Source organism: Plecotus auritus (genome assembly GCF_963455305.1).
Source record: "Plecotus auritus genome assembly, chromosome: 10".
NCBI lineage: Eukaryota > Metazoa > Chordata > Mammalia > Chiroptera > Vespertilionidae > Plecotus > Plecotus auritus.
The window spans coordinates 48,505,883-48,573,875 of record NC_137785.1 but is presented as its reverse complement, the minus strand read 5'-3'; the positions used below and the strand labels follow the sequence as shown (position 1 = coordinate 48,573,875).

Below are 67,993 nucleotides of genomic sequence, written 5' to 3'. Positions count from 1 at the left end.
GCACTTCAATCGCTGCCTCCATTGTCACATGGCATTCTCCCCTCATGTTTCTGTCTGCCCTTCTTTTCTTAAAAGGACACCAATCACATTGGATCAGGGCTCATCCTGATGACCTCATCTTAACTTGAATACATCTCCCAAAACCCTATTTCTAAATAAGATCACATTCTCAAGTACTGGGGGGTTAGGACTTCAACAACTTTTGAAGGATACAATTCAACCCATAATAGCAAAGCACCTGTGCTGGAGCTGTGGGGATTGATCTGATACAAACTCTGCCATCTGGGAACTCAAGGCCCATGAATGAGTCTTTGTTATAGTGGAGGACGAGGAATCGGGTATCAGAACAGGAAACCGTGGCTGCACTCATTTAAACTGGTTTTCAAAGTGTGGTCCAGGGCCGGCAGCATCAACATCACCCGGGAACTTGTTACAAATGCAAATCCTCAAGCCCCATCCCAGACCTGCTGAATCAGAAACTCTGGGATGAGGTCAGGAAATGGTTTTAACAAGCCCTCCAGGTGATCCTGATGCACTCTCAAGTTTGAGAACCTCTGATCTAGGCCAATCTCCCACTGAACAGATGGGAAAACGGAGCCCCTAACCACATTACTGGGCACTTACGTGCCAGGCAGGCCCTTGATGTGCATCACCTCATTTTGTGCCCATTTGTGCTTATCCAATGAACAGACACGATTGCTCATCCCAGTTCAGACAAGAGAACAGAAGCTTGGAGGGTGAGTAAAATTCCAAAGTCTCACAGCCATGAAGAGGTGGTATAGAGATTAGAAATAATCACCCCAACTGATCTGGCCAGACCCAGCTCAGGTCTATTTTGTTACCCATCACTGCTGGTCCCAGCCGGTGGAGACTGGATTATTGAGCTCCCAGGAAGTTTGGAGCTAGCTCTGCCCTAGCAGAATTTATAATGTATGGGAAAACAGCCAGGAAGAATCAGTCACAACCCAGGACACTCTCCCAGGCCTCAGCCACTAACCTTCCCTGCCTGCCCTTTGCCCATCCTAGCCCTTCTCACCCTGGTTCTTATTGGCCAATCATTTACCTCTCTTTCCCACCCCTCCCGAAACAGCTGTGGGTCTATAATGTTCACAGTTGTATCACCCATGCCTGGCCCAATACTTGGCATCTAATAAGTCTTCAACAAATGCTTATTGAATGAAAGAATGCACTTCTGAAACTATATTTTTAAATGCCTTACTGGTAATGTATATATCATCTGATATGGTAACTCCACTTCTAGCAGCTTATCCCAAGGAAGCATCAGACACACACAAAGATGTATAAATATGAATGTTCACTGCAGTACTATTTATAATAATGAACACTGGAAATAACTCATATACTAAACCAGTGGTCGGCAAACTCATTAGTCAACAGAGCCAAATAGCAACAGTACAAGGATTGAAATTTCTTTTGAGAGCCAAATTTTTTAAACTTAAACTTCTTCTAACGCCACTTCTTCAAAATAGACTCACCCAGACTGTGGTATTTTGTGGAAGAGCCACACTCAAGGGGCCAAAGAGCCGCATGTGGCTCGCGAGCTGCAGTTTGCCAACCACTGTACTAAACCATTGTGCAGTTGTTAAGTGTCAAGTTCTCCAAGGCTGACCAAACGGGAAAATGCTAACCATAGGGCATTAGGTGTGTGTGTGGGGGGGGGGGAGGGCTGATCACAAAGCTATACATGTGAACACGTGATTCTGATTGTTTTTTAAGTATGACTAATATGTATCAAAAAAGCTGGGCAGGATGGTCACTAAAATATTAACAGTGCTGATTCTTGAGTCACATGATCAGTTGTTTAAATTTTCTTCTATACTTTTCTGATTCTTCCAAATTTTCTGCAATGAATAGTTGCCACTACTATAATTGGCAAAGGAATGTTTGGGGTTTTAAATGTGCCCAACAAGATAAGGAAAGGGGGAAGAACAGAGGTCCTAGGGTCTCAGGGATGCATCCTTGGTGCCAGGAATCACCTTATCTGACTATACTATTAGCCTTAGACTCTCTATTCCCATCTTACAGATGAGAAAACAGACTCAGAGAGGTGAAGCAACTTGCCCCAGGTCACACAGCCAGTGATGCTGGAAGCCAAACCCAGATCTGTCTGAGTCCACAGCCCCAGATCATTATATCCCACTGCTTTCACACATCCCCACACATGCTTGGAGGGGAAATGTTTTTTAAAAACACAAGAAACGATAATTCTGATCTTAGAATCTCTAGGTCATAGGGCTTCTAGCCTGCCTGTTGGTCCTGTGCATAATATACTATGAAGAGCAGGCATGATTCTGCCTGTTGGTGCAGCGTTGGACATCTGTTTTCTCAACCAATGCTCACAGGAATGCCCATAAAGTGGACAAGGTAGGGATGAGCCTCTTATCAGCTATAGAGCAAAAGCACTGTACCTTCAAGAAGGAAAGTGAGATCAGGTCAAAGTTGCTGGATGAATGAGGTGTGGCTATGCAGGCTGCTCCTGCCCTCCTCCCCAGCCCTGCAGCATAGCCCTCACATCCCGGTGCTCTCCTTCCTCCAGAAACAGCAAAACCCAGGATCCACTGACACCAATGAGACCAAAGAGTAAACTCCAGAGCAGTGAAATCAATTCAGCTTTAATGACAGCACGTAATTGAGACAGGAGGCGCCTGAATGAGGGCGCAGGCTTTACCAAGTTGACCTGAATGGCTGCCGGGACAACTGGGGCTTCATCTGAGACAGGCAGACTCCATCGGCTCCTCTCATCTTCCTGAGTTCCCAGCACTGCAGCACTGGGAGGAAATTTTTGAAGTCAAGCTGCAGGAAGGAAAGAATTGGATCAACTTTTATTTGGTTGTTAAAGAGGTAATACAGTTGACTCTTGAACAATACGTTGGTTGGTGACACCAATCCACACCCATGCAGTCGAAATTCCACGTATCACTTTTGACTCCCCTAAAACTTAACTAGTTATAGCCTATTGTTGACCAAAAGCTTTACTGATAACACTATTAACACATATTTTGTATGTTATATGTGTCATATGCTGTATTCTTACAATCAACTAAGCTAGGAAAAAGAAAATGTTACTAAGAAAATCATAAGAAAGAGAAAATACATTTATAGTACTGAATGTATTTATTGAAAAAAATCCATGTATAAATGGACCTGTGCAGTTCAAACCCATGCTGTTCAAGAGTCAACTGTACACATTTTAATTCTTTCGAAAGGAGTAGGCAGTACAGTGTCCCTCCCACCCCTATTCCTCACCCTCCCCCGCCCTTCTGGTCTCCCTGTCTCCTCCTTGGAGGCAAATTTCTCCCTAGTTTCTCTTAACTCCTTCCAGAGTCATGCATCTATATGCAAAGCATATATACACAAATGACAACCAAATTTAAAATCCACTTCTTCCCCCTCCCCATGATTTTAGACATATTGAATAAGGGACTCAGCAGTCTTGCGTTTTCATCCTTGCTTTGTCACTCATGGTGCACCATAATTAAACTTCTCTGAGCCTTGCTTTTCTCATCTGTAAAATGGGGTGAAATCCCCCCAGGATTGCTGTGCAGATGAAACTGGATGCAAAACTATACAAATAATTCCAATTTATTTTTTTAAAATATATTTTATTGATATTCCACAGAGAGGAAGGGAGAGGGATAGAGAGCTAGAAACATCGATGAGAGAGAAACATCGATCAGCCGCCTCCTGCACACCTCCCACTGGGGATATGCCCGCAACCAAGGTACATACCCTTGACCGGAATCGAACCCGGGACCCTTCAGTCCGCAGGCCGACGCTCTATCCACTGAGCCAAATCGGCTTCGGCTCCAATTTATTTTTAATGCTATAAATAAATGTGGAAAAGGCCTGGGTCACTGTGAGGGGGAAGTGGTTCAATGAAGTAGACACATTTGCGCCCATCCCCAGGTCCTGACGGTGTTACAACTCCCCCAGGAGAAGGCAGGCTCCTCTGTGAGCTGAACAGAGGCTGCAGGTCTCGTGGAAGCAGGCCTTCATCTTCTTGGTCTGAAGATGACATTTCTGGCTTGGAGACCTGGGGCCTTGGCAATGTTGCATTCTCTGTCATTTGCTGGCCTTGAGGCTACTCCTTGCATCTCTATCATGAGTCCCCCGTCCACACCTGAGGATCAAATTTATATTAAGGGCCCCTTCCTGCTCCTGGGTCAGAGAAGGATATCTAGGCAAGGCTGAGAAATCACTGACGTACCTTGAAAGTTGTCAATTAATCTCCACAACTCTTCCTGGGGAACTGGGGTTCGGGGCCGAGGAGAGGGAAACTGATTAAGACAGCCATGGAGAAGTAGGGGAGTCAGACAGACAGAATGGCAGAATCCTTCACAAGGTCAGCCAACAGCAGGGCCTGAAAAAGTCTCCTCTGGTCAAGGTCAGACCAGCAGACACCTATGGCCCTTTTAACTCCTGTTGGGTACAGGCACCTTGGTGGTCCTTCCATCCACCCAGCTGTTCGTCTTGCCTGCTAAGACTTAGCCAGACACTAGCCCTAGTCTTGGCACAAGGCACATCCTAAGATGAATTAGGTTGGGCCAGGCTGGAACCAGCGGGTGGGAGACAAAGGATGTACCAGGTGGAGGACATAGCAAGGCCCAGACCTAGAGGGTGGGAAAATGTTGGGCCAGGACCGGCAATGAGGTTGAATGAAGGGTGAGGGGCCTGAGCTCCCTGCACGTGTGCCGAAAGTCATGGGAGGCAAGAAAAGAAGGGACCAACAGTGGGCTGCACAGGGACAGGCAGAGAGTCCTGGACAGAATGAAGAAGCAATGGAGAGAAACAGCGGGTGGGAGGCAAGGTCTGGAACTTGGATCCAAGGGTAAGCCAGCTGGTGTTTATGGATCTGTCTGTCTTCATGCCGCTAGTTAGTGCCAAAACTTCCCACTTGCCTTTAAGGCTCTGGCTTTTCCTGGGCTAGGGGTTTGGACAGCCCTTGCCCTCCCCCAAGGCTCCTAGACCCCTGCACCCACAGGACCCACTTGCCGCCTTCCCCAGGGGGTGGTAAAGAGCACAGTACCTGGAATGACACAAACTGGGAATGAATCACTCACTAGCTGGCTAGTGACATAGGGCAAGTCACTGCACCTCTTAAGCCTCAGTCCCCTACTCTCAGAGGCCTAATGGAAGTACCACCCAATGTTCCAGGGAAGCTGAGAGGTTCAGAGAACAGGATAGACCCAAAGTTTGGCCCAGAACCTGCCCAAGTATCTGGCAAACAGGGGAAGCTCCAGCTCTGGACATGATGGTCAGTGCAATTCGCAATTTAAAGGGGACTCTCCCAACCCAGAGGACTCAGGGCCCAGGGCGCAGGTCCTTGGTGGTGGGATTTACTGCTCAGGGACAAGCCTGGGGAGGGGAGGAAACGTGGGAAACCCGAGCAGTTTCTGGTCCCAGAGCCTGTACACGTGCTGGAGAGGAGGAGGAGAGTCATCAGGTCAGGACTGGAGACCTTTACGTGCCCCTAGCCCCGCATCTCGACTGGGGGCTCAACTAGCTTGCGGACGGGGCGGTGCAGGGCCGGCCTCTCTCGCCCTGAGTGGGGTGGGGGTGAGGGGGCGGGGCGGGTCTCCCGGGAACTGCTCCGCCTGCCACCGCTTTAAGAGGCTGCTCCGCAGCAGTTAGCGGGGCGGGAGCCGCAGCCTGAGCCAGCGGAACTGAGTCCAACCGGCAGGTGCACGACTGCGGGACGGCGGCGGCGGCATGACCGGCCACCACGGCTGGGGCTACGGCCAGAAGGACGGTAGGCGCAGACCCTGGCTGGCCCGGATCCGCTGCGACTCGCCCCCTGACCCTCGCGCCCAGCCGGGCTTCCCGGACCCCGCAAATCCCGCACCCTTCAGGCTAGACCGGGACCCCATCCCATCCAGCCCCCAGAACCCGGCCCACCTGCCCAGCCCGAGCCCAGGCTTCCCTGCGCCTGGCGCAAAGTCCGCACTGCGCCCCAGCCGCACGGCCGCCAGCTGCGCGGTGCCGCCTCCTCCGCGCAGCCCCCGACCGCCGCACTCACTCTGACCCGGGCCGCGATACACACTCACTCTCCCCTCGCGGGCACTGGTGGTGGAGGTGACCCAGAGCAGCGGGGAGAGGGAGGTCGATCGGGGGCGGAGCGCTGTGCGTGGGTGCGGGATGCGGGATGCGGAGTGCGCAGGAATCTGCCGGAGTCCGGCTCCGCAAGGGCAAGGGCGAAGTGTCCCCGGGAGAGTTTCCCTGAGGGATGTTCGGCGCTTACCTGTTGGCAGGTACAGGAGGGAATGGATCATTTGGGTGCCCACGTATGTGTTTGGGTATCTCCATGGAGCAGGGTGTCTGAACACGTCCCGGCGTGAGGCGTGGCCCACACCATCCTCCTGGTCTGACCTGGAAAATAGCTCCTCGATTCTGCCTCAGTTTCCGTAGGATGCAGAGGAAGGGAGCAGAGGCAGACTGCTTGAGTGTGGGCCTGCGGCAGGTCAGTTCCTTTCTGGGCTGTTTCTTACCATGCTGAGATGGAGTGGGGGGTAAGGGTTTTCCCCTTTCCCTGAGGTGAACCATGAGGACCCAAGATCCAGGCTGCCGGTAGACCAAGGCAGGGCAGGTGGGGGTGGGAGAAGGGCAAACTCAAGTGGGAGGAACACTCCCCACCTCCCAACCCCCACCCCTTCTCTGGGGAGAGGCAGTCGATGGGGGTTGAGGGTAGATGTCCTGGGCTACAGTCTGGGGCCAGAGGGAGTTAGAGAGATGCTGTGGTGTATCTGGCCCCCTCTGGGACCCCAAGGACACAGGAGCATCTTTTGGAGGGAGAACTCCAGATCTGGGCATGCAAAAGCTAGAAAGAGACATTCAGAAAAAGGCAACAGAGACCAGCAGAGATGGAGAGAGAGGCAGAAAAGGGGCGAGTTGACAACCCATACTAGATCATCTTCCCCCCAGCACCTGCTCCAAGCCAGCTTCTGTGTGCTCCCCCAAAGTCAGAATTCCCTAATTCCAGCCTTCTTTCTAGTCCTGCCCACACGCTCTGAGCATCCAGCATCCTATAGGCCTGCCCCATGACCAGCCACTCTCATATTGCTTGCTGCCCCTCACCCACCCAGACCTGGGTGATCCAGTGTAGGGGCACCGAGGGAGAAAAGGACAAAGGATAGAGGTGCCAGCAGGCGGCATACTCACGAGACTTCAAAAATAACCCAGGGAGTCTGGACCTCGATCTGAGTCATCCACTGGGGACACAGCTCTGTTGGCACCTGCTGCTATTTTCTCAGGAAAACGTAAGAAGCCAAAAGACAGGGAGAAGCACCAGCCGGCAAAGCTCTAAAAATAGGCTGCATCTCAGGATGTTCCTCAGAGAGAAGCCTCTCGGCTACAGATGGAGCCTCTGGGAGGCAGGTGGTGGGTGCCTGTGGGTGTGCATGCAGGGGTGTGGGTGTGCACGCAGGTGTGTGTGTGTGTGTGTGTGTGTGTGTGTGTATGTATCAGCATGTGTTTTGCTGTAGTCCCTTAGTGCAGATCTGGGATTGCAACAGGCAGTCTCTGGGTAAGGTGCATATGTGTGTGTCAAGTATAGTCAGCAGGGTATGTGTGTGTTTGTACACATGTGTGTTGCTGGGCCTCGCTGCTCAGGGCCCAGTGAGCTCCGGTCACTATGCACATGCGTACATATGTGAAAATCTCTATGGATCGGTAGGCACATGCCTGGGGAGGACCGCTGGGGGCAGTTCATGCATGTGCTGTGTTTATACCAGTGCCCAAGTGTATGTGTGCACATACCTGAGTGGCCTCCAGGCCTCTCATCTGTGAAATGAGGACCACCTTGGTTTCTACTTCACAAAGTGGCTGTAAGGAACAAATGCATATCACACAGCCAAAGCCAGGATGATGGGAGCTTTTATTATTATTATCACAAACAACAACCCAAACATACCCAAGGTGCAGGAAAAGGCCAGATACCTGGTGGGGTCAGGTCAGGAACTGCAGATGCCTGGCGGGGAGGGATCCCTCCGACTAGGTACTGGATGTTGGGAGGACTCACTGCCCAGAACCACCCCTAAGCCGATGGCTGGATTGTGCTCTCTTCCATGCATTACCTCTCTGGGCCTCCTATCAGCTCTGGGTGGTGAGTTTTAATGAGGTCATTTCAAAGACAAGGAAATGGAGGGTAAGTGGCAGAGATGGGATTGGAGCTCCAGGCCACATAGCTCCAAAGCAGGGCCAAGGTCTGAAAGGATACCAGGGAGACATCTGGTCTGGCCTGAGTCCTTACCCTCTCCCAACCTGCAGGCCCCTCACAGTGGTACAAGCTGTATCCCATTGCCCAGGGAGACCGCCAATCACCAATCAATATCATATCCAGACAGGCTGTGTATTCGCCCAGCCTGAAGCCACTGCAGCTTTCCTATGAGGCCTGCACATCCCTCAGCATTGCCAACAATGGCCACTCTGTCCAGGTGGACTTCAATGACAGCGATGATCGATCTGGTAAGTGGCCCCTCACAGACTCTGGCACCCCTCCACCTGGGGAACTAACCCTGTTTGGGGCAGGCACAGGAGGGACAGCATGCGGTGGTGGGGGAAAAAGGCTCCACCTCTCACCAGCTGTGAAGCCGTGGCCTGAGTCTCAGTCTCCTTAGGCATAAAATGAGAGTAATAAGACCTTATTTTGCTCCCTAGGGTCATAGAGAGGAAAAATGAAAAACTGAAGCGATGTTTGTAGTGCTGGCACACAGCAGACGCTCAGAAGCTCAAGAAATGCTACTTCCCTTCCTTCTCTTCTCTTTAGTGCTTTAGGTCAGATTTGTTTTCACTTCACTCCCTGCCCCATCACTGTAGGGCTGTGTGGCCTAAGGCTGAACCCTCCTCTTTGTGTGATCTGGCCAAGCCCAGCAGTGAGAGAGAAAGGAGCTAAAATGTTCGGTGCCAGGCCCCTTGCTAAGGTCACAGGCAGCTCTTTTATTCCTCTCAAGAATCTACCTCTAAGATGGGCAAGTAGATGCCCTGGCCTTGTGGCTCGGTTGGAGCATCATCCTGTACACCAGAGGTTGTGGGCTTGATTCCCGGTCAGAGCACATACCTAGGTTGTGGGTTTAAAACCCAGTGGAGACAGGCAGATACAACAGACAGCTGATCAATGTTTCTCTCTCACATGGATCTTCTGCCCGCCCCCCTGCCATTTCCTTCTTCTCTTTCTCTAAAAAATCAATAAAAATATATCTTCGAGTGAGGATTAAAAAAAAAAAAAAAGGCAAGTAGAGCCTCAGTGAGCTGGGGAGGGCCCAAACCAGCCAGTCCAACTCCAAAGGTCTTCTTTCCAGCCAACATTCCACCTCAAGGTCCCGACTATCCTGGGCCAGCATGAGGCCAGCAGGAATTTCCAAGGTCTCTTTGCCCTGGGAGTAAAGTCCAGGCTCTTTCATGATAAATTCCTAGGCAGAGGGCCTCAGAAGTGCTCCTCCGTGAAGGAATTGTGTCCTTATGATCAGACTTATGAGGGGTGGAGTGGGGCAAGGAGGAAACTTGCTGGAGTTTCTTGTGTAAGAAAGTAGCAGGAAGTCTGCCTACTCCCCCCACCCCCATGCACATAATAAAAGCACTCAAGGGAACTTAAGTTTCAAATAAAAAAAATCAAAGGGCAGCCCAGCTGGCATGGCTCAGTGGTTGAGTATTGAGTCAGGAGGTCACATTTGATTCCCGGTCAGGGCACAAGCCCAGGTTGCTGGCTCGATCCCCAGTGGGGAGCATGCAGGAGGCAGCCAATCAATCATTCTCTCTCATCATTGATGTTTCTCTCTCTCTCTCTCTCTCCCTCTCCCTTCCTCTCTGAAATAAATTTTTTAAAAAAATCGAAGAGGAGGGAAGTCAGATGGGACTGATTTTAGTTGCTTAGCTCTGAGTTCCCTGGTAGGCTAGGAAAAAAGGAAAAGAGGATCAGTTATAGTTCTTGCTGCAGAAGGAAGCAAATCCAGCAGATCCTCAGAAGAGAGACATAGCATTTCCTGGTACTAAACTGTAAGAAAAGCCTCTCACCCAGAGCTTTGGAGAGGGACATGGGGCTCTTGATAACCAACCCTAGATTAGGTTTATGAAGGAGCAGTTTTCATATGGCTGCACCTCCTAAACGAGGGCACTGAGGGTTCAATTCAGACATCAGTAGCTCAATGAAGGCCACTGTATGGGGTGGGGGTAGAAGGCCCAAGGGGCATGCCCCTGAACCACTGACACTGGGGCTCACTTTCAAGTCCACCGGGGTTCCCTCCCCTACCAGAATACCCAGGCCTGAGAGGGCAGGGAGCCAGTGAAAAGAAGGTAGGTTTGGGGGAGAGATGATTGGAGCTGTGCCACTCCATAGCTGTGTGACCCTGGACAGAATACCTACTTTTCTGAGCCTTAGTCTCACATTTGTCCAATGGGGATAACCATGTGTCCCCCTCAAGGTCTCTGTGGGGGTTGACCCCTATGGAGTTCAGAATACAGTAAGTGCACAGTGAATGGCAGTGTGTTTTATGGTCAGGAAGAGGCCAAGGGAGCCAAGTTCAAGGGGTTAGGGAAGGAGTTCATTCTCTGAGAGACCACACTTGGGTCCCAGGTAGGGCATGCTCAGAGGAGGGGGTCCCCACAGGCCATGTCAGGGAGCTCAGCCTGAAGGCCCTGCTTCTCAAATAAGGCCAGGACAGACAGCAAGAACTGTCCTCTCTCCCCCTCCTCCTCCTCCTCTCTCCCCCGCCTCCTCCTCCTCCTCCTCCTCCTCCTCCTCCTCCTCATCTTCCTCCTCCTCAAGGGGCCCACAGGGGGCAAGGCCCTGGCCTGGTCACCATCCTGAGAGGTCCAGTGGAACTCTGAGCCCAGGGCAGTCACCTGATCCAGGGGCTCACATTCAGGCCTGGCAGGAGCTCCCTCCACTGCCAGATCCCTTTCAGCTAGAAATTCAATAAGTCTCAGGAGGCCTTAGGCGTGGCCCCAGCTCACCAGATATCAGGGTGGGAAAGTCATAAAACCGCACAAATGGGGCCCACCAAGAAGGCCAAGGGGGTACTTGGGCCCAGACACCAGAGTGGGGACCCTCAGGAGCTGGCCTCTGGACAACAGTAGGTCCTGAGGAGGCAGCATGGCCTGGTGATTAGGGGCTTGGGCTCTGGACTTACAAAGGATATGCAGGCTTATCTCCTAGCTCAGTGCCTTGCTGTGTGACCCTGGGCAAATGCTTTGCCCTCTCTGTGCCTTGGTTTCCACCTTTACAAGATGGAGATAATAGGTTCTAGCCCTCATAAACTACTATGAGGACTAAGCAAAATAATCCTTCTGACCCAACCCTTGGTCAGCGCTCCAGACATGGAGGGCATATTGTTAGTGATCATTGGGTGGGGGCGGGGGGGTTAGAGGCAAGGTTCCAGCTTCCATGCAAAATTGGGCAGGAGTGGGTAGAATGGAGAGATGTATTCTGTCAGTGCCACACTCTCTGCCACCTGCAGGCTGCCAGGACTTCTGCCCTGGCCCAGCTAAGGGCCCAGGGACCAGAGTGGAGACTGACCCAAAACCAATGAGCCCAACCAATTTTCCAAATGAAAAATGTATCTCCCTCTTGGGTACTTCTCTGATCCTGGCACTGGCACCTGCCGGTTATTGCGGACTCTCTCACATGGATTGCTACACGCCCCACTTCTACCCGCAGTGGTGACTGGGGGCCCCCTGGATGGGCCCTACCGGCTCAAGCAGTTCCATTTCCACTGGGGCAAGATGCACAATGTGGGCTCAGAGCACATGGTGGACGGCAAGTCATTCCCCTGCGAGGTAAGGACCCTCCTCAATGGGAATCCCTTTGGGGAAGGAGTGGGGGACTGGATAGGAGTCAGGGGTTTGGCAGGGGCCTGGTATGGCGTTCTGGAGAGACTGAGGAGGAGCACCCAGTGTCTTTGGGAGGAATGTCCTCCACCTGCCCCCGGTACAGGATCTTCTACCTGAACTCTGCCCACTGCTGCCCTGGTCTGTGTGTCCAGAAGGAATTTTCTCAAGGACAAATCCAGTCCCGCCACACCCTTGCTAATAAGCCTTCAAGGACTGCGTTTAGCATTCAAGGCCCTGCATGAACTGGCCTTGCAGAGCCTCCTCTTCCCCTAAACTGTCCCCACGCTGCACTGCAGGTGATGAAGCCCCAGCCCACACCTGGCTCTTTCATACCCATACCTCCAGGTATTCCTCCTGGAATACCTTTCCCCCCAGGTTCCACCTGATTACCCCCTAATTATTCTTTGGACTCAGTGCAAGTGCCTCTTCCTCAGGGAGTGTCACTGGATGGTCATTAGCTATTTTATAGTTAGTTCATGGAGGGCAGGGCCTGAGCCAGGTTCCCTGAGGCTCAGGAAAGGGGTGGGCCCAGAGCAAGGGGGAGGCTTCGTGTGCCCTTTGGGGGCTCCCCAGGGCCACATAGGATGCTAACTAGGCCCTGGCGGTTGGGCAGCCTGTCCTTCCTTCAGAGGGGCCAGGAGTCTGATGGGAGTGAGGGAAGCCTTGCTCTGAGCTCCCGGGGCCCATGGAGTGCTGAGCACTGGCCTGGCCTGTTGTTAACCCTATAGCTGCACCTGGTTCATTGGAACGCCAAGAAGTACAGCACCTTTGGGGAGGCGGCCTCAGCACCTGACGGCCTGGCTGTGGTCGGTGTCTTCTTGGAGGTGAGGGGGGTTTACCAAGGGCCAGGGGGGCATGAAAAGCCTGGAACTGCCCCTAGTTCCAGAACCCAGTGGTACCGGGCTCACACTACCCTCTCCCTGACAGATCGGGGCAGAACACCCCTATATGAACCGTCTGACAGATGCACTCTACATGGTTCGGTTTAAGGTGAGACCGGGGGTCCATGCCTCTGACCCAGAGCAGCCTGGGGGGGAAGGGAAGAGGCTACATCACGGAGCAGACCCATCCACTCTTCCATTTTGGTAGTAAACCCTCGGTGAGATGAAGGGGACAGGTCAGCTCCTGCAGTATTCTGCACCTGACTCCTCTTCGCCAGGGTTAGGGGCGCCATGGAGTGCCCAGCGTGCAATCTTGGTGGGTAAAGGATTGATAAGATACTTGTCACATTCGTTAATGGTTGTCCCGCAGGCAGTGCCACTGAGGGCCGCTAAAGGCAAGGGACAAGACATGTGGCCAAAGAGCTCCTGCAGCTTTTACATACGAGCAAATGGGTGGGCAGGACCTGGCCCCGGCTGGGAGATGTCATCTGGGATCACAGGCATTTGCCCCCTATTTGCATCAATGAGCCACGGAGAAGCCTAGATCCCCCTGACAGAAACAGGTAGAGGGGCTGCGGATCTGGCCCTAGTGGGAGGTCTATGCTGATTTCTGGGTTCCCTACCCTGTGCAGGGCACCAAGGCCCAGTTCACCTGCTTCCAGCCCAACTGCCTCCTGCCTGCCAGCCGGCACTACTGGACCTACCCCGGCTCCCTGACCACACCCCCTCTGAGTGAGAGCGTCACCTGGATTGTGCTCCGAGAGCCCATCAGCATCTCTGAAAGGCAGGTCAGTCCTCCAGGTGGAGGGATGTGGCCTTCGGGGTTCACCCCAGCAGTATGACTCTCCCAACCAGCAACCCACAGCCTGTGGGCCCACCATGGAGACTCCCATCTTTTGCTAATAAACGTTTAGATTCTTAGATGGGAGTTAGCTTGATGGATGGTCATTAGGATGTAGACACAGGCTGGGAGGGGAGATCCCTGGATCCTGGGGTCACGCCTACTGTGTTAGAATCTTAAATCTTGCATTTGCTGATCAGTGTTAACTAGATGGGATTGGAACTGGAAGCAGGTGAAGCAGGGTCAGAGGCCCTTGTGTGAATAAACAAATGAGATTGGGGTCCCAAAGAGAGAATGAGTAGGGAGAATTGGGGACAAACCCTAAGGGGAAGAGGAGGGAGGAGAGGCAGAGCTGGCTGGGACAGGTATGCCAGATGATGTGTCTGGCATCAGAGGGGATCACAGCACCCCATTCCACCCGGAGTTTCTCTTCTGCCTTCTCAAGATGGAGAAGTTTCGGGGCCTGCATTTCACCTCAGTGGACGATGAGAGGATCCACATGGTGAACAACTTCCGGCCACCACAGCCACTGATGGGTCGTTTGGTCAAGGCCTCCTTCCGGGCCTGAGCTGCCTGGCTGCCCAGCTGGCCACTAGGACACCACCTTCCCAAGGGCTTCCATGTCAGCAGACACCAAACCATCTAAGGCTCCCTGCCTGGGGGTGCTGTGGACCCCCCTCTTCAGCTGGCTTGCTCCTTGGCCACCCTCCAGGCTTCTTGATGGGATCCCCAAGTCAGGAGACACTCTTCAGCTGCCCTGGGGACAGGAAGGACAAAAGCTGAGCATGTTCCAAGCCTGGAGCTGCCTCTGCTCTCCAAGATCCAAAGGTCCCTGGGAACCTCCTCTTGTCTTCTTCCCACTGCCAGTGGCAGCAGCCCCACCCTGAGCTCACACTGTGATGGACGAGACCGAGCTCTCTGGGGCAGGCAGCTGACATTGCCAGAAAGACTCAAGCAATAATTAGAGATGGGCATACCCTCTCGGCATTACCTCTTCCGCAGGCCTCCGCCATGTGCGCACCTCACTGCCAGGCCATTTTAAAAAAGCACCCAGCCTGCTGGAGGTGACATGGCCTTCTCCCTCCAGCCACCTGCTGCCATGGGCAGGCACTGGCTACAGCTTATGTAGTATCTCCCCTCGTCCCCAGCCACCAAAGCCACGTACATGACAATCCATCCATGCAATGATTAATAAATTCATTCATCCATGCAGCAAATACCCCTTGAGTGCCTGTGCTATGTCAAGTTCTGTTCTAGGCATTGGGGAGGTGACAGTGGTGAGTCAAGCACAGTATGTTGGGAGGGACATGGGTACTTAGCAAGTAAAGGTTATAAAGAGGTCAGGCAGGGGCTATGGGGGGCAGAGAAAAGGAGGAGCCTACCTCATCTGGTGAAAAAAATAAATTCCAAGGCAGAGAGAAGGGAATAATATGTTTGAAGTGAGGGAAGAGCTGGTGTGCAAGCTCAGAGGTGAGAGAGCCCGGAGTGTTTGTGGGGCTGAAAGGACAGGTGGGGCTGGATCCTGGGATTCTCCCAGGGCTACTGGGGCATCGTAAAGGGTGTGGGGTAGAGGAAGGGCAGAGCCAGATTTGAAAGGGGGAAGATCCCTGTGGAATGTGTGTGGGTTTCGCAGGAATGGCATCAGGGAGGAGGGGTGGCCAGTGGCCAGGAAAGAAGGGACAGGGTGGTGGAGGTGGGGAGCGGGGAATGGATGAGAGAGATTTAGAAGGAGCTCCTAAGACAGCATTTAGCTATTGGTGAGGGGAAGGGAGTCTGGGGTGTGTCCCTGGATGGAGAGTGAGGCCTCCACATGGACTGGGAACCCTGGGGAGGAGCTGACCAGGGTGGACACACAGCATTTGCAGGCCCCTGGAGGGGAGAACGAGGAAGCAGTGGATGTTGAAATCAGAGCTGAGGAGGGAGGTGGAGGGTGGGGGGCTGCTTTAGAGCATCCTAATTCAAGGTGGTGGGTAAGAGAGGGGGCCCAGGATGGCTGGAGGACAGCTTTGCCCATGCAGGGACTCCTGGTCTTACAAAGAGGCCGTTTTCTCTCTCCATGTTTCAGGAGACCATGAGAAGGGTGGTGTCTGGGAGATGGTGTTTGCTCAGCTTGGGGGCAGGTGGCAGCGGGAAAGTAATGCTAGTAATGCTGCCTCTGAAGGCAAGCAAAGGGACTGGGGTGAATGTCTGCTTCTAGCTCTGTGGTCCAAGAACTGTAATTATCCCCATTTCACAGATGAGGATGACGAGGCTGGGGGAGGTTAAGTGGCAAGTGGCAGAACAGGATTTGAACCTGGATTTGTTCAATAGCTCTCCTGCCATATGCAACTGGGTCCAAGGGAGAAAGAGAGGGATGGGCATGGTGGTGGCAACATGGAGGGAGGTGGTATAACAGGCCTGATGCTGCTGGTCCTGCCAGGGACTTTGGCCAGCCCCTCCCTGGGATGGTGGCACCACAGTCCTGGCACCACAGTAAGCTATTAGCAGTTAAGCTTTGGGGGAGTCAAAGGTTATACATAGATTTTTGACTGCATGGGGGGTCAGCACCCCCAATTCTGCATTGTTCAAGGGTCAGCTGTAGCTCCCATCCCTTCCAGAAGCCACTGTTGCCACTGGAAGTCTAGAGCAGGGACCCAGGGCCTCCTGGACTGGAAGCAGATGACTCTCTCTGTCTGAGGCTCAGAAGGCACTAGGCATCACCTGGCCCGTGGTCGGCAAACGGCGGCTCGCGAGCCACATGCGGCTCTTTGGCCCCTTGAGTGTGGCTCTTCCACAAAATACCACGGCCTGGGCGAGTCTGTTTTGAAGAAGTGGCATTAGAAGAAGTTTAAGTTTAAAAAATTTGGCTCCCAAAAGAAATTTCAATCGTTGTACTGTTGATATTGGGCTCTGTTGACTAATGAGTTTGCCGACCACTGACCTGGCCCAAATCCACCTTCCAACACGCAAATTCTGGCAGGTGCCTGCTGCCCCTCCTTGGCCCTGCGGTATGGACCCATGCCTGGGCCCAGGCAGTTCCTGGCTTGGCAGTCTGTGAGTCTCATCTAAATCCCTCCAGCTGCAACCCAAATGTTTAGGTCTTCAGGGGCATGGGAGGTGAGCAGGTGGCTCTTTATTCCCCCTGAGCTACTCTCTTGGGACAGGAATTGTGGGAAAGGCCTGGGGACACAGGAGCCCCAGGGTCAGCTGGGCCCCCGGGGTCCCTCTGGTTTTCAGGAAGGGGCTCTTTCTCCCCTTCCGCCTGCTCTGAGTGACAAGCCCTTGGTTGCTCTGGGCACTGCCCTGCCTCTCCAGTTCCCCAGGCCTCCTGCGTGTTCAGGAGTGTGGTCAGTGCACTTCATTTGTCAGGAGAGCTTTATGTGTCAAAAACACAGCCCTAGCCGGTGTTTCTCAGCAATTAGAGCGTCGGCCACGCACCGAAGGTTCCTGGGTTCAATTCCGGGTCAAGGGCACATACCTGGGGTTCGGGTTCATTTCCCATCTCCTAGTGGTGTAGGTGAGGGAGGCAGCCAGTTGACGCGTCTCTCTCACATCAATGTTTCTCTCTCTCTCACCCTCCGTCCCTCTCTCTCTTCCACTCTCTCTGAAAAGTGTTGCGAAATAACAACCTTGGGTGGGGATTAACAAAACAAAACAAAAAGACCCCTATGCTGAATAGCCCCCTGTCACAGAGCCTGAAATCTTGTCATTTGAGCTTCGGTGCTCAGTTACGACAAGGTTCCCTGATGAAATGCAGATGCCCCCGGGAGGGGCACACACCTTATGGCAGAATGATTTTATTACCTCCTTGTCAGTCGGCTATATGCCCTCTTCTCTTGACATCCGTTTCTTTAATTTAATATATTTTATTGATTTTTTTACAGAGAGGAAGGGAGAGGGATAGAGAGTTAGAAACATCGATGAGAGAGCAACATCGATCAGCTGCCTCCTGCACACTCCCTACTGGGTATGTGCACGCAACCAAGGTACATGCCCTTGACCGGAATTGAACGTGGGACCCTTGTGTCCGCAGGCCGATGCTCTATCCACTGACCCATCCGGTTAGGGTGACCTCCGTTTCTTTATAAAACGGGTCTGTGGGAGGCCAGAGGGGCCGAAGGTCGGACTTGAAGTGGGAGAGAAAGCAGATTTCCCAGAAGCAGAGTCAGGCTGTGACGGCGCTGGGGCAGACAGCTCTGGATCTCAGGATGTGGGTCACCTCAGATGTCTCCTAAAGTGAAGAGCGGCCATGGTGCTGGACCCAAACTGACAGGGACAGATGACTGGCAGAGCCTCCTGACCCCCAGACCTTTGCCCATTGATGTGATAGGAGAATAACTGGGCTGATTTCCTACCAGCCCAATGTAACAGGGGCTCAGAGCTAGATTTCACTGATTTACAGAAAATAAAGACATTCCATGTGTTTCAGGGAACCTACACACAGCAACGATGCCTATGCTTTGTCTCCTAGGAGAGCGGGGTTCTAATGGTACCATTTCCGGCAGCTGCAGGTGAGCTGAAAGATAGTTTGGGGACAGCCAAACCTTTAAAGCCGAGGCCCCAGTGCTAAGTCCAGAAGCCTGTGGTTTCTGGGCCAATAGAGGGGACCTGGAGGAGAGCTCCCCCGCTGTGTGGGTTGCTAGGCGCAAAGCTGCTCACAGAGGTCCTGTGACCCTGGGTTGGGTGGAGGGCTGAGCACCAACCGGGCCACTTTAACTGGTGCCAGTGGTGGCTCCAGCAACTCCTGGGGGCTAAGGTCAGGGCAGCAGCAACCAGCATTACAGTCGTTGGGGTGCCTGCCTCCATCCAGCGCCCCCTGAAGTCAGAGGTCATGCTGAGGAAAGAAACTCAGGTGTCTGGCAGCAGCCAAGAGCTGACCAACCTCAGCCAATTCGCTGAGCCCTTGCTGTAAGCTAAGACCAGTGCAGATGGACCCTTGGCACCCCTGGCACACAGACCTGTCCATGTCGGGAAACGCCAGGCTCCGGCTCCTTCTGTTTCTGCCCCTCTTCACACTGACCCCCGGGGGGACTGAGGTTGCAGTAACGGGAACAGAGAAAGGAATGGCCAACATTTAGGGTTCCACTATCAGACCCAGAGCCCCTCACCCCCAAACCTTTCTACTTTAGCATACTTTCAGATATGGAAAAACAGAAAAATAACACAGTGAATACCCTCAGACTGTTCACCCAGACTCCCTGTTTTATCACATTTGTTCTCTCTCCACCCCCTCTTTCTCTTTTCACATAGATACCTTTTTTGAACTGTTTGACAAAAAGTTTCAGCCATGATACCTTTTGTTGTTGTTGCTAATCCTCACCTGAGGATATTTTTCCATTAATTTTTAGAGAGAGTGGAAGGGTGGGGGAGAAACAGAGAGACAAAAACATCAATGTGAGAGAGACCCATCGATTGGTTGCCTCCTGCACGCGCCCCAACCAGGGCCAGGGATTGAGCCTACAACCAAGGTACATGCCCTTGACTGGAATCGAACCCGAGACCCTTCAGTCCGCAGGCCGACGCTCTATCCACTGAACCAAACCGGCTAGGGCAGTGGTTGGCAAACTCATTAGTCAACAGAGCCCAATATCAACAGTACAACGATTGAAATTTCTTTTGAGAGCTAAATTTTTTAAACTTAAACTTCTTCTAACGCCACTTCTTCAAAATAGACTCGCCCAGGCCGTGGTATTTTGTGGAAGAGCCACACTCAAGGGGCCAAAGAGCCGCATGTGGCTCGCGAGCTGTTTGCCGACCACTGGGCTAAGGGGATCCATGATACCTTTTTACCCCTAAATATTTCAGTGGTTTTTCCTAAAAACAAAAATATTCTCTTACATAAACAGTACAAGAATCAAAATCGGGAGATTAACATTGTTGCATTACTGTTATCTAATCAACATCCCTTATTAAGATTTTGCCAGTTATCCCCATAATGCCTTTTGTGACCCAAATAAATCCCAAGATCAGGCATTGCATTCAGTTGTCCAGTCCCTTTAGTCTCCTTTTCTCTGAAGTCCCTCAGTCTGTCTTGTCCTTCAGGACATTGGCACGGTTGGAGAGTACAGGCTGGTCAGGTAGTAGAATGGCCCTCAGGTGTGTTTGTCAGGTGTTTCCTCATGAAGAGGCTCAGGTTATGAACTTACAGAAATATCACAACAATGGCACGATGTTGATTTGTTTCATTACTGGTGATGTTAACTTAGCTTTTTTGGTTTTGGGGTTTTTTTAATTAAAGCATAACATATACACAAAAAAGTACACTCAGTGAACTTTCACAATCTGAACTTTCACACCTGTGCAACAGCACCCGGATCAGCAAAAACACCCTCAATGCTGCCACACCCTCATGAGTTCCTACCTCCCCAAAGTAACCACCTACCTGACTTCTAATAGTGTAAATTACATTCATCTGGTTTTGAACTTCAACTAACTGAAAGCATTCATTTCAGAAACCTCCTTAGTGTGTGGCTTTTTTGCTCATATTATGTTTGTGAGATTCTCAGAGGCGACTTTTTATAATAAATACAATACCTCTCATTACAAGCCTTCAATGAAAATTAAAGAAAATATAATTCATCTGTACACATAATTTCAAAAAATGAATGTAATGCCTTCGTTGTAACATAAAGAACAGTCCTTTATAATATACTAGAGGCCCGATGCACGAAATTCATGTAAGGGGCTCGGCCCCTACCCCTGCGGCGGCTGCCTCTGCCTCAGTCCTCGCAGCCCTGGCTTCGTCCGGAAGGACATCTGGTCTAATTAGCATATTATGCTTTTATTATATAAGATAATAAAATGGCCTTATGTATACAAATAGGTAATTGTAAATTATTTTTTAAAACATGTTTTTATTGATTTTAGAGATAAGAAGGGATAGAGAGAGAGAAACATCGATTGGCTGCCTCCTGCACATCCCCTACCAGGGATCAAGCCAGCAACCTGGGCATGAGCTCTGACCAGGAATCAAACCCGTGACTTCTTTATTCATGGGTCAATGCTCAACCACTGAAAAGCAACACTGGCTGGGCCAAATAAAGTAAGACATATATCAGTATGTAAATGCTTGGGCACAAGGACACCAAAGATGTGAGGAGGTCTTCTGATGTCTGTACGCATGTACAGAAGCCCTGTAACATGACAATTACCAACATTCAGGCAGAGGAACATGAGTATTGGCTCTGAGGTAGGGCAGTCCTGGCCCAGCACTCCTGCTGTGACCTGGAACAAGCATTTTCATCCAACTGATCCTCCATATCTCATCTGCAAAATAAGGATAAGAATGGTACCTACCTCTAAAGGTCATTCAGTCCATGGACTGTGTTCACTGGTGGGTCACCCCATAGGCACATGGAGCATGTTCTCGGGAGCACCAAAGGAAGGTGCTTTCAAGTAATTTGTTATTTAATATCTCATGAAAATAAAAGCACAATGAGAAAAATCAGGATTGGTTTTACCTTCTTTATAGTTACCTGCCAGTTTAATGTAATTTTGTATTATTTTTATATTTACTTACATATGTGAGGGCCCCCTCCCTTTCTTCCACTCTTTCTAAAAAAAAAAAAAAAAAAATCAATGGGAAAATATCCTCAGATGAGAATTAAATAAAATTTTAAAAAGTATTAGTCCGTCTATTGTCCTCCCACCCGCCCCCACTGACTGTCAGTTCCTAAGCACTGTGGAGGGACACACACACACACACACACACACACACACACACACACACACACACACACTCCCTCCAGCAGCTCTGGGAAGTGAGATGCTCAGGTGCTTCCTGAAATGTGTTTACGCCCCCTTGTGGCCATCCGTGAAGCTGTAGTTTGGTCTCTGGTCCATCTTAGCCCGTGATCCACCAGCAGCAGGGGCCCAGCCTAGCTGTGCTGGAAAAAAACTTTGCCCAGAAACTTATTTTTTGAATATTTTTGCTTTGTTTGTGCTCCTGCTTTGCTGGCACAGTAAAATCTTGCTTCCTCTGCTGTCCAGAGCTCCAGCACTGGGCAGAGCAGGCAGCTGGTCAGTGCACTGAGCACCACTGGGCTACTTGGGAAAGCCCATTCATGGAGGGCTGAGACAGTGGCCCCACTATTCCCCACGGGTATGGAGGACAGAGGAGGGCATTCCAGTCAGGGGCAAAGGCTGGTAGGTAGTTCATGGAATTGAAGGTGAGTGTGAAAAAAAACTGAATTAAGTTTGACCCAGTCTCCAGCAGAGCCTGGGGGTGGGGGTGCCCTGATTACAGTGACGGGTCCCAGTTCTCCAGACAGAAATAGCTCCAGAGCCAAGAAAAGGAGGACAGCTCTGTCTCAACACTCCCACATACTTCCCCCTTCCCACCCACCCCACCCACCCGCCCCCATTATGTGGCCACTGCTCAGCTGGGGGGAGGGGTCTGCTTCCACAACACATGGGAATGGCTGCCCCCATTCAGCAGATGGAGAAACAGAGGCTCTAAATTCCGCTGAGGTCCCTCGCCCAAGTCACATATTCAGTAGTGGCCGTGCTGGGGTTCTCGTGCCTGTCTCACTCAAGACCCAGCCTCTGAAACCCCCACCTTACATGGGTGCCCTGTGCCAGAAGAGGTGGTTGTCTTGGAAACACAGGTGTAAAAAACGCTCAGCGGCTTGGCACTTTGTAAATGAGCCCAAAGCCACAGTGCCACCCTGGTGGTCCTCAGCAAGGAAGAAAAAACACCCAGTCCATGGATTCGAGGCTGGCTGATTAAAGTGTCTTTGGTTTTCCATGAGTGTATTTGAAATGCACTAGCCCTGCATTGCCCACTGGGAGACTAGGCTCAGGAAAGATGCCTACATTGTTCGCACCCATGGAGCTGAAGGCCCTATTTAAATTATAGTCTTTACTTAAAGATGGCTAAACAAAAACATAGTAGGTGAGAGAGTACCTGTCTTCCTTCCCTGGAGCAGTGTACAGGAGCTCGCTCTCTCTGAATTTGGAGAAGCCCAAACTGACCCCTCAGGCTATTAAAGGTGGATAAGAAGCTTCTAGCGTTAGGGGCAGAAATAGAATTTTGGATACCAGCTATAGTTACAAGAAATATTAATCATGCTCTGTTAACCGGGATTGTTTTGTTCTGAGTAAAGAAAGCGCATCCTCACCTGGCAGGGAGTTAGTTGTACATCCCAAGACCTGGGAGTTGGCTTTGGAAGGCGGCCCATTCCCACCCTATTTATCATGGAAAGATTAGCAACCTTGTTGCCCAAACAATGGAGTCCCGCCTGCACTGCCTGTAACCTGGGCCATTATACTCATTCTTATTCTTTTTGCCTACTTTCTCATGCCTGTGATACCCATTTTTCATACACATTCTTATTCCTTTTGCCTGCTTCCCCATGTAATCTTTGTCCTACCCAATATAAGCAGCTGGCTTATGGGTAGGGGATGCAGAGCAGGTTTTCCTGGATGGTCTGCTGCTCTCCCATACTGCCGGCGTCATTGGAATAAATGTTCATATGTGATTCAACCCTGTCTCTGCTTCAATGGCTCAAATAGTGACAGGCAGCCCAGACCCATTGGTTGTCTGGTTTCACTAGGACAGTGGCTTGGCTGTGAGTCCAGAGAGCAGGGCCTACAGCCCTCTCAGCCACAAGCTTAAAGTGGGCTCGTGGGGAACCTGGGGGAGTCAGTTCTGATCTCCTAGACTTTATTTTGCTCTTCAAAGGTATCTCCCGAAGTGCATACGTTCTGCCAGATGTGACTAGATTTTATAGCAAAAAGGAGGTTCATGGTGAGACGTTTGGCACTGCTGCGATGAAGATGGATGAATTCCTTTGACTGCATGATTTTTTGCTGCCTTGACTAAGCCATTGTTCAGTGTGAACCTCTTCCAGTGGTGGGTAGTGGGAATGTGCCCTTTTCTCTCAGAACATTTTCTGGAATCCTGTTCCAGATGCTCTCTCATGTCTTTTCAGCTTTGGCCCAAGATGGGACAGGCAGCCCTGGTCATAAAATTCAAGCCCTTCCCTTGGTCCACAAGGCCAGGACCTTTGTCCTTGCTGTTTTCTTTTGTGAACATGCTCTCTCCCAGATACTACCAGTGTCACGCTCTAACTTCCTTCAGATCTCTCTCCAAAGATAAGCCTATCTTATAGAGGAGCCTTCCCTGATTTCCTCTATGGCCCTAGCCAGTTTGGCTCAGTGTCCTGGGTTTGATTGTGGTCAAGGCCACGTGTCTTGGTTGCAGGCTCTATCCCCACCCATGCGGGAGGCAACCAATAGGGTGTGTCTCTCTCACATCCATGTTTCTCTCTGTCTCTCCCCCTCCCTTCCACTCTCTCTAAAAATATCCTCGGTGAGGAAAAATAAAATAATAAAATAAAATAGCACTCTGGAGGCCCTGCCCTCTTCCCAGCTGCCTCCCTTGCCCCAGGACAGTCCACAGTCCACAGACATTATTAGAGGTTTTTCTGATTGTTAAAAACATGCTGTGTGTTAAATTTTTTTAAAAGAAACTGGAAAAGTAAAGAATGTGAAAGTTCCTACAGAGTTTCACGACCCAGGGAGAAGCATTGTTAACTGCTGGCACGTGTCCTACTAAACTTTGCTTGCAATCATGCTAAACTGCTCATAAAGAGGCAAGCACAAAGAGAAAGGAGGAGGAGGAGAAGAAAGTCACAGATAAATAATTGTCGTTAGTATCGAAAGGCCCTCTCTTCTTGGTTGCAATCTGGTTTTTCCATCTGATGTTCTACCCTGGCCAGGCCTCCCACCCTCTTGGAGTGGGGCCTCTCCAGGAGTGGCTCGGAGAAGCCATTGGGCACTCAGAAGTCCACAGGGCAGCACAGGCTATGCCATGATAGCCTTCGCTTGCTATCGAGCTACTATGTGCCTGCACTTCTGGGGGCTCCAGGGCTGTCTCCCAACTTCCTCTTGCCTCCTCTTCCCTACACCAGACCCCTAGAACTGTTCTACTCCTCTCCAGACTTACTTTCAAGATAGAATATGAGTCACTGGCAACCTGGAGTACAAATGACAACTACAAGGCCCACACAATTGCCCTTTCCAAGTGGCTCTAATTACATAAGATATGCCGGATGGATCAACGTGTATGTATGGTGCTGGTAGAAAACTTGCAATGCTTACCTTTGACTCTCTGTTTAGGATAAATTAAAAGAAGTAGAATTAGTGGATCAAAGATCTGTCCATTGGGTAGCCCCAATTCACTCTCCCACCTGCCAAGATGACAATACTGCTCACCCCAACATTAAGTATTAATCATGTATTGGTTGACTGACAAAAATCAGCATCTCATTTTAATTGATATTTGTTTGGTTTTGAGTGAGGCTGCCCATTTAAAAATTTTTCTCAGAAAAATGGCACCTGATCTGCTGCTTTCCCTTTCTCAAGGGAGAAATAAGTTCTTTTTCCTGTTTCTTATAAGAGCTTAACTAAAAGAAGCGTTGGGAGACAAGATGGGGTTCTTGAGTTGGCCAACATATACCTGGTGACTGATCTGTTTATAGCATATACCTGGTGACTGATCTGGTTATAGCATATACCTGGTGACTGATGTGGTTATAGCCTTTAAACAAAAGTTTCAGTACACACAAAATCCCCAGGGGTGCATTTTTACTTTGGAAATGGCATGTGTGTGTGGTAAGTTAGAAAAACTCTGTGATTTCAGATTTAGTGGAGTGAAGTAATTTTTCTCAGGAAAGTGTGGGAGAGGCAGCCATCTGTGTGTCTCTTGTAGTTGGCCCGAGCCTGACACATTGTAGGTACCCATAAATGCTCACAGATTGAGTAATTAAACTGCGCTGTAACCCCAAATGAACTGTCTATACAAAAAAAAACAAAAAACATTTTGCACCTGTGGATGGAAAGGGGTGCTGTAATAAATCATAAATTCCTAATTGGGCATAACCACCCTAAAGCAAGCACATAATCATCTAGTCCCTGCTTTCTCCCACCCTCATGGACTCTTCCTTATGTTCCCTCATTAATTTCAAATGCATAAAAGAAGTTGCAAAACCGTTATTCTCTGGAGCATTTCAGATTTTGTTCCCTGGCATATGTCGTCAGTTTTGCGTCAAATAAACTCATAAAAATTCTCTACAGATTTGTACATTCTTATGTTGATACACCCACTTATTTATAATCCCTTCCAGTTATTTTTAAATATGTTTTTATTGATTTCAGAGAGGAAGGGAGCAGGAGAGAGAGATAGAAACATCAATGATGAGAGAGAATCATTGATTGGCAGCCTCCTGCACACCCCACACGGGGGATCCAGCTCACAACCCGGGCAAATGCCCTGACCCATAATTGAACTGTGACCTCCTGGTTCATAGGTTGTTGCTCAACCATTGAGCTATGCCAGCCGGGATCTTACAGTTATTTTAGTTTGAGTCTGAAACAGCCCTCCCTCGAGATCTAGGAAGATGTTGGAAATTCTGACTTACTGGTAGTACTTCCAGAAAGGGCTAAGGGTGAGTGGCAGTATAAATATCATACGAGGGGCAAGTCTGATGAAAGCAGTTTTATGGCAGGCACATCCTTGGGTCTGGGTCTGGGTGAGCTGGCCAGGCTCCCAAGACCACATTCTCTGGACTTTTCTGGTTCCAGGGCGGGTTGCATTTGACTTACCAGTTAGTAGAAGCGTTCTTTTTCTTTCTTTCTTTCTTTTTTGTTGTTGTTTTGTTAATCCTCACCTGAGGATATTTTTCCATTGATTTTTAGAGAAAGTGGAAGGGTGGGGGAGAAACACACAGAGAGAAACATCAATGTGAGAGAGATACATCCATCGATTCGTTGCCTCCCACAGGGGCCCCCACCAGGGATGGGGATTGAGCCTGCAACCAAGGTATGTTCCCTTGACCAGAATCGAACCCAGGACCCTTTAGTCAGAGGGCCAACTCTCTATCCACTGAGCAAAACCAGCTAGGGCACGTAGAGGAGTTCTATTAAAGTTTATAAGGAAGAAGGTGAAGCCCACAACCACACAATGGAAAGGAATGAAGGAATGAATATCTGATGTCCTGGTTCTCAGCTTTTCTCAACCTAGCAACCACTAACCATTTGTGGGAACCGTAGGTGGTCAGGCCAATGTAATTGTCAGTTCAAGACCCAGAAGTCAGTAGGGAGTCAGTGAAGACTTTGGGACAATAATCTGAGTTCTAGAAGGGCCTGCTCTGTAGAAGAAGGATAGCTAAAGCCAAGTTAAAATTGGAATTGCGGAGACCAGATGAGAGGCTTGGAATAGGGTGGTAGAGTAGCTGGAGGCAAATGTTTGGGTCGGGGAAATATGTAGGAAATAAAAAGAACAGTATTAGATAACTGGGGGGATGGAGGGAGGAGTGGAGATGACTCCCAGGCTTCTGGCTTGGGTCTTTGGGCAGATAATGGGACCATTTCTGGACTAGGGGAGGAGGGAAAGAGCTGATTTGGCAGGAAGGTGAGTTTGGGGCCAGTTGTGTTTGAGGCACAAAGGGGCCTCCAGCGCGGGGGTGTCCAGGTGGTTGAATGTAAGTGTGTGGTGCTTGGGCGAGGGGTCTGGACTGGCCCGCACAGAAATGGAGAGGAAGCCGAAGCGTAGGGTATCACTAACAACAGTAAGGAATTGGAAAGGTTCCCGGTTTGGGGTGTGCATAGTCGGGGAGGTCACGTATTGGGGCGCCTAGCCAAATGACTGAATGGACCCATTGACCTGCTCTCAACCCACTTTGGGTCGGAGCCGGGCTTGGCGGGTGGGGAGGAACCGGATCCTCTAGGTCCGCCCCTCTGCCCGCCCCCTCGCCCTCCTCAGCCATTGGTCAATTCCACTGTCCGTTAAGGGTCCGCCTCCTCAGCTGAACCAATAAGGGCAGGCGAGAGGAAGCTTCCTTCTCGAGTTGCACAAGCGGCATTCAGAGGAGGCCGGGGTGGCGGCTGGCGTGGCGCTGTACGCAGGGGCGGCACTGGTTCCGCGGCAGTGGCTCAAGCTGGTGAGAGCAGCGCGAAGGTCCGTGGTTGGGAAGGGGACGTGCGCGGGTTCTGGACGCTTCTCACCCCCCCGGGCCTCGCGGGCGTCTGGGCCTCCCGCGCTCGCGGCATCGTCTCGGGTGATGGGAGGTCAGATTAGGTGAGGTGAGGGGGCGGGACGCAGCCACGGTCATCCCACTCGCGCCACCCGCCACGTGGGTTCGCGGCTAGCCTAGGACCCTTGCTGCGTACCCGGACACTAGCTAGCTACTTTTAACCCCAGGAGTAGCCCTGAGAGCTGGGCGTCTCGACTGAATCTTCTTATTTTACCGGCTGGGAAGCTAAGGCTCAGCGATATGGCCGCGCCCGGTTTTGAGGGAGATCTGGGCTGGGTGGACTCAGGAGGCTGCGCTCTTATCTATGAAACTGTGGGTCAGAGACTTGAACTTGGGACCTGTTTGCTTCTTTTAGGGATCGGGGCTGCGGCAGACAGCCTTGCGTGGGGCCTCGCTGCCTGGCCTCTCCGGCGGGCCCTGGGCGGGGGGAGGGGGCAGGCACCCTCCGTTCACCCAGACCCTCCGCTCCTGCCCCAAGTTCAGCAAGGTGGGCTGGGAGGAGGAGGACGATCCTCAGTTCTGCGAGCTCTTCGGATACCCCAACAGACAAACTTGGGGAGGGCAGGATTCATAAGCGAAATCCGAAAACACGTGGGACACGCGTCTTTCTCCTGGGTCACCCGAGGAAATAGAAAATAAAGCAGCTTTTGTTGTTGTCCAAGAGAAAAATACCACCAAAGACGGTTGAAGGCGCTAGGAAACTGTTTCCTTCATGCCTTTGCAGAGGCAGATGTGAACCTTGTGGAAATTAGTTTGGCAATATGCATCTACAGCCTTTGACCTACTAATAGCTCTCTTGAGAAGTAAGTAGGATGAAACCTAAGTAGGTTGATGCACAGGGCAGGTCAGTTTGGTGTTTTATAAAAAGCAGTGGAAATGACCTTCATAATTCCAACAATAGGCAATAGTTAAGTAAATTGTGATTGTTTATGTCAAAATGTAATATTACACATCCGTGAAATGTAATACAGACAAAATGTTCTTAACAGGAAAACTGGGATTAAAAGTTGTGGTTACAACTATATAAAAATGTGTGCAGAATGACGAGAAGAATATACCTAATGATAAAAGTAATAACTACTTTTTTTTGGAGCAGAAGGGTCATATTTCATAACTCCTCACAAAACCTTAAGAGACTAACTAGTATTCCCATCCCACCAATGGACCACTGGAGCTCAGGCAGTGTGTCTGATGCTAGACAGCTAGTGTCATGCCTAAAGTGCAATTGGACCTGTTAAAAATCCACATGTAACCTTAGCGGGTTTGGCTCAGTGGATAGAATGTAGTCCTGTGGACTGAAGGGTCCTGAGTTTGATTCCCGTCAGGGGCATGTGCCTAGGTTGCAGGTTCCACAGCCCCAGTCAGCGCATGTGGAGGAGGCATCCAATCACTGTGTCTCTCTCACATCGATGTTTCTCTCTCTCTTTTTCTCTGCCCCTTCTCCCTCCCTTCCACTCTCTAAAAATCAATGGAGCCCTAGCCGATTTGGCTCAGTGGATAAGAGCGTTGACCTGTGGACTGAAGGATCCATGGTTCAACTTCAGTCAAGGGCACATGCCTGGGTTGTGGACTCGATCCCCAGTAGGGGGCGTGCAGGAGGCAGCTGATCAATGATTCTCTGTCGTCATTTATGTTTCTATCTTTCCCTGTCCCTTCCTCCCTGAAATCAATAAAAAAAAAAAAAGAAAAAATTTAAAAACCAATGGAAAAATACCCTCGGGTGAGGATTAACCCTCCAAAAAAATCCACATTTAGCCAATATTTAAAGGCTTGTTGTATGCCAGGTACAGGGCTGGGCCCTAGAGAGCCACTGGTAAGGCAGCCATAGTTCCTGAATTCATGGAGCTTACAGACTAGTGGGAAAGCAGATATTTAAATGAATGTGTAGTCTGCTGGGAAGAGTGAACATGGGAGCTAGGCACTGGGCCCTCGCAAGGAAAGGATTTGGGAAGGAGAGGAAATGGGGATCCCTGGGTCAGCTGTGAGGAAGGAGTGAGCTCTGTGGAGAAGCCCACAGTGGCTCTGTAGGAGTGGAGAGTTTATACAAACCCTGTTTTTCACATTTTCTGGGATGTGTTTATGTATTATAATGCGAGGTAGAGAGACTTGCTTAGGTATTTTGAATTTAGTGAACTCTTTTAAATAGTTTATCTTAAATCACTTTTGCTCAGGATAGTAGCAAATTAAATGTTTTCAGAAGTCATTATTGAGAAATTAAATTTGAAACTTTTTAAAACTCTTTAATTTCCAGGTTTAAAAAAAAAAAACCTTTTGCTGAAGGAACACATTTGCTGGTATAGCTTCAGAATGTCAAGTCCTGTGTCCTACTGGATCTTAAATTCTGCAAGGAACAGCATTGCCACATTACAAGGGAGCAGGCATTTATATTCAAGGTGTGTCTCAAGTAGGAATAAATCAAAAAGGACGCTCTTTTCCTCGGTACCAACCACCCTAAAAAACAATGCCCCGTGTGGTGGCTTTGCTCTGCCGAAAGCCTATAGACACACATCGACAGAGGAAGACGATTTCCACCTGCAGCTCAGCCCTGAGCAAGTAAATGAAGTGTTGCGAGCCGGTGAGTCAGCCCACAAGATTCTTGACCCTGTTGGCGGAGTCCCAAATTCAGTGTTGCGGTTTGAGAGCAACCAGCTGGCTGCCAATTCCCCAGTGGAGGACCGGCGAGCTGTGGCCTCCTGCCTGCAGACCAACGGGCTGATGTTTGGTGTCTTTGACGGACATGGTGGCCATGCATGTGCTCAAGCAGTAAGCGAGAGGCTCTTCTACTACGTGGCAGTGTCACTGATGTCTCAGCAGACCTTGGAGCAGATGGAGGGAGCAATGGAAAGCATGAAGCCCATGCTGCCCATCCTGCAGTGGCTCAAGCACCCAGGGGACAGTATCTACAAGGATGTCACGTCAGTGCACCTTGATCACCTCCGGGTCTACTGGCAGGAGCTGCTTGACCTGCACATGGAAATGGGACTGAACATTAAGGAAGCATTAATGTACTCCTTCCAGAGACTCGATTCTGACATCTCCCTGGAAATCCAGGCTCCTTTGGAAGATGAGATGACAAAGAACCTTTCACTCCAGGTTGCTTTCTCTGGGGCAACAGCTTGCATGGCCCATGTTGATGGGGTTCACTTGCATGTGGCAAATGCTGGTGACTGCCGGGCCATCCTTGGTGTCCAGGAGGACAATGGTATGTGGTCTTGTCTGCCCCTTACCTGTGACCACAATGCCTGGAACCAGGCTGAGCTGTCACGGCTGAAGAGGGAGCATCCTGAGTCAGAAGACAGGACAATCATCATGGACGACAGGCTGCTGGGCATCCTTATGCCCTGCAGGGCATTCGGGGATGTCCAGCTCAAGTGGAGTAAAGAGCTGCAGCGCAGTGTCCTGGAGAGGGGCTTTGACACCGAGGCCCTCAACATTTACCAGTTCACCCCCCAACACTACTACACTCCACCCTACCTGACTGCTGAGCCTGAGATCACATACCACAGGCTGAGGCCCCAGGATAAGTTCCTTGTGCTGGCGTCAGACGGCCTATGGGACGTACTGGACAATGAGGATGTGGTGAGGCTGGTGGTGGAGCACCTAAGTGAAGCAGGTCGGCACAAGCCAGACCTGGCCCAGAGACCAGCCAACCTGGGACTCATGCAAAGCCTGCTGCTGCAGAGGAAAGCCCAGGGGCTTCACGTTGCCGACCAAAATGCAGCCACACGTTTGATCAGACATGCCATAGGGAGCAATGAGTATGGGGAGATGGACCCGGAGCGGCTGACCGCGATGCTGACACTGCCAGAGGACTTGGCGAGAATGTACAGGGATGATATCACTGTCACTGTGGTGTATTTTAACTCAGACTCAATTGATGTATATGATAAGAGAGGTTAAGAATTTCTCATCCTATTGCCAAGGTTAATTTAAATGTTCTAAGACATTTTCACTTATTCTTAAACTGGCTATTCAAACCTGTTAAAAGGGCAGTTGGTGTAGTTTGCTTAATAATAGACTAATGTGAGAAGAAAAGAAAACAAGCAGCCTAAGTTTAAAAACAATAGCAGTGATTTCATGTCCCTGGCTGTTTTGGTCACCTCTTCTAAGCAGAGAGGGCAGAGCATGGAGACATAAAATTTGCTTGGGCTCATGTAGCCAGGTCCTTTTATAAAGAAACTGTTGTTAAACTGTGTCAGCTTGACCCTCCAAATGGTAAATATTTTTTTAAAATATGTTTTTATTTATTTTAGAGAGAGGGAAAGGGAGAAGGATAGAAACATCGATGAGAAAGAAACATCAATTGGCTGCCTCCAGCACACCTCGAGCCTGCAACCCAGGCATGTACCCTGACCAGCAATCGAACCCAGGACCTCTTGGTTCATGGGTTGGTGCTCAACCATTGAGCCACCCTGGCTGGGCTCCAAGTGGTAAATTTAATCACAATTCTAAACATGAAGAACTTCAGGATCATCTGAGGTTTTGCTGCAAAACTGCAAACTTGATAATTTTCCTCAATTCATAATCATGGACTTCTAGACTATGAAGGGAGGTTTTGTTTGCTTGATTGTTTTAATTAATAAGACCTAGGTTTACAAAGGATATTACAGAACACTTTTTCTATGCAATATTCTAACCCTTCTCATGATTATACTTGTGCAAACATTTTGTAGTGCTGCATTCTAGTCCTATTTTAGTTTATTTTAAAACTGAGTCCTCAAACTTGCCAACAGGCCTGCTGTCAGCATGCTTGGAATGACCTGTCTTGGTTTCCAGCTGAGGGTGAGAGGAGTTAGGCCTCTGGACCAGCGGAATTTACTTGTATGGCTTTTGGTCCCTTCCACTGGAGCCTATCCCCTGAACTTTTGAGCCATACTAGGAGGTAACTTCTGTCTAAGCCTTAACTCCTGGCCTTTCCTGCATTAATATTGTCTCCAAGGTTTAAGCCTCTGGGGGTTTAGTCATAGCAGTTAGCCATTCTGGTTATACCTCTCAAACATTCTTCTGTTAATTCCTGTCTTTTCTATGCTGAGCTCCCTCATCCTGCTGCTTCTAATTGCAAAGAATGCTTCCATTTCACATGGTTGCAGGGAAGGAGAAAATGTGCTCTCCTTGTGTCAGCCAATTAGGCAGGACTGGTTTATTGCAGTGGATTATAGACTTAAGGTTCAGCCTGAATCTGGAGAGGTGAAATAGGAAGGACCTGAGAGTAGTCACTATCCAAGTCTCCCCATGTGCATCCCGAGGCAATGGAGAGGGGGGCAGAGGGAGATTTGTCAGATGGGACACTTGCCCCTAGAATGTGGGATAAATCACATTGTTTCTCCTCAGGAACTGGACCATATATAGAATAGGAGTGGGAGCAAAAATAAATATAACCTGTAATGGCTTCTGTGGGCTGCACAGACTTGTGTCAGTTGGAAAATGAACCCATGTTGATCCTTTTTTGGGAGATGAGTTTCATGGGATGAATTATGGTGGCATTTAAACAACAGGAAATGTGTCCCTAAATGGATACACAAATAAAATCCCACAAAACTGACATTTTTATCCTCCTGTACTATATTGGGTCCCTCTCCTCATCTCACCCCCTCGTGCCATGTACCGAAAGAAAAGCAAGTAACTAGGATTGACTTCCTCATGTTTGTCCATGTCCCAGAGACATTCATTCCAGTGTTGGTATACTTCTAGCTTGGGGACAAGCAAATAAGTAGGATTGACTTCCTCATTTTTGTCCATGTCCCAGAGACATTCATTCCAGTGTTGGTATACTTCTAGGTTGGGGATGTTTCCCTGTCGGTTTTCAGTGCAACTGGTTAGCAATAGGACTTCATTTTAAGACGTTCTCTTTGGAGTGCTTAAGCTTGGTTCTTTTATTCTGAAGCCATTACTATTCCTTCTAATCTAGATCTTAACTCAGAAGTAAAACGTGAATCACTGCCATTCTGCTCACCTGAAGGTATGTTGCTAGAGCCAAAGACTGCTTGTCTGACAACCTTTGCTCTTCACGCCCACTAAACCCCGGTGCACCTTGGAGCATTTACTTTGATTACAGAGCATGAATCGTGTTTTGGAGCCAGCGTGGTCATAAATGTATCCGATTCAGTAACTTGTGGGACAGCCAAGAGAATGCAGACATCCCAGCTGTTTCTCCACGCATGTGTTTTTTTCTCTGCCTAATAGATTTCCTGCTTTCTAATTGGTATATTGAGAGAAGAAAGGCCAGTGTATTGTCTGCCTTTTCCACTGTGACTCTTATTAGCTCTTTTTTTTTAGGTAAAGATTGACTTTTCTTTTTTAATATATTCTTATTGATTTTAGAGAGGGAGAGAGGAAACATCAGTGATGAAATAGAATCATTAATTGGCAGCCTTCTGCACTCCCCACACTGGGGATCGAACCATGACCTCCTGGCTCATAGGTCGACGCTCAACCACTGTGCCACGCCGGCTGGGCTCTTGTCACCTCTTTCCCTGAATGCTCCAAGGGGTGCCTCCCTGCCCACAGTTCTGCTGTCATTGACCTTCCTGAAGCACATGGGCTACTGCTTGACATCAGGGTTGAGAAGGGGTTGGAGGTACTTGTCAGGTCTTCCAAAGCATTTATCATTCCTTTTATAAAGATTTCAGTTTTGAGACTTCTAAACTGAATTAAAAAGTTAGATTGAACCTAAGTATTTTGGTTGTGACTTTGGAATAAAGTATGCTTTGGTGCTTTAAATTACATATTCATTGTTTTAGGTAAGAAAGTGGTAATAAGTGGCCTAATTAGATATTTTACATGTAGATAAAATACGCCTCTACTGATTCTGGGGATTGGTCAAAATGGATAGGGAAGATGGTATTAGTTCTAAGTTCAAGTTAGTATGCTAGGTCAAGATACTTAGATTCAGTTTTCTGAGATGTTAATTGTAACATTAAAGCTAATTTATTATAATGAAAATGTTAACTTTGAGGTATGTTAACATAGAAGACATTTCACCCAGAAGTATGATCGGGCTAAAAGATCCCTAATATTGGGCACACTGGGTCAAGTTTGGGTTAGACACAATTGATTTGGCTGGCACCTTTTATACATAAGTGAAATATAAACAGTCCACACGAGTTAAAGAAGAGAATAAGCTATGGAACAAGAAAATGTGTCCAGCACGAGTCTGGCTGACTTGACTCTTTTATCCATCAGCCCTTGATGACAATTTGGGGGAGCCTTAACTTCCCAGGTTACTCCAGAATGTCCTGGAACTGAGCCATTCTAGTTTCATCTTGAAAGTGGTTTATTTGTCCCAGAATGTGACTCTTTCCCATGACAGAAAAAGCCCCCGTGTAGCTTTATACCCGTGGAGCTGGGGTATAAAGGCTGGTGGCACTGCTTGTCCTGCTGCCATGTGCGTCACCGAGTGGGAAGCACGTTTGGACTGCGACCATCTGAACAGGCTGAGGCTCTGTTCTTTGCGCCTCGAGCACCTAACGTTTAACCTGCCTCCTGGGAAATATTTCTTAAGCATTTGGAAAAATTATTAACCAAGTCCTTTAATATCTAGTGACATTTGTATTTAAGCTGTATACCAATGTTTGTATTTTCTAACCATTAGAGATATTTAAACTTGTAAATAAAAAGGCAAAATGAAATTCAGTTTCCTTTGGTTGGAATATTAATTTTTTTAAGTCCTTAGGGCATTAGATGAGGCCAGCCTTTGTTTCTGGCCATGGAAGATTTTAGTCTCTTCAAGAATCCACTAGGGGATGGGGAGGAAGAATCTACCCAAAAGAGAGAAGTGTTCTCTGCAAACTTTTTGGCTGCTGACCACACAGGAAGTCCTCATTTAGTATTAACCATGTGGGGACCTGAAAAGAAGGAAAAGTAAAGGCTTTTGTTGTGAGCGTCTCCATACACTCAGTGCCAAGGCCTGTCTGCTGGCATTTCATATTATTTAACTCAGCTTGTTAAATCTTAAATGGCCCTAGCTGATTTGGCTCAGTGGATAGAGCGTCGGCCTGCAGACTGAAGGGTCCCAGGTTCGATTTGGGTCAAGGGCACATGCCTGGGTTGTGGGCTTGATCCCCAATGGGGGGCGTGCAGGAGGCAGCCAATCAAAGATTCTCTCTCATCATTGATGTTTCTATCTCTCTCTTCCTCTCCTTCCTCTCTGAAATCAATAAAAATATATTTTTTAAAAAAATCTTAAATGTAGCCCTGGCTGGTTTGGCTCAGTGGATAGAGCGTCGGCCTGTGGACTGAAAGGTCCCACGTTCGATTCTGGTCAAGGGCATGTACCTTGGTTGCGGGCACATCCCCAATAGGAGGTGTGCAGGAGGCAGCTAATTGATGTTTCTCATCAATGTTTCTGACTATCCTTCTCCCTTCCTCTCTGCAAAAAATCAATTAAATATATTTAAAAAAAAAGATATGTTGCTCCTATTTAAAAAAAAATCTTAAATGTATGTTAATCTTAAATGCAGAGCCAGCTTTGGGGGAAAATCTAGACAGGTACCTAGATAGAGTTAAGCACCCCACTCCATCTCACCCCCACTAACAGCTATATTTCATTGCCTGTATAGGGATACAGCTCATCAGGACAGCTCCAATGGGTACTTCTTAAAATGCAAATACATTATTATTAGTTATTAATGGTATGAGCATTAGTCATTAATATTTAACAGGGCGCATTTGAGGAAAGTCTACAGGGCATGCACTCTTCCCAATACTGGGCTCTCAGAAAGGGATAGTAATTGACGAAACATTGCCCAGTCTTGGCCCAGAGTGGTAGGGGATGGGGCAGAGAAGCACTGCAAAGAAGCTAGATTTACTTAACATACATTGTTTCAATGTCCCATCATTTTGGAACATGATAAAAATAGAAGGAAAACAAATTTACAAAATTAAGCTCTTTGAGCTTTCTAACTGGAGGGTGAGGGGGCTTATACTGTTCCTTAAATCTCTAGCATTTTTGGTTTCATTTTACTTGATGCTACTAAACGCCCTTAAGTAATTCCCAGGCTGGTGATCCTCTGAATCATGAGTGGCTGGCGCTCCAAGCAGCTACCTCTGGGGTGGGTAAGCCTTTACTGGACTTCCGTGGGTCAGAGTGTCTTTGCTCCTTTGGCTCCTGACCTGATGTGCTCCACATGGGAAATCGCCCGTCTGGGAGGAGCATGTGGGGAGGGAGGGAGCCAGAGTTCCCATTCTGACCTTCGCTGGCAAGGGAATAAGTTGGCTGAACACATTACTTACCCTCACCCCCTGGAAAAGTGGTCTGTGGAGGGACTTTCCAAAGCTGGCTCTATCTCAAATCTTAACTCTCCCTGCCTTTCGGGGATTACAGAAAGCTCTCGCTGGCCCAACCCCATTCTCCCTGCAGCAGATGAACAGAAGAAATGTGCGCCATGAGCTGCTGCTCTGTCCAGTCCATCTCACACAAACCTTACGTGCACCAGAGCCAGGCATGCGGAGCTGGCCAGGGATGGCCCCATCCAGTTGGGGCCAAGAGGACCATGGTACTGGGCACAATGCAGGGCGGCAGCCCAGGGAAAGGAGCACAGGGGTGAGTCCGGTCCAGCAGGTCTGGGGACAGGCTCTGAGGACACTGAAGTGGCGAGAGTTGCCATGAAGGCTGAGGGAGAACCGGCTTGATGTGGCTGGTGGGCAAGAAGGAGCCCCTCAGGTGGTCTCCAGGAATGAAGACATGAGCAAGGCCATGCGGCGACCTCAGCTAGGATTATGGACATGTCTTGTTCTTCATCAGCAGGGAGGTGGGGTGGGGGCAGTACAGAAAGTCCTATCTCAGTCCCCGCCCCCCCCCCCCCCACTTTCCTTGAGATGTCATGACCAGGTGCTGTCAACATTTGTCCTGTTTTTCTCCTCCACACCCTCATTCCTGTAACATCAGGCTCAGCACCCTGCCCAACTGGCTGTAGAATGAATGAGGAAGGATGGAGGGACAGATGGATGGAGGGACAGATGGATGAATGGATGGATGGATGGATGGATGGATGGGTGGGTGGTTGAGAGGAACAGATGAAAAGGAACCAGCAAAAGAGAGAGAGGTCAGAGAAGCAGGAGAGGAACTAAATGCCACCATTTAGTGACATGGAAGTGGGGAGCGGGGTGAGGAGTGTCTGGTACCAGAAAAGACCATGGGTACGTATGGATGGAAATGAACAATTAGCTAAAAAAGGATCACTAAGAAAAGTTGAGGGCCGCTGCATATTCTTACTTGGGACCCAGGACCCATGGCGGGCCTGGATGGTGAGGTGGAGGTGAGGGGTTGGCTCTGTGAGGAGTTGACTGAGTGGCTGGGATGACCCTTCCTCTGAAACAAAGCAGTGCAGTGGATTGGGGGCAGGGAATGTCATCAAAACAACATGCTCCTTGGCTATGGGAGGGGAGAGTATCCATGGGTTCACTTGGGGTCCCAGAAGCTTTGCTGACCCCACACTGGGATTTGGCATTAAGGGATGGAGGGGCTGGGCCTCTTCCGAGCTCTGTCTGGTGGCTTGGTCACTCTGCCCCGAGAATGTCCTGAACACCGGTGGGGAACCCTGGGCTGGCACAGGCCCTTTTCCGGCAATCTGTAGTAAAGCAACGCGAAGCAGGCGGCTGCCTCTAGATGTCGCCATCTGGCTGTGTTGATGTCAGCTGCAGCTGGAGCAGAGGAAAGTTCCTGAGAAGCTGAGGCCCCAAGGCTGAGCCCTAGGTGGAGCAGGGTCTCCCCAAAACTGTAACCTGGAACACTCTCAGGAAGCCTCACCAGACTGTGGAAGTCCTTGGGGTGTGGTGTGGGGGCAGGACCCTATCCTGTGATCGCTCAGGTCTGTCTTGTGGGGAAGGAGCTACTGGGGTTCCAGGTGGGCTGCGGGTGGCGGGGGAGTGGCTGCCACCTTTTCCACTCTCCCCCAATGTGGGTGTCCCCCTCAGGGGACTGCTCCACAACTCTAAACCCTTCTGACCCCTACCCCACTCCACTCCCTGCAGCCAGTCCCCGCAGCCACCCTCCCAGCAGGTCTAGGCTCCATCTCCTCCTGCCCACCCCCTATCCCAGCCCCAAGAATGGTCCAACACCTTGCTCCTTCCTCACCCAAAACACCTGCCCCCTCCAGTCAGTTCCACCCAGTATATAGCAGGAGTGATCTTGGTCAGACTCAAATCTGACCATGTCACTCTTCTGCTCCAAATCCTTCCACAGCGCACCATCACCCTGGGGAGAAAGCTCAGAATCCTCCTCCCCAGGCTGTGGTACTACAGTAATACGGGGATGAAGGAGTGGGAAAGGAAAAGAGGTCTTGTCTTCCCCCACCAACTGGAGCTACCTCTTTCAAGAGTTGGGCTGGCCCCCTGGTCACTGGGGATGAAGCCTGGAATCCTCCACCTTTTTGTCCTTTCTCTGGTTTCGAGGATGATCACAAATGCTCCTCCCATCAAGCGGTGGGGTTTAATTCCACTCTTCTTGAATATGGGGAGGGGGTGGTTAGAACTTGTTTTGTAACCAATAGAATACAATAACCAAGTGACAGTGACATCAGGGATTGGCAAAGGTAATGGACAGCAGTCTTGATAGTTGGTGAATCTGATTGAGGGTTGTGGTGGTTAGTTTTATCTGTTAATTTAACTGGGCTGAAAAAGGCCTAGAAGGCTGGTAAAACATTATTTCTGAGTGTGGCTCTGAGGGTGTTTCTGGAAAACATTAGCATTTGAATCAATAGACTGAGTAAAGACGTGGGTAAGTATCATCCAACCCATTGAGGGCTGGAATAGAATGAAAAGGCAGAAGGAAGGGAAAATGTGCTGCTTGTTGAGCTGGGACACCCCTCCCCTCCCCTTGGACATCTGGTGCTTCTCAGGCCTTTGGACCCACACTGGGACTTACACCATTGGCTCCTCTGGTTTATTCTTAGGCCTTTATGTTTGGACTGGAATCACATCACTGTCTTTCCTGGGCCTCCAGCTTACATGAGTCAATTCCTTACAATAAATCTCACAATCGTATGAGGCAAGTATTATGAACCCATGTTACAGACGGTGAAACTGAGTTTGGAAAGGTAAAATGTGCTCAATGTCACAAAACTAGTAAATGCAGGGCTAAGTTTTGAACCCTGGTGTCTGACTCCAAAGCTTTTTCTTCACTTCATGCGACTGCTAAGTGATCATTCAATTCCGTTGAATCCTATCTGTTCATTTTATAAAAAACACATGCCCTGCCCAGCTGGTATGGCTCAGTGGATTGGCTCAGAGCATTGTCCCATGCACCAAGAGGTCACTGATTCGATTCCCGGTAAGGGCACATGCCCGGGTTGTGGGCGCAATCCCCAGTAGGGGGCATGCAGGAGGCAGCCAATCAGTTTGAAGTCTCTCATCGATGTTTCTCTCTCACCCTTTCCCTTCCTCACTCTCTAAAAATCCATAAAAAACATATCAAGACAAATAAACAAACAACATGCCCTATTTGCTCTCCAAAAGCCTGGCAGGAAGGAGTAAGCTGTTGATCCATGGAAACATTCTAGTAGAAGCTAGAGAAACACTAGGCAACATGTGAATTGATGGACTGGGGGGGGCGAGGTTCACTCTGAGGCTGGGCCCTCTGCTTGCGCCTGGGATGGCCTTTCTCTGTGTCCCCAGTCAACATGGCCTATGCAGCGGTCCTCAAACTACGGCCCGCGGGCCACATGCGGCCCGCCGAGGACATTTATCCGGCCCGCCGGGTGCCGCTGCCTGTCCTGCTTAGCAGCCGACTCGTCCTGGGCCCGCAGTGCGCATAGGAATTTGTTCATAGTTTTTTTTTTTTAACTATAGTCCGGCCCTCCAGCGGTCTGAGGGACAGTGAACTGGCCCCCTGTTTAAAAAGTTTGAGGACCCCTGGTTCTATAGGGTTTTGAGGGCAAGGTGGAAGCCAGGGGGTGCGGGAGTGCTGGCCTAAAGCAGGCAGGAGGGACCAGCAGACCACAGTGGCCCTGCACTAGTCTCTGATGCCCCTCCCTGCCCTGGGCCTGCACCTCTGGCCTAGGGGAGGGCCCAGAATTCATCAATCACACCATGAATCCTGCTCTCCTGCCCAGCACCTGTCAGAATTTCTTTCTTGTTTAAATATATTTTTATTAATTTTAGAGAAGGGAGAAGGGGGAGAGAGAAAGAGAAACATCAATGATGAGAGGGAATCATTGATTGGCTGCCTCCTGCACGTCACTTACTGGGGCTTGAGCCCGCAACCCGGGCATGTGCCCTTGACGGGAATTGAACCTGGGACCCTTCAGTCTGCAGGCTGATGCTCTATCCACTGAGCCAAACCATCTAGGGCTTTCTTTTATTTTATAAATCACCAAGTGCCTTTTTTTCTTTTCTTAATCCTCACCCGAGGGTATGTTTTTATTAATTTTAGATAAAGTGGAAGAGAGAGGGAGAGAGAGAGAACACTGATGTGAGAGAAATATCGACCAGTTGCCTCCCGTGGGCACCCTAGCTGGGGATTGAACCTGAAACCTGGGTATGTGCCCTGACTGGGAATCAAACCCACAACCTTTTGGTGTACAGGACAATGCTTCAACCAACTGAGCCAGGGCCCTGTCAGGGAGAGGGAGAGAGAGAGAGGGAAAGAGAGAGGGGGAGGAGGGGGAAGGGAAGAGGGAGAGGAAGAGAGAGGGAGGGGGGAGAGAGGGAAAGAGAGAGAGAGAGAGAGAGAGAGAGAGAGAGAGAGAGAGAACGAGAACTGCACAACGGGATTTGGACAAAAATGGTCATAGCACTTGTGTTTGTAAGAAAGAGAAACTGGACCTCACTGACATGTGTTTCCTCCACACACTGAACAGAGAGGTCTGGTGCATCCATCCTGCTGGACTTTACAAGTGATAGTGGAAAAAAGTGATGGTGGAATATCGTTATTATTTGCCAGGAACCTCCCAAACGTAAATACTGTGAGGGGGGTGGGTGGGAAATAGATTACAAAACAGAATGTACAGTGTGACCCCAAGTTAAAACCCCTCCCCCAACCCTCACACGCATCCCCCTCCCAGCTCCCTCGTGACTTACCCCATTGGCCTGGAGCCAGCCTGTGGGGGAGGGGAACACGACTATATTGGGAAGGGGATGAGATCACCAAAGGCTGGCAGATTTAGAACTGGGTAACTTTTTCCACCCGAGAGGCTCTCAGGGGTTTCTGCTAGCACAGAAACCTTGGAGGGGAGCCCTGTACCTCCTTCCTTCCCAGGGGTGGAGGTGGTGGCCGACACTGGAGAAGGTGCAGGTGCTGAGCTGAAGTTGAGATAAAATGACAGAGTGGGTCTGGGGTGCCCAGCTGGGACCCTACAAGAACTTTGCTCCCAGCATATCTGAGTGCCCTATTACTCCCCAGGGACTTCTGTGGGCAGAGAGCGTATTTTGTGGGTGCAGTATTAGCCCCAAGGGTGGCCACCTTGTGGTAAGCTGAAGTGAGTCCCCTGAGCCCAGCTCTAACACCCAGTTCTGTCTGAAGTTCCTATTTGCCAGCCTAGCCCCTCCCTGAAGAGGACTCCCCCACCCCCCACCCCCATTTCTTTAAAAAAAAAAACAAGTATATATATATAATTCGTTTCAGAGAGGAAGGGAGAAGGAGAGACAGAAACATCAATTGTGAATCAATTATGAGAGAGAATGATTGATTGGCTGCCTCCTGCATGCGCCACACTGGGGATGGAGCCGCAACCCAGCATGCGCCCTGACCAGGAATCAAACCGTGACTTTCTGCTTCATAGTTTGATGCTCAACCACTGAGCAACACCAGCCAAGCTCCCCCTAGTTTTTTGCCAAACCCAGGAAAAACTCTGATGAGGTAGCTGTGGAGGGTAGAGGACTGGGCTGGGAGGAAACTGGGGTCCAATTCCAGCTCAGCAAATAACTGAATTCAGTTCAATTCCCACCCTTGACCTCAATACCCATCAGAAACCCTCAAACATTCAGCCTCTCAGAAATGTCACAGTGTGTCCCAGTCTGGCTACCCTTCCCCACCCCCATCCCCGAGCCAGGTCAGGTGCCATCTCTCTCCAAGTCGGTGTCCGTCATGTTGCTTGTCCATGTTCACCTGGGGTGACCCTGAGGACAAGAGCCGGCTCCAGGGAAAATGCTAGGACACATTGGATGAAGGAAAGGGATTGTCCCTGGAAGGAAGAGGCGGTGGGGGGGGAGAGGGGGGGACAAGAGGACCAATGGTGTGCCCAGCACTGTTCTGTGCCAGGGCCTCTAGAGGGACCTCAGTGCCTCAGGCCCCTCACATTCCACAGCAAACAGCAAGAGAATACGGTGTGGGCACCCCGCCCTGCACTTTGCAGGCAAGAAGCAGGAGCTGGGCAGAACCGGAATGAGCCAGAACATCCCCTCCTTAGCCTGACCCTGAGCAGCAGGGCAGGGAGTGGAATTCTCCAGCTGGATGGAGTTGTTCCTGGAAAATCCCCACAAGCCCTTCCAGAAACGTGCTTTTGTGCCCGACTCTGGCTCCTTCACATTGGAAGGGAGGGGGCCTATTGGCAGCTGGGCTACGCAGGCAGGGCCCTGGCCTTCTTCGGACCCTTGGACCTGCACTCTGGGACAGCTGCAGTGGAGATTCACACATCTATTGAGCACCATCTGTCAGCTTCACAGAGTTCTCTTAACCATCCTGAGAGGCAGGGATCAAAGTCCCCATCATTTGAGAAGGAAGGTGATGCTCAGGGTCACATAGCTGAGTCAGGATCCTAGGTCCACCCATTGAGGGTCGGCCTGCATAGGGCTCCAGTGCCCCCAGCATTCAGGGTTCTCGAAAGGGCAGGGTGAACCTGCAGGCTGAGCATGCCACTTCCAGCTCAGTCCCACTTGACTGAGAGCCTGCCCTGGCCCCTTGCCTGCCACTCTCAGAATAACCCTGGTGGCTCTCGGCACAGATCACTGACCATCACCTGGGACCTATTTTTGCTCTTCCTGTAACAAGGAAGTCTCACCTTGTGCAGTAACCACTCGGGGTAAAGGTGGAACATGTGACCTCCCCAACCCCAGCTGATCTTGCTGCCCTATTGGGAAATGACCCCAGCAGGGAAGGGGGAGGCCTGGCTCAGCCACTCTCCCTGCCTTGCCACACTTCCCAGAATCTGGCTTTCTACTCCGTCCCCAATTCTTGGCAGTCCATACCCTTTCCCCTTCCCTAATACGCTGACCAGAAAGCCAAGAGCATCTTTATTTGCCCTCATGATAGATTGCTAACTCTTACGCATCTGAAAAGTCATCTAGCTGTGGAAACAAGCCTATTTCCTTAGGTTCCAGCTAGAGGGTTCTGGAATCCAGGTGCAGAGTCCACCTGGGAATCCAGCATCTAGAACTTGACTTTCAGAATCTGGGGCCCTGGAATCCTATGGGACAGTGGTTGATGGCATTTGAGGAAACAGCAGAGCTGTGGGAATACCCAGACACTCTGAAAGATCAAGTGTAATCTCAGGAGTCATGGACCCCAAAGACCATTTATAGAGAGGTAATCTCAAGGGGTGAGCCTCAGATGTACATAGAGGAGCCCAGCAGTCTTGGAGGGACTCCTTTCTGCTGAAACCTGGTTTAGGGGAAGGGAGGAGTATTGTGATCTGAACTTAGCGACATAAGATATATGTATAGAAAAAAAGACTGGAAGGAAACCTGATAAAAATGTTACTGTAACAACAAAAGCAAGAATGGCTGTAGCTGTAATCCTATCTAATAAAGAGGGAATGTGCAAATTGACCATCGTGCCATCACAGAGATGGCGGCGCCTATAGCCACAAGATGGCAGTGCCTAGTCCCCTCTGCCCCGCCAGAGTCCCCCAGTCCTTTCCGCCCCACCGGGGAGGTGGCAGGCGCGCCGCCTGCAGCCAGACCTGCCCTCAGGCGGGTCCAGGCGCTCCTTGCACCTCCGCCCCAGTCCCACAGTCCTTTCAGCCCAGCCGGAGGGTGGGGGGGCAGCAGGCGCACAGTGAGGCCGGACCCGCCCTCAGCCCCCCAGTCGCCCAGGGCTGGCCCAAGGCACAGACAAGCCTCAGAAGTCAGCTGCCCAGTTGACGCCCAAGGTGCAAGTAAGCCTCAGATGGCAGCTGCCCAGCCACCCAGGGCCGCCCGAGGCTCAGGTAACCAGGGCCGGCCGAGGCTTGCGCTGCCGGCAGTGGCAGCAGCAGAGGTATGATGGGGGCGTTGCCTTCCCTGATCCCGCCCCTGAGGGCTCCCGGACTGTGAGAAGAGGCAGGCCAGGCTGAGGGACCCCCCACTCCAGAGCATGAATTTTCATGCACCAGGCCTCTAGTGACAATAATAATAGTAGCTATTCCCATTTTTCAAGGGCCAGTTAAGTGCCAGCGCCTATGCTAAGAGCTTTGCTTGTATTATCTCAGTTAATCCTCACAGTGTGCTCTCTCTCGGTGCCAGTGACCTGTGGGATGAGCTCTGTAAATGAGAGTGGTTTTGCCAGGTCTGCAGATTCTCTGGAGGTGGACAGATGAGCTCTCAGGCCCAATAAATAGGGGATGCGTGCTCTCCCTGCCGGCAGCACTGGGCGTGAGAGGGCATGGCTGCCCCCCTCGGGGATGCCTTTGGGGAGCCAGCCAGGCCCACTGAGCTGACCCAGGCCCCCACTTGGCCCTACTCCTCCAGGCGTTGGGGCTCAAAATAGCCGCCGTTTGAGAGCTGACAATCAAAGGGCAGCTAAAAAAAGTTCCCCCAGTCTGGGCTCTGTCGGACACGGCTCATAGGGCCTATTTTGGGGGAGAGGGTGCCGACGTGCCAATGGAAAATCCATGGGGCGGGAGTCTCCAAGGTGGAGGACCCATGTGCCTCCCTCTCCCCATTCTGGCCGCCCCCCACCCATGAGCGCATGTATGGGTATGTGCACACACACACTTGCAGCCTATAGCACCCTTTTCCTGACTGTTGGACTTTGTCACCCCTACAACAGCCCAAGAAAGGGATGAGGAAACTGAAGCTCAGAGAGGAGAAGTGACTTGCCCAAGGTCATATGGCCTGGAAGTGGGCATGACAGTGGTCAACCTGAGCCTCTGTGACTCACAGTACTGTGTTCTCCCCATAGAGGCAGCCCCTGTCTGCGGCCTTCTGAGGCATCAAAAGCTCAGAGGTGGTGCATTCTGGGTAGGAAGCTAAGGATGACTTGAGTCTTGATGGGAAGAAGTCCTCCTGGAAACCACCAGGTCAGTTCTGATGGGACCTTGCCTGGCTGTAGGAGAGGCAGCAGTGCAGGGCCTTGTCCTGGGTGAGCCCATCCCCCGACCCTGTCCATGTGACCCCCGTCCCTTCCCCCTACCTAGGCCCCCAGAGCCTGGCAGCCCCTGCCAAGTTTCCAGGGAATGTGTTGGATAAGGGGCTGGTACTCATGACTCCCTCCCACCAGCCACTATCTCTGACCCTGCTGCCACCACCAAGTAGGTAAGAATAGCAACAGCCCCAGCGAGTGAGCATGTATACAGGCACAACATAGCAACGTATTCAGGCAGCCAGCACCAGCCCTCAGATTGAGGTCAAGTCTCCAGGCCCCCCACCCCCCATCGGTTCCAGCCACATCAGGCTCCCCCAGTGTCCTGGGCCTGAAGCCCCATAACACTATGACAAAGCACCAAGCTCATCTTCTGCCCCTGCTGCCTCAGCAGATGGGATCTGGAGGGACCACACCAGCTTGTTGATCTGGCCTGGGGCCTGAGCCCTGCCTCCACCGAGCAGCTGTGTGACCTCCAGCTGGACACTGTCCCTCTCTAGGCTCCCTACAGCATGGGAAATTGTCAGCAAGGTCTCGCCTGGGGCTAGGGCCCCTCGTTGTCCTGGTAACCGCACCCTGGCCCGGCTACTGAATGCCCCTGTAAACCCTGACCCTTTGGCTTTCCAGTCAGTGGGGATGTGGATGGGGTAAGGGTGTGGGAATCCCTGGAATATGATCACAGTGTTGGGGACATGTTGTGGCTGAGACCCCTCTAAGTCTTCCTGTGACACTGCTGTGGGTGTGTTCCATTGTGTCGCATAAGTGTGCGAGGGTGGCTGCATCACTCTGGGGAAGAAGCTGTTGCCATGGAATCCAGAGTGAGCGACACTGTGACAGGAAGTAGGGAGACCTAAGGAGCCTTTTGTTCAAGTTCCTGAGTCACTGTGACAAGTCCCCCAGTCCCCACATCAGTGGTACCTGCAGTTCTTACAGCCTGACTCACTCACTGCGTTTGTCAGACCAGGACCCAGGCCCCTCCCCCAGTCTCTTCACCCCTCCGCTCCCAGCCCCCTTGCTCTCCTCTTCTTTCTCCTCTTCTCTTCCCCTTGACCCTCAAGCCTACCTCCTGTCTCCCCCCATGTGCCCCACTGACCCAAGGAGTCCCAGGGGCAGGAGGCCAAGGATGCTAGGGAAGGGGTGGAAGGGAGGGGCTGAGATGAGCTCCTGGCATGCTTACACATTGTAACACCAGACAGACCAGACTTTAACATACACTTACACACCCACAGACACACGTGTGCACAAGCGCGCGGGCACACACACACACACACACACACACACACACACACTCACACACCTCTGATGAAGTGACAGGGCCGCCAAGGGGTCTCCCAGCTCAGTCTGTCAACACTAGCCCTGCCAGGTAGATCCCACACCCTGAAATCATTTATTTGGGTCCTCCCTCATCTGTGAGGCCCTCTCATTAGAAACATTCTATCCTGCAGCAGCAGGACGGCCAGAGATGAGATTGGAGGGAAAACTTCCACCCTGAGGCCCCAGCTAGAGCCCTGGGGTGGGAGAGGTGGGTGTGGGTGGGGTGGGGCTCTCTGAGATCTCAAGACTGTTGCTTTCTTTGTGAGGGCTGGACTGATCTCTGGGCCTCTTGCTTCAAGAGCCCTAATCGCTAGGGCTGGAAAAAGTTTAAAAATATCCTCTTGTTTACATTCTTTCCAAGCCTGCCTCTGATCCTCAGTGCTGGGTCCCTTTGATCTGGCCCTGTGCCTCTGGAAGGGGCCTGGGAGAGGGGGAGCATGAGCTCCCCACTGGGGCAGACCCCGCTTCTAGCTCCAGACCAGTCTGAGTTCTTCAAGACCCCTCAACATCAACCAGAGAGAGCCTTGGAGATGGCAAGGAGCCAAGGCAGAAGGGGGGTGTCTTGCCCAGGGTCCACCCAGCAGGGCCAAATGGGTGCTGGCGTTGTGCCCCTCTCCACACTCTTTTCAAAAGCCTGGCCTCATGTTCTCTTCCTGCTGTATGCCCAGCGCTGTGCTAAATGCGTTTTATGGGGGTTATCTCATGTAGTCCTCCCAACAACTCCATTTTATCAACAAGTAAACCAAAGCTCAGAAAGGTGAAGTGACTCACCTGGGAACACACAGCGAGGATGAGGCAGAGCATGAATCACAAGTTCTTCTGCCCACACTGAGCCACCAATTATCACCCACCATGCCCTAGCAGGGTCTAGCTGCTTGCAGAGCGAGGCCCACTTCATTAGCGTGACTTCCACAAGCACTTGCTGACCCACCACCAAGGCCACAAACCAGTGCTAGCTTCCTGTTTCTCTCCCTCTGTGACTCAGAAGAAGCCATGCCCCTCTCCATTCCTTACTTTCCTCTATAGATGCACTGAGGATCACAAGAGAGGCTTATGAGATGCTCCGGGAAACTGAGCCTGTGTCCCTGGGGATTGTGGACCCTGTGGTCAGCCCCAACATGGACACAATCAGACAGCGGCCTGGAGCCTGGAGACCCAAGAAAAAAGCCCTCAATGGAGAGTATTATACTAAGCGAAATAAACCAGTCAAAGAAAGACAAGTATCACATCACCTCACTCATATGTGGAATCCAATGAACAAAATAAACTGATAAACAAAATAGATCCAGAGACATAGAAGCATGGAACAGACTGGTGAATCTCAGAAGGAGGGCAGGGATGGGTGGTGGGCGGGGAGAGATCAACCCAAGAACTTGTATGCATAACCCATGGACACTGACAATAGGAAAGTGAAGGCCTGGAGTGGAGAGGATAGAAGGGGGTCAATAGGGGGAAAGGGGAGACATATTTAATACTTCCAATAATAAAGTTTTTTTTTTTAAAGAAGAAGAAAGAAGCCCTCAAGATGGGGCAGATGCCTTAATTTGCTCTTGTATCCTGTCATCCACTCTTTTCTTTGTTGGTGCCCCACCCACCTGCTCATCCCAGACATCCATCCAGTTATCCACCCACCCACCTACCTACCTATCTATCCATCCAGAACAAGGACACAGAAAGCAGGTGACTGCAGAGCTCCAGCTCAGGTGCTGCATCCCACTGGCTGAATGAACTTGGAAAGATCCCTCCACCTCTTTGTGACTCACTTCCCTAACTTTATAAGAAAGAGTTGGCCTGGGTGATGGCTAAGGTCCCTTCTGAGGGATCTCGTGGAGCAGAGACCTTCTGAAGGCTCTGGACACTTCTGGAGAAGTAACACGACAAACCTCAGCCAGACAGTCCCACCTTGTGCCCTGCTCCCAAGACTCCCAGTTGCAGCCCTGACCTTCAAGATCTTCCACTGGAAAGTGGGGCAAATAATCCCGCCCTCACAGGTTGATGGGTAGATTAAATGAGATGCTGCCTTCGAAGGGCTCTGTACTCTGAAGATATCTGCATGTTGCAGGCCAAGGAGAGGATCCTGGGAGAGGGGGAGGGGAGAAAGCTCTGCTTGGACCACAGTAGTCTGCAGAGCCTCCATTTGGCTGGGATCAGGCTCAGAGTTCATCCCTGGACGGGGGATCCTGGCTGAGTCTTCCAGGCTCCCCCAGGCCAGCCAAAATGCCTGCCCCATCTCTCTTGGCCCCCATCCTACAGAATCTGCCACGAGTAGAGATTATCTCCTAAAAATAGGGCCTGGGCCCCACTGAGGTTGTTTTTCTCCCTTCCCCGTGATTTACCATCAGCAGCTCAGGGTGCCTAGGACAACAAGTCCTACTCTGGCTCCCCAGAGACCATTGGGATGGAGGGGTGGGGAAGCAGCCTGTATCTGGGGTCAGTCAAGGGTCAGGGATTAGAGGTCAGTCTGGAGGTGTGGTCAGGGCTCAGCAGTGCACCAGGGCCATGGCTTAATCTTGGACCCTAAGATAAGGTTCACCTGGGGCAGAGCTGATGTAAGGGTTTCTATCCCACCCCCGGTGTCCATCTGAGGGGTTCCCCTTCTCTGACTTTCTGCAGAATTCCTGTGCCCTGACCAGCCTGTGTGTGAAGCACAAAGGTGCCCTGGGGCCAGCGCTCGGGCAGAGGGACCCATCCCCACCCTCACCTGTCCTGTTCTAGCCCCATGGGGCCTTCACGATTCCTACCCAGACCCCTTCTGAGATTGAGAGACCTCTACCCACCCCTGTGTGCAGGTGACACATGCATAGGGACACGAGTGTGCTTTCACATGAGCACAAGACATGGACTTACACGGTGTGCTCCTGTAGCAAAGATGGTATCCAGGAAGACCCAGAAATGACACTCGCAAGAACTGCCTTCCCAACCATCACCGGGATGGAGTTGATCCATCCAGGGTCTGCAGCCAGTGGTCTCCGAATGCCCGTGACAATGACCCACCTTTTCAAGATCTCACTGCTGCGACTTTCCCAAGAGGGAGCCCCCAGACCCTTTCTGAACAGCAGGATATGGGGAAGAGATAAAGGGGCAGATGGACACAGGTAACACACACACACATGGACACCTGGACACATGTGTCCCCTAGGGCCCATGCCCAGTTCTCTGAGGCTTTATTATTGGACAAACATGCCACCATTCAGAGCACTCCCACGGGCAGCCCACAAAGTCAGTGTACAGACACGTCTGGTGATGTTACCTCCACCTCAGGGCAGGTGAAGGGCTCCTGCTCTGACCTGGCCCCATGGAGCTGTAGTGCTGGGCCCTCTCCCAGTAGATTCAGATGGTGTCAGAGGCCAACCTCCCAGCTGGGACTGCCTGGACCACTCAAACCGCTGCCTTCAGGGGCACACTGTCCACTGGCTGATCGAGGTCCTTCTTCCTCGCCAGAGTCAAGTGGGTGAAGGTGAGGATGAGGAAGATGCCTGAGGGGCCCGAGTGGGATGGATCAGCCTTCAGAAAGGGCCATGGGACTTGTCCATTACTAGGGACTCCCTGCCATTGGTATTGGTTTAATGAGGACCAGCATTCCCCAGCCAGCATCCCTGAGGCTAGGCTGGCACGACCCTGTGGTCCTGGTGCCTGAGGAAGCCTGACTGCTCAGCCTGCTCGGCTCTCACCAGGCCATGCCCCCCAGAGGCCACCCAGAACTCCCCAGCCTCCAAGGTCCCTTTCTCTTCGGAACAGTTGGGTGGGAGTCATCTGAAAGCCAATAAGTTGTTCCCATAGACCTCTGAGAGAAAAGCACATTGTATCCCTGGCTGGTTTGGCTCAGTGGATAGAGCATCGGCCTGTGGACTGAAGGATCCCGAGTTCAATTCCGGTCAAGGGCACCGTGCCCGGGTTGGGGGCCTGATCCCCAATAGGGGGCTTGCAGGAGGCAGCTGATCAATGATTCTCTCTACTCATTGATGTTTCTATCTCTCTCTCTCCATCTCCCTTTCTCTCTGAAATCAATAAAAAAAATATTTTTTTAAAAAAAGAAAGAAAGGCACGTTGTAGTGTAGCATTCTGCTACCAGCCAGGAAAAAATTTAGGGGAGCTAAAGAAAAAAAAGAAGATGGAGAGGGAGGCGTGGACTGAAGGAATTAAGCTAGAAAGACCCGGGCTCTGCCACACCCTGGCTGTGTAACCTTGGACAAGCTACTTAACCTCTCTGAGCATCAGGGACTTTATCTGAAAAAATGGGGAGATGCCAGGATCTACCTCACAGGGTTGTGGCAATGATTCAATGTGACAATGCTATGCTTGGCAAAGGGCCTGACGCATAGTCACTGTGTAATAATGTAGCAGTAAATGCTGTTATCAATGATGACAGTGGTGAGGTGATAACAGGAGGCAAAAGCATAATGACTAGGAGAGTTGGGGGGATTTCTCCAGCGTGCAGAACACCAGGGGGACACAGACGCTGCTTATCCGGAGGCTGTGGCTCCGACCATCCATCACCCTCCTCCCTGCAGGAGCCCAGCCCCCCATTACCTATTGCTAACAGGGTGCCCACGAGGATGCCCACTGCCGACAGCTTCGTGGGCATGCCCTTCATGCGGCCCACCTTGCGCATGCACTGCCCCTCCACATTGCATCGGCACACAATCACTGCGGGCAGGCAAGAGAAGAGAGTTAAAAGTGGTGGTAGTAGGTTCTCCCCAGCTGTTTGGAGCTCCCAACCTGGCCCAGCTGGCTGGTATGTGTGTTTTTGTGGACATGCATGTATTTGTGTGTGGGGAGCATGCCTGCTCCTCTGTGCGTGTGCCTGCATGCAGGAGTCTGTATGCCCAGCCACAGATGTGCAGGTGTGCTCAGGCATATGCAGCCCAGGTGAGCCTGCAAACACGTGTACCCAGCCTCTCCCCCTGCATCCAGTAGTTCCCTCCGGTACTGCAGGCTTCACCAGAGCCCTGGCCTCACCTCGGACCAGGAGCTGCCACATCCGGTTATTGTGGCTGACAACTACAGGGACAGAGTATTCACGTGGCTCCACCCAATGCAGGGCCAAGGTGAGGTAGGCATGGGAACCTGTTGGAACCATACAGTGATCAGAATCACTAGCCTGCCCAGGCCCTCTGGGGGCTGCTCCCCCTAAGCCCAGCCCAGCCCCACAGTGGAAGGGCATCTCACTTCAGTGCCACCCCCTCCCTGCCTGGGCCACAGCATCCCCCCTTCCCCACCACACACCATTGAGAGCCTGGATGCGCCAGTCCCGCTGCACCGTGGGGTTGGGACCAAGGGCAAAATGGTAAGGACTGTGGCCATCATCCAGGTCAGTGTCCTCACTGGCTCCACTGACAACCACACCATGGTTCTTGCGGGGTGTGCAGAGGTGTCGGGTGGGCACAAGGGGCAGAGTTGGGGCTGAGGCAGAAGTGGCCTTCAGGAAGTGGATCACGAGGGTCACAACGGTCCTCAGTGTTGGCTCATCTGCAGAGGAGGCAGTGCTGAGCTGGCCCGGGGCCCTTGTGGCGGTAGGGTTGAGTCTGGAGTCCCCATCAGACTCACCCTGCTGATTCCCCTGCCACCGTCCCTCCCTCCATTCCGCTCCCTCCTCTCCATCCCCATCATCATTCCACACCAGTCTCTTCCTCACAATGTACTTCACTCGAGTCACTATCCAAACAGCTGCCACGCCTTTCTTTTTGTGCTTTTCTGGATGCCAAGCTTGTCCTCTCTGCCCCACTAACCGCCAGTCCCACTGCTGGTGCCAGGGCCCAGCAACGTGGAGATGCCTGGCTGGAGAGGAGCCGCTCCTGCTGGGTCTGTGCTGCACCACAGGGCAACCCAGCACAGAGCTAAAGCCTGCCTCCCTGCCTTACCTCCCCCGGGACCAGCTCTTCATCCGGCCAAAGCATCATTCAGCGTCCTCCACACCTGGCCTCGGCGTCCCATTCAGGCTTATCTTTTGGCACGCCTGGCCCAGGAGAGCCCCCGTCCCCTTGCATCTGCCCAGCCCCTCACCCTCTGCTCCCAGCCTGTGTCTGAAGCCAATATTACGGAGAAGCCCTCGAGGGATAAGGGACAGGGTTGGGGGATACCAAGAGGGTGGCATGAGAGGGAGGCAGAGGCCAAGCATTCTCAGAGAGGGATACTGGACCCAGCCCCTCATCCCTCCCTCCTGTGTGGGGCAGAGTATATGCCAGCAAGGGCCCCAGGGAGAAAGTTCTGTCTTGCCTATCCACCTGTCTGTCTGAGGCTTGTATCCCTCCCAGAGGCCCCACCACTGCCTGTCCATACCTGCATCCTGGGCCTCCACGAGCACTGTGTACATGTCCCCGGGCCGGGCACCCTGCAGGGGCCGGGCCGTGTGCACCTCCCCGGAGACCTCCTTGATGCAGAGCCAGCCCTCTGAGTCATTGACCAGGGAGAACCTGAGGCCCAGAGAAGGGGGTGGGGAGGCACTGGGATCATATATGGGGGTCTTCCTCAGAGACCTCCAGGGCCGTGTGACCTGTTCAAGTTCCATATCCTCTCTGTGACTTGGGGGTGGCAGCAGTTCCCTGGGGTACCTAGTCTCTCTCTCCAGCTTCAGGGACTTATTGGGGGGGCAGGGCTTGAACCACAGATATTGTTGGTAGGAGAGGGACTCTCAGAGCCTGGGGGGGGGGGGGGTGCCAACTCAACTCTACTAGTCCCAGGTTACCCCATGAAGGGACCAGGATTGGGCAGCAGACTGAACAAGGATGCTGGAGGAGGCCCAGTCCAGCAGCATGAGGAGGCACCGTCTGAGCTCTCATGGGGTCCAAATACCCCTCTTTGTGTCCTGTCCAGCTCATCCAGCCCTGATCCTCCCCAAGGAGTCACAACCTTGGCATTAGCCAGGTCTGAGGAATTTTGCATAGGTAATGTGAGTTGCCTCTGAAGCCCTGGGGAGCAGAGAGGGTCCAGCCCAGGGAAGGGGCTGAGCTTCTGACTCACCTGAGGGGACTGCTCATGGGGTCTAAGGGTTGGATGGTCAGCAGGAGGGAGCCGGCCGGGGTGCTGATTGGGACGCTGGCCTCATAGCTCTCCTGGTTCAACTTGGGGGGTGGCACCACCTTCTCCACCAGCACTGTCACTGTGGCTGTGGCTCCAGGGCCTGGGCCTGGCCCCACCAGCTCTGCCTCGCTCTGCACCACCACCACCAGCTGGTAACTTGGAGCTCTCTCATAGTTGAGGTTCTGGAATCAGTGGGGCCTGGGTCACTGTGTGGGCTGGGGTGTGGCTCACTTATGCATGCATTTGTGTATGTGTGTGCCCTTTCCCAACCCCAAGCCCTTTACCTTGAGAAGGAGTAGTTGGACATGACCAGAATTGGGCTCCCATTTCAGGCCGAAGGTCTCGTACACATCCCCTGCCTCAATGGCAAAGTCCATGCGGCGGAAGGCAGGCTCAAGGTCACCATCAGTAGCCATGAGTGTGGCCACCAGAGTCCCAGGCTCTGTGTCCTCAGGGAGGCTTATGGGCTCAATCTGGAGACATTTGGATGGCCGTGAGTCCCCCATCAGCGCCTCCCCAAGGTCTCCTCCCCTGCTCCTGCTTACCTGGGAAGTGGTGAACTCTGGAGCATGGTCATTGATGTCCGTGATGGTGACAGTGACCTCACACGTGCTGCTGAGACCTGAGGCAGGGGAGGGCATGTTGGGGAGGCCAGGATAGGAACAAAGGGGGCAGGGAGCCTGGGTCATCATCAGGGTAGCTATCAGAGCACTTACCGCCCTCTGCTCCTCCTAGGTCAACAGCTAGTACCTGAAGAGTGATATCCTGGCGAGCACGGAGGGGGAGAGCCCCCAGTGTCACACTGCCTGAGGTAGAGTCTAGCTCGAAGGCTCTCCCCTCTGTTCCCTCCTCAGGCTCAGAGCTCAGCAGCCGATACACAACATGGGAATTAGGGGAACCGGGGGCATCCATGTCCTCTGCCAGCACCCTAGTCACCTTGGTGCCTGCAAAGACAGCACAGCACCCACATGGGTGGGACCAGGGCCCAGCCTGGAGGCCTGACTTCACCCATTCCGCTTTTGTGCTGGACCGAACCTGAGCTGGTGTGAGTGTGTGTGTGTGTGTGTGTGTGTGTGTGTGTGTGGTGGAGGTCATTAAGGCTGGCCCCATCCCAAAGAAGAGCATGATGGGATGTTTCATAGAGACTTCATCCCTCCTCTAGCCCCCGACAAGGCCTATAGCTCACCTGCGGGACTGAGCTCAGGGATGCTGATTGGGGGGCCACGTGGGGGGCAAACAGGCGCGTTGTCGTTCTCATCCATCACCACCACCTGCAGCTTCAGAGGTTCTGTGTAGTCCTCTCCATGGGTATTCTGAGCCCGCACCTGGAGCAGGTACTACAGTGGGCAGTGGGTGGCTTCAGTTGAAAGTCAAGGGCAGCTCCAGCCTGGCCTGGGTCTGGGTTCCCTTCTGATGGCCAGCTCCAGCTCTCCTGGGTGCTCTTTCACTGCCTCAGTGCCTATGGGGGATGTGACACCCCCAGAAGCCAACCAGACAATGACCAAGCACCCCTTAGCCTGCCCTCCTGGCTTCCCCCTCACCTCACCTCACCTCACCTCAGCCTGGGATTCTCGGTCCAGCTCCATGGTCATGTAGAGTTTCCCTTTTGTATCCACATCAAAGGGCCCAGGGGGCTGGCTCTCCAGGTGATAATGTACATTCTCACCACTCCAGTGTACCTGGGAGGGGGACACAGAATGAGGACACCCCAGGATGAAAGGCAGGAACAGCCTGTGTCAGCCCTTATTTTCCAACTATTCCTGTGTGACCCAATTACTGTGTGATCCAAGGCAAGTTGCTGTCATTCCAGAATCCAGGTAGGGTACTTCTGTTTGGGGCACTTGTGGTTGTGGCAGTTCCATGGTGGCTTTGCACTGGTCCAAGCCTGGACCCTGCCCAAAGTGCCCAAATGACCAGGTTGTTTGATTCTCTTCCCTCAGGCAGTGCCTGACCCTAGGGCATTCCTCGAGGAGGCCTGAGACATTCCTGGCCTGAGTGACAATCCCCAGGGCAGTAGACACAGCAGGGGGGTGGCAGCTGTTCTCCCTGAGGAAGCCTGAGGCAAGCTCAGGACATCACAGCACAGAGCCACACCTGCCAGAGGATAGCAGGTGAAGGGCTCTGGTCGGGTCCCAGGGCCTTGAATGAGAACTGATGGGGATAGTGGAGGGAAGAGCACAGGTAGGAGAGGATGTGGGGTCAAGCTGGGTCCCCGACCCAACCCCAAAATCTCCATGAGGCTCAGGTCCAGCTGCACCATCCATGGGGCTACTTCAGCCACTGATGACCATTTACTCACCTGGGAAATATGATGTGGGTATGGAACTTTGAGATTTTCTGCCAGATGGATAGGATCTAGGGGCAACCAGGTGCTCTCTACTATGGAGATGTTTACAGTAGCTGTGGCCTGGTGACCTGAGGCCTGGTCACCCATATCCTTGACCTGTATCAACAGCTGGTAGGGTCCCTCTAGAGCCTGGTCTAGACTGGTGCTTCCTAGAAGAGAAAGGGTGGTCAGCTGAGTAGGAGGCTAGGGAGCAGGGGTTCAGAGCACCTTCTCAGCAAGGTACCAAACACAAAGCCAAACATATGGCATATGCTCAGGATACTCTCTTGGCCAAGGGATGAGAAGGACTTTTAGCACCATTGTGAGCATACAACTAGGACCTGAAGTTTGCAAAGTCACTTCCATATCTAGCCACACAATGAAAGATGGATGGACTGGATGGGTGGATCACCAGGACAGGGGTGGGAAGAGTACATGGGTGAATGAGTAGATGAGTAGATGACCAGTTGGATGAATGGATGGGTTGACTAAGTGGGTGAATGGATTGGAGTTTGGGGAGCAGTAAGATGGATGGGGATTTGGGTGTGTGGATGAGTTTGTTTGGATGGATGTTTGGATAAATGGACTACATGTGTGGTTGAGTGGTAGATGAGTGAATGGATGGCCAGGTGGGTGGGTATATGACTGGCTTTTCTTCCCCTACCGTGCCTTTGGTCTGAACTCCAAGGTGTAGGTCACTCTTTTTTTAAAAAAATATATATATTTTATTGATATTTTACAGAGAGGAAGGAGAGGGATAGAGAGCTAGAAACATCGATGAGAGAGAAACATCAATCAGCTGCCTCCTGCACACCTCCCACTGGGGATGTGCCTGCAACCAAGGTACATGCCCTTGACCGGAATCGAACCCGGGACCCTTCAGTCCACAGGCCGACGCTCTATCCACTGAGCCAAACCGGTTTCGGCTGTAGGTCACTCTTGCTGTCATTCCGTGCAATGTCCTAGGCTACAACCCCTCAGGTCTCTCTTATCTTTGTCCCTCAGGCTCAGGTCTCCAGAGCATAAGGCTGAGGCACTCCATCCATACCATTTCTTAACTCTCCATGCCTGATCCTGCCCCCATCCATGGTTCAAGCATGGCCTTTTGCCTTGAAACTCTCCATCTAGAATGTTCTTTCCTCCTCCTTTATTTCTCAAGCTCCAACCCGTCCTTCCCCAACTGTCCCCAAATCTCCCTCCCCATCACACCCAGGTGAGGCTCACCCTTAGGGCTGAGGGCCAGAGTCCCCAGCTGAGGCTCCAGCTGGAACATGTCTGGGAAAGGCTGAGCTGGGGCCTGGTTCAGGATGTGGAATCGGAGATCTGAGTTAGCTGTTCCTGGCTCATCCTCATCCGAAGCCTCAAGGAAGAGGAAGGGAATGCCTGGTATGTATGGAGAAGGCAAACCATAAGGGATATGGAGGATGGGAGAGTCTCCCATGCCTCCCTATCTCTTCCTGGTCCTTCCTTCTATATCCATCATCATATCAAGGTAAGCCACAACTTTTTACCCCACTTCACAGATGAGCAAACTGAGGCCAATGTAGATGGGACTCACCTGAGGACCCTCAGTGTGATAGAGGGGTGCAGGATGGGACAGAAATGGGAGAAGTCAGCTTGGACCATGGCTTCCCTGTTCAGATGCTGCCTCTGACCTCTCTTTACTCTCTGCTCTCCCATCAATGCTCACGTGACCTTGCTATGAGCTGGTTTCCCTGACCACTCACCAGGCCTGGTGCCCTGGCTCAGCTGAACGCTGTAGATGGCCTGGGAGAAACGGGGCACCTGATCATTTTCATCCTTCACATGCACAAGCACAGGCTGTGGGCCCCACAAGACACGTCCATCCTCAGTCTCCAGGGTGACCTGCAGGGGAGGGTAGTTAGTGCCCGCCCTGCTTTCACTGCTCCCCCCTACACCTGACCCAACCCTACCTGTAGTTGGTACTCCGACTGTTCCTCTCGGTCCAGGGTTCTGGTCACTAGCAGAAAGCCGGACTCGGTATCCACAGCAAAGGGGCCCTCAGCTGCCATGCCTGAGTTTCCTAACAGCACAATCTGGCCCTCAACCACCCCACGGGGTAGTGGCAGCTGGTGGGGGAGAACAGAGGTGAAGGGGGTGGAGGCCAGGCCTGGGGGATGCCCCTCCACCCAATGGCCCCATTTTATAGGTGGGGAGACTGAGGCCACACAGCCAGTAACAGGATTCAGTCCAATACCTGATGCTCCCTAATACTCCCTGCCCTTCTTTCTAAAGCCTGAAACTCTTCTTCCAATACTTCATTCTTTAACTTAAAGATCTACTTTCTTCTGGAATTAAAATCTTGTTAGTCAAACATGCTATATTGCATATTCTCCAGGGAGCAGGGTTTAAAAGTAAGCCAGAGCAAGAAGGGAAAGGAGTACTGGAGGTAAGGGAAGCAAGCAGGATTTGGGAGAGGGCAGCCCATCTTGGTCAGGTACACCTTGGTCAAGCTCACCTTGGTCAGGTACAAAGGGAAATTTCCACCATAGTTTTCTGGGACTTCCACATGCAGCTCTGCAGGCTGGGCCTCAGGGAGAGCCTGTGAGAGGATTCTCACCTCGTCACCAGGCTCTATCTTCCTGCCGTGGCACTGGGGACCTAATAGGGAGGGGAATTTCTGCCTCTTCCCTGGACCTGGCCATACCTGAGCGCATCCACCCTCATGATCCCGATAGCCAGCTCTGATCCCCTGCCCCCAACTACTACCATCTATGGTAGGTGTAACTGGTCCAGGTGGAGTGGGGAGCAAGGGTACCTATTCCAAAGCCAGGATCTGAAGGAGGGGAGCAGGGCTCAGCTCACCTGGGGGACGGACAGGCAAAGCAGCCACAGCCAGGCAGGGACCATGGTCAGGACGGGCCTGAGGGACATGGCAGTGAGGATCCAGCCCAGATTGGTGGGCAGGAGGCCTCTCCCACCCCTTCCCCCTAGAAAGTATTCCTCTCTTCATCCCCACTCAGCTCCAGGCCTTGGCTTCCCCAAGGGCCATGGGTTGTGACTGTCCCTCCTTCAACTGAACCTCCTCCTACCTGATCACTATGGGGCAAGCAGCCAGGCCTCCTCCTGGCCCCCTGTCTTTCAATGCTGTACCAGCAACTCTCAAAGCTGCCCTCCCCAGCCCACCCACGTGGACACTGCCACCACCCTTGTCCCCTGCCTCAGCTTATTCCAAATACATAGACAGAGGGACCTCATGACAGACTGGCCGCCTCTTCCTCCCCTTAGAAGGCCCTGTGGTTCCCCATTGCTGGCAGGGTAGTGTCCAGCCACTCAGTCAGACACACCAAGGCCCCCAGGCCCAGCCACTCTGCTGCTTATTGGTTCTGGCCCCACAGGATTTCCATGGAACTTTCATCTCCAGACCTTTGTCTCCTTCCCACCTTAGCCTCCCCATATCATAGATCCCAGAGTGGCAATTTCCCAGCAGCCCTGAAAAATCACAAAAGTTTAGAAAGACCCTGATGACAGCAGTTGCCTCATGTTGCAGGCAAGGCCTGAAGGACAGGGCCTGACCAAGGTCACAGAGGATTAATGAACCACAGGAGAATTCCTCCTGGAACAGAGGACTCTTGGTTCAGGTCTCCAGGACTGTTCTTCCTTCCACTGCCATCCTTCACACTCGGAGTCCCCTCAGGGGAGGAACCCTGCCCTCATCTTGGCATTTTCCGGCACTCAGCGTGGAGCTGGGCACACAGAGTATGGACAACCACTCCGATCTTCCCTGGATGGCGGGAGGACAAGGCAGTGTTTCTCCTTCCCCCACCACCAACCCCACCTCAGTCCTGCCCACCCTCCACCCCCAACTCCCAGGCCTTCACCTGCTGGTGCCTAAAGCTGGCTCCCTTGGTCCAGCTGCCAGGTGAGCAGGTTTTTCTCCAAGGAGTGCAGGCTGGACCTGGCTGGGTGGAGTAGGGCAGGGCAGACACTTGAGCAGGCAGGGCGTACACTTGAGCAGGTAGGCGGTCCCGCCACGCTTGCTCAGGAATGGAAAACACCACTGGGCCCACAGCAGCAGGCCTGGCTTTGCCCAGCCCCCAAGGTTACTCATTGACTTTGGAAAGCTGGGGGCTGCTCAGCATCCATCACTGCCAGCCCCAGGAGGTGGGGAGATCTTCGGCCTGGCACTCCTCCACCCCTACACAGCCCAGTGGGCACTTCTTAGCCCTCTGGGCCTGGACAGTACACATGCACAGATTCAACAAACCATATGTCAAAAATATTCAAAAAAGCAATTATGTTGTTGATGTGCAGTTAGGCCTACGATGGTTACATCTTACTAAACAAGTACAGATTTTTTTTCTTCTCATTATTCCCTAAACGATGCAGTATAACAACTATTTACATAGCACTTACATTGTGTTAGGTTTTGTAAGATGATTTAAGTATTAGGTATTATAAGATTAGGTATTACAAGATGATTATAAAATATATTAGATATGATAGAGATGATTTAAAGCAGGGATCCTCAAACTACGGCCCGCGGGCCACATGCGGCCCGCCGAGGACATTTATCCGGCCCGCCGGGTGCCGCTGCCTGTCCTGCTTAGCAGCCGACTCATCCTGGGCCCGCAGTGCGCATAGGAATTTGTTCATAGTTTTTTTTTAAAACTATAGTCCGGCCCTCCAACGATCTGAGGGACAGTGAACTGGCCCCCTGTTTAAAAAGTGTGAGGACCCCTGAAAAGTATATGGGAGGCCCTAACCGGTTTTGCTCAGTGGATAGAGCGTCGGCCTGCGGACTGAAGGGTCCCAGGTTCCTTTCCAGTCAAGGGCATGTACCTTAGTTGTGGGCACATCCCCAGTAGGAGGTGTGCAGGAGGCAGCTGATTGATGTTTCTCTCACATCGATGTTTCTAACTCTATCCCTCTCCCTTCCTCTCTGTAAAAAATCAATAAAATATATAAAAATAAATAAATAAAATATACAGAGGATGTGCATAGGTTATATGCGAATGCTGCAGCACTTATATAAGGGACTTGAGCATCCCTGGGTTTTGGTATCCTGGGGAGTCCTGGAACCAATCTCCCATGGAAACGGAGAGACGACCACTTTTTCTATGGCTCCAGATTCAGTCCCACTTCTCCCTCATGCAACCTTCTGCAGCTCCACCTTGGCTCACTCTGTTCCTTTTGTTTGGATGCACTTCCCACCACTTCATTTGTCTGGTGAGCACCTGCTCCTGTTCCCTTCTCCAGGAAACCTTCCCTGCACTCCCAGGTTTGTTCAGGCTTCTCTGAGAATACCCCCACCCCATGCCATGTGCTATCTCTATCAATGCAGAGAGGACACCAGATTTTTATTGTCTGTCTCTTCCATCAGATGGAGAGCCTCTCCAGGACAGCATGCAGGGACCCAGCTGTGACTGGTCCTTGCCCAGCCTCAGCAGCTCCCCGCTGTCTTGTGGAACTAAGACAAGGAGCTGAGGGTTGTATGCAAAGGAGAGATGAGCAGTACACCACCTGAACTGGGCATTCAGGGCTCCAGACCACCCACCAGTGGGGAATGGTGAGGGGACAATGGCCTGTGAGATCCCCTGAAGCTCCCTAAGTGCTCACACTAGTCCCTGGACACTGAGAGGGCTGAGACAACAGACTGTCGCGTGCCTCTGAGGCGGAAAGAGAAGATTGAGCCAGCTCAGGTGACCTTGAGAGAATTGCAGGGCTGTCCAGGGGCCCTTCCCCCAAGGAGGCAGCCAAGCAGAACCAAGAGGAGCTTCTGGGGCCTGGGAGTCCAGAACAAGGGGGGAGGGTGGGAAAGGTCGTAAGGTCTCTAATCTTTCCTTGTCCTCAGAGCTTCCCATGGTCTCCCCCGAGTCCTTCCCACTCCATATCTGGTTAATTTCTCTCAGGCTGGAGGCTGGGCCAGGACCCCTCAACTGCACCCAATCTTGCCTGTCACAAGCTGTGTGCCTGCCTCAGGGTCACCCCAGGAACCCCAGCCTGGAGCAGTGCAATGTGGGGATGTTGAGGGGTCTCACGTGTGTTAAGCTCCTACAATGTGCCTGCTCTAAGCACATTACTTCATTATTCCACTCACTGTGTTCTGAAGAGGACATCATCCCCATATCACACACTGGGGCACAGAGAGGTTGAGTGGCTTGCTGAGGGTCCCACAGCCAATACGTGGCAGAAGCAGGAAGGTCTGGATTCTTCTTCGGGCTTCCAGACCTTTACCTGCCTGAGAAATCCATACCTTCCACATGCCTCGAAGTATGTTGCAGGGAGGGGAGAGCAGCAGAAACTTTGAACGGTTAACATTGCCCTGGGGCGGGGGGTGGGCATGTGGGTTAGTCCCAGAGGTCCCATACTCTGAGGAGCAGCCTTCAAACCTCCTCCTGCCATTGAACAACGGCAGTCAGGTCTCTAACCAGCCTGCGAGGGCTCCCAGTGGAATGAACAGCCTGAAGGAATGTATGGTCTCTGGCTTGGAACCTTCTCAGAAACTCCCAGCCTTGCCCCAGGCTGCCTCCAAGCTCTGGAAACCAGCACACCCCATTCCATATGCCAGTCCCCATTCAGCCACTTCTACCTATGTGACCTCGGGCAAGCACTTTAGTGTCCTATCTGCCATTGCTGAATGGGGACGCTTGTTCCTGAAACGGCCTACATAACTGCAGGCACCCGTGCCCATTAAGAGCTCCCCTTTCTGGGTGTGAATGGGGGGCAGGGACAGGCACACTTCTCTCAGTGATCATGCACACATTCCCACACAGATGCAAGGCCTCTCATTCCAGGCTGGGAGGGCTCCAGGGACCTGTTCCTGCCAATACCATAAGCATGGGATGTTCTGGCCAGGACACTCACAGTGGAGGGAACAGTGAGGCCCCTCAGTAGCCCAGCCTCAGCAAGGAGGTGGGGAGCTATTCAGAGTCAAGTCCATAAGATGTGCCTTCTTCACCTCACCCTTAACAAGCCAGGGAATCTTGAAGTCTCCCACAGCCACCATCCCCCTCCCCCGGGTGCATTTCTACCCCCTGTGGAGGGAGCAGGGTAGAGACACCACCTGGAGGGCCAAACCCAGGGTTCTTATTTGGCCATGAGACCTGGGGCAGGGTGAGGTCCCTTGGGAAGCCTCGGTTTCCCTTATACACAGGGAGTGATTGAACCTTCAACCAACTGAGCAATGCCAGGCCCCAGCGTAAGAGAAGAATCTGGATAACACGTGGGAGGGATTCATGTCTCCTCATGCTGCTGGGACCCCAAAGCAGGCCCCAATCACACCTGCCCCCTCTGACTCAGCTGGCTACATCTGGACCCGAACATTAGAATAGTCAAGGCCGCACACTTTGGGAACCCTGCCTGTTCCTGCAGCCCCTCCCCTCCCAGGAGGAAACACAGAGTCCACAGCCTCCAACTATCAGGAAATGGTCTTTATTACAAAAATCTGCCTGTAAACAAATAGCCACCGCACCGAACAGCCACCCTGCAGGGCATACACACCAGGTGGAGAGAGAGGCAGCGTCCTCTCCCCACACACAGAGCTGTCCCAGGAGCGGGCCCGGCTGCTGCTTGGGACACACATGAACCTGCCCAAGCACCTCTTTGGGCCCAGCCCTCGATGGCCAGTGGGAGCCGCCTCCCTGGGCAGCACTGTCTGTCCATGACCATGAGGTGGGGGACACCGGAGTCTGGGCCAGCCCTGAGGCACCTAGGGCAGTCTGCTGGGCCAGCCCACCAATCTGTCCAATGGTCTGCACAACACAGTGAGTGCCCTTGAGGCCTAGAGCACCGAGAGGTCGTGGCAAGACTTGGACTTGGCACGGAAGGCCATCTTGCGGCTGTTGCGTGCTACGATGCGGCCTAGGAAGCGCTTCGCCTTCTTGCCAAGGCTCTCTCGCCGCCTGGTACCCGCTTGCCGACGTGCATTGGCCTCTTTGCTGTCCCTGCGCAGGCGTATCTGGCGCACGACACCCTCGAACAGCGCCTGGACGTTGTGGTGAAGTGCAGCTGAGGTCTCAATAAACTTGCAGTCGAAGACCACCGCACAGGCCCGGCCCTCTGGTGTAGGTGGGAACAGGCACAAACCCGTAAACAAAGAGTGGGTGCATGAGGAGCCCCCTCAAACCCTGGGCACCCCATGGCAGCTACCACTCAGGAATCTATGGGTAAGGGACAGTGGAGCCCTGGGTCCTCAGAAACCGAGACCCCAACCCTGTATGGAGGGTCTCAGGTAATGCTGGTCACCCAACTGGGTGTATGAGTTTAAGGAGCTCAGAAAGGCCCACAAAAGGAGATTCATCTGTTGAAATAATTTGAAGTCTGATACGTAAATGGAAGTGCTGCAGTAGTCAACACAGGAGAATGAGAACTTTGTTAAATAGCTTAGCTTTTATATCATAATGAATGAGCAGTGGAATGGTGGGTATGTAATCAAGTCACTGCTAGGTTCCTCTAAGGGGCTCAGTTCTGGGGGCCGCAAAGAAGGATACTCAGCCCAAGAGGGTGGGGTACTCCACAGGGGCAAGCCTACTTCAAGACTGGCCCAGGCCTGGGGTCCAGGCTCTGACCTCCTGGCCTGGTTCCATGCACTCTCCTCACTCCTTGTCTGTCAGGCCAGGGCCACAGAGGACAGGAGAGGAGGGCCCTGAGGTGCCCTGCAGCCTCCACCTCTCCTAGTGCATTTGGTCCTTTCCCCAGCACTCTCAGGTTTTGGGGAGTCCTATGGGAGGACAGCAGCTCTCTCCTTCTCCCCCCACAAGTTTTCTTCCTGAACATTTTTAGCCACTGATGATCCCCGGGGACTCAAGCTGAGTCAAGCCTGAGTGGACCGCAGCCCAGCCAAGATCTCCCTCCCTTTCTGACCCCCACCCTGCTCACCATCCAAGGAGACCTCACGGGAGCGCACCAGGTCGCTCTTGTTGCCCACTAGGATGATGGGCACGTCATCTGTCTGCCGCGCCCGCCGCAACTGGACCCGCAGCTCTGAGGCCTTCTCGAAGCTGCCCTTGTCCGTCACTGAATAGACGATGACATACGCATCCCCCATGGCCATGCAGTGGCCAGGTAGCCAGTGGCCCCCATCCTGAACAAGATATATACAAACACATATCTATCCAACAGTCCTCATGCCCCAGCTACAAACTGTTGCTCCCAGCAGGCCCCTACCCCCAGAGCACCCCTCCCACCCTGCCCTGGGTCTCAGCCTGCATCCTACCTGCTCCCAAATGTCATAGACCATGAGCGATGCCTCTTCTCCATCCACCATGATGGAGCGATCATACGTGTGCCCTAGAGAGGAGACCAGTAGTCAGGTTACTTGCTGGCTGCCAAAAGCCTCCCCCAGTCCCCAGGTGCCAGGTTTCCTATTCTGGCCACACACCCCAACTCCTCCCCAGAGCCCCCCTCCCAACCTCCCTATCCACTGATGTCTGTTGTGTGGCAACAGAAGTCGGGGGGAGAGGGAAGGCATGCTCTGCCTGACTCCGACCTAGACACCTTTTCCCCAAGCTAGCAATTCCTCTGCTCCCTGCCCACCTGTTGCCTGGGTGGTTCTGACCACAGTGGCCTGAGTTAGAATAATGCTAGTCACATCCTCCGGGGACCTAAGGCGCCTCTCCTAGAAACTCCCTCTGGCTGTGTTCCTGTCCATCCTGGCAGGAAGGGCTATCCTGCCTCATCCTAGAGTAGTCATATGTATGCCCCAGGCCTTCCACTCAGCATTTCTTCTTCTACCAAGGGTCCCTTCTCCCTTAATTTCTCCAACTGTGAACTGGGTAGGTAGAGGCATGATTCTGAAAGTATCTTCAAATCCCTTGTTATGTGCCACTTTTATTCCAGGTCCCCAGCCCTGTAGCCCCGACTCCTAACCCTGGGATCTCCCCTCCTTTGAATAGTCCCAGCCCCTCACCTGCGGCCTCTGCTTCAGGCCCGTCCTCTAAACCACCGAAGATACGCGCCAGAGCGCTCTTGCCCACGCCGGGCGCCCCCAGCAGCAGCACCTTGTAAACACTCTCCTCTGAGTCACTGCCCCCTGAGCTGAGCGAGTCAGAGGAGCTCTCAGGCCAGTCCAGCCTTGGGCCCTGGGTCCGGGTGCCCGCCCCAGCCGTGGCCAGCGCACTGGGAGCCAGCGCCGCCTGCAGGTCGCGCTCGTCCACCGGCATGCTTCGGCGGTGCAGCGGCGGCGCGGGGCCCCAGGGCGTGCTGCCCCGACGGCGCTCCCGCTCCCGGCACCCGCCGCGGCTCCCACCCGCTGCGCTGCCGCCGCCATTCAGAGTCATCACGTCGGACGCCGTCTGGGGAAGAATCGGGACGGCCTCGTAAGACACGGTGGCGATGGAGAGGGAGGCTGGACCCCGGTGCGCCTGCCCGACCCGGGGTCTGGCAAGATGCTCGCAACCGACGTCCTGCCGAGTCCCATCCCAGGCGCGGAGGTCCATGCGCCCTGACTTGTGACCCATCCTCCTGACTTGTCCATCAGCAGCCCTGACGCTGCGACTACCCCCACCGCGTTCCGCCAGGACACTCACCCCCTCGCTCGCGCACAGACACGGTCAGGACAAGGTCCCGCGCTCGGATCGCAGACCCAGGCTCGCGCACTCAATGTTGTCACAGCCGGTGCTCCTCTGTCCGCACTGGGTCCGGGCTCGGGAGCAGCCTATTTAAGCCTCTGCCCGCCCCCGCACTCGCCCCCGTCCACGCTGAGGCCGGGGCTGACGTGTCTGTCCCCCTCTCCCCAGGAGGGATCCCACACCCTCCTCCTAGGACCTCACACCCACCGAGACCCCGCCCCACCCGCCAGGGCGGAGCAGGGCAGACTGGCAGACAAAGCCCGGGTCTGAGTGTGTGTGGTGTGTGGTGTGTGGTGTGTGTGTGTGTAATGTGGGAGGCAAGGAAGGGAGAAGAAGTAGGGAGGGGATGTGAATGGTGCTGAGGAGGTGTAGGGGGGAGGGTGCCGTGATGGGTGGAAGCAAGGACCAACCAAGTGTGCCAACTCCTCTCTGGGGAAGAATTAGGTCTGGCCCTTTAAAAGTAAATTCACCACCACCACCACCCTCCCTCTCGCCCTGCCCTGGCCTGTCGCCCAAGCAAGCAGAACATTTACAGACTGGACAGACTTCACCCTTCTCTGCCCATTGACATCCACTCCCCACGGTCTCATATCTGAACTAGAATTTAGGGGTCCTAAATCCGACTTCTAGCCTCAACACCAAGTTCTTCCCACTCCTCCCTGCCATGGGAAGTTGAAGTTTCTGCCTGATGAGCTTGCCCTTCAGGTTGAGGGTGAGTGTCACCCCATAAACCCCTGGGACCTCTGAGAGCTACTTGGGGGAGGGGATAAGGAAGGGAGGCCTTCTGGCAGTGTTTGCAGCTAGAGGTTTAAGCTTGAATCCTGGGGAGGGAACACAGGCCCAGAGCAGGGAAAGGATGAACTCAGTACCACCTCAACCCCCAGCACCCTCCAGACAGCTGCCAGCAACTCTGCTAAAAATACCTGGCCCTGGCCCCAGCCCTGGTCATTCTGTTTCTGGGCTGGAGGTTGCCCAAAGTTGGGGAAATCCTGGCAGGCAGGTGTCAGAT

The 67,993-nt window shown here is 52.1% G+C and overlaps 4 protein-coding genes and 1 long non-coding RNA gene across 12 annotated transcripts; 2 read left to right on the top strand and 3 right to left on the bottom strand.

Moving 5' to 3' along the window:
• Nucleotides 1–2,617: 2,617 nt before the first annotated feature.
• Nucleotides 2,618–6,973, bottom strand: LOC308236419. Of its 2 annotated transcripts, XR_013959283.1 has the most exons (3): nt 6,260–6,398; nt 4,229–4,298; nt 3,614–4,141 (listed from the first exon to the last, which is right to left on the bottom strand). It is a non-coding gene; the product is annotated as an uncharacterized lncRNA (long non-coding RNA). The 2 variants fall into 2 exon arrangements; XR_013959282.1 differs by lacking the exons at nt 3,614–4,141; nt 4,229–4,298 and adding an exon at nt 2,618–2,814 and having other exon boundaries at nt 6,260–6,973.
• Nucleotides 5,523–14,789, top strand: CA7 (carbonic anhydrase 7). Of its 4 annotated transcripts, XM_080646087.1 has the most exons (8): nt 6,142–6,478; nt 7,198–7,388; nt 8,284–8,481; nt 11,669–11,787; nt 12,570–12,665; nt 12,769–12,831; nt 13,355–13,510; nt 14,009–14,789. In XM_080646087.1, exons 2-8 carry the CDS (start codon nt 7,373–7,375, stop codon nt 14,129–14,131), a joined length of 771 nt encoding a protein of 256 aa, XP_080502213.1. In that variant the 5' UTR covers nt 6,142–6,478; nt 7,198–7,372; the 3' UTR covers nt 14,132–14,789. The 4 variants fall into 4 exon arrangements, with proteins under 4 accessions (XP_080502210.1, XP_080502211.1, XP_080502212.1 ...); XM_080646084.1 differs by lacking the exons at nt 6,142–6,478; nt 7,198–7,388 and adding an exon at nt 5,523–5,770 and having other exon boundaries at nt 14,009–14,788; XM_080646085.1 differs by lacking the exon at nt 7,198–7,388 and having other exon boundaries at nt 6,028–6,269; nt 8,357–8,481; nt 14,009–14,788.
• Nucleotides 14,790–27,383: 12,594 nt separating this feature from the next.
• PDP2 (pyruvate dehydrogenase phosphatase catalytic subunit 2) lies at nt 27,384–35,213 on the top strand. 2 transcript variants are annotated; one of them, XM_080645707.1, is made up of 2 exons: nt 27,384–27,502; nt 29,830–35,213. In XM_080645707.1, the coding sequence occupies exon 2, from the start codon at nt 29,886–29,888 to the stop codon at nt 31,476–31,478; it is 1,593 nt and encodes a 530-aa protein (XP_080501833.1). In that variant the 5' UTR covers nt 27,384–27,502; nt 29,830–29,885; the 3' UTR covers nt 31,479–35,213. The 2 variants fall into 2 exon arrangements, with proteins under 2 accessions (XP_080501833.1, XP_080501834.1); XM_080645708.1 differs by having other exon boundaries at nt 27,390–27,485; nt 29,830–35,209.
• Nucleotides 35,214–50,202: 14,989 nt separating this feature from the next.
• Nucleotides 50,203–60,373, bottom strand: CDH16 (cadherin 16). Of its 2 annotated transcripts, none has more exons than XM_080645705.1 (18): nt 60,295–60,373; nt 59,279–59,336; nt 58,932–59,015; nt 58,387–58,542; nt 58,180–58,318; nt 57,677–57,835; nt 56,426–56,622; nt 55,683–55,805; nt 55,313–55,463; nt 54,843–55,070; nt 54,672–54,748; nt 54,411–54,599; nt 54,067–54,308; nt 53,386–53,519; nt 52,333–52,575; nt 52,066–52,173; nt 51,637–51,753; nt 50,203–50,582 (listed from the first exon to the last, which is right to left on the bottom strand). In XM_080645705.1, exons 2-18 carry the CDS (start codon nt 59,321–59,323, stop codon nt 50,485–50,487), a joined length of 2,490 nt encoding a protein of 829 aa, XP_080501831.1. In that variant the 5' UTR covers nt 59,324–59,336; nt 60,295–60,373; the 3' UTR covers nt 50,203–50,484. The 2 variants fall into 2 exon arrangements, with proteins under 2 accessions (XP_080501831.1, XP_080501832.1); XM_080645706.1 differs by having other exon boundaries at nt 50,204–50,582; nt 55,313–55,451; nt 60,295–60,347.
• Nucleotides 60,374–63,826: 3,453 nt separating this feature from the next.
• On the bottom strand, nt 63,827–67,415 carry RRAD (RRAD, Ras related glycolysis inhibitor and calcium channel regulator). 2 transcript variants are annotated; one of them, XM_080644168.1, is made up of 5 exons: nt 66,943–67,415; nt 66,324–66,708; nt 65,631–65,704; nt 65,294–65,498; nt 63,827–64,474 (listed from the first exon to the last, which is right to left on the bottom strand). In XM_080644168.1, the coding sequence occupies exons 2-5, from the start codon at nt 66,691–66,693 to the stop codon at nt 64,197–64,199; spliced, it is 927 nt and encodes a 308-aa protein (XP_080500294.1). In that variant the 5' UTR covers nt 66,694–66,708; nt 66,943–67,415; the 3' UTR covers nt 63,827–64,196. The 2 variants fall into 2 exon arrangements, with proteins under 2 accessions (XP_080500294.1, XP_080500295.1); XM_080644169.1 differs by having other exon boundaries at nt 63,833–64,474; nt 65,322–65,498; nt 66,943–67,049.
• Nucleotides 67,416–67,993: the final 578 nt, after the last annotated feature.

Bases quoted from the DNA above. Each gene is read 5' to 3' on its own strand.
- CA7 (XM_080646084.1), top strand. From the start codon at position 5,731: ATGACCGGCCACCACGGCTGGGGCTACGGCCAGAAGGACG. The intron at 8,482-11,668 runs GTAAGTGGCCCC...TTCTACCCGCAG, and splicing joins TGACAGCGATGATCGATCTG to TGGTGACTGGGGGCCCCCTG. The intron at 12,666-12,768 runs GTGAGGGGGGTT...TCTCCCTGACAG, and splicing joins TGGTCGGTGTCTTCTTGGAG to ATCGGGGCAGAACACCCCTA.
- CDH16 (XM_080645705.1), bottom strand. From the start codon at position 59,323: ATGGTCCCTGCCTGGCTGTGGCTGCTTTGCCTGTCCGTCCCCCAG. The intron at 58,543-58,931 runs GTGAGCTTGACC...CTCCCCCACCAG, and splicing joins TCCCTTTGTACCTGACCAAG to CTGCCACTACCCCGTGGGGT. The intron at 52,174-52,332 runs GTGTGTGGTGGG...TGGTTCCAACAG, and splicing joins GCGCATCCAGGCTCTCAATG to GTTCCCATGCCTACCTCACC.
- PDP2 (XM_080645707.1), top strand. From the start codon at position 29,886: ATGTCAAGTCCTGTGTCCTACTGGATCTTAAATTCTGCAAGGAACAGC.
- RRAD (XM_080644168.1), bottom strand. From the start codon at position 66,693: ATGACTCTGAATGGCGGCGGCAGCGCAGCGGGTGGGAGCCGCGGCGGG. The intron at 65,705-66,323 runs GTGAGGGGCTGG...TCTCCTCTCTAG, and splicing joins GCCTGAAGCAGAGGCCGCAG to GGCACACGTATGATCGCTCC. The intron at 65,499-65,630 runs GTAGGATGCAGG...TATCTTGTTCAG, and splicing joins TCTATGACATTTGGGAGCAG to GATGGGGGCCACTGGCTACC.